Raw genomic sequence first — 72089 nt, 5'->3', positions numbered from 1 at the left:
TTTGAGCATTGGATTAAACCCACGCTCACTTGGATCACTTCATGGATTTTATCACGAGTGATTGGTGAGACGATAATATCTTATATTCTTGAAACCGAGATGTGTGAGTTGTATCTTGCAAGTCGGTTGCACATTGATAATATGTAAACGCACCAGTAACTTGGTGTTATAAAACATATTGTTGTGTGTGATTTGGTAAGTGAGTGCAAGCAAGCATTGAGTCAAATTTTATCCATTCCTTTTATCCAAAGTAGGATAAAAGTGATATGTGTGGGCCCCTCGATGATTTAGTGATGGCACCTAAGTGCTTGGCCAAGCCGGGACTAAATTGATGTGTTCAATTATAGTCTGTTGTCAGTCGTCATAAATCTGAATTCGGGAAACAGCACATAGACAGAGAGAATGATTTAGATCCATGTCTCATTCTATACGATATCTAGAATGGAGTAATATATGATCCCTTATCTAAAGGACACGCGTATCTGATAAGATCACAGTTGACAGCGGCTTTAGAAAGCTACGATTGCAGATCAGGATCTGAAGTCATACGCAGAATAGTTATTAGACTTATCCAAGTGGGAAACTGTTTGATTAGTGTCTAAGTCCATAACTATTTTGGTATGTATTTGACCCGATGGTGCATGGTCCTTTTGGGTTGCCTTCACCAAAGCAACTTGATAGGATGAATAATGGAGAGAAAGGATTAAATATGATTTATTAATATATTGTGAGAATAATATATTAAAGGAGAAATCATATTGTTTAATTAATATTAGTCAAGAATTATTAAGAATTAAGTTTGTGACTAAAAGACATTAATTAAACTTAAGGGACTAGAGCTGTCAATTGTATGATAGATGAATATTGAGCTAATGGACTCCATATTAAAGGAGTGGACGAATTCTAAGGGGAAACCCATTAGAAATCGTCCCAAGGCCTTTAAGGAAGGAGCCCATAGGTTGCTTAGGGCTTAAGCATCCAAATTAGGGTTTCCTTGTTAGATAACCCTAATAGCCTCACTATTTAAAGAACCCTTATGCCCCAAAAACGTGGTCAAGCTTCCTTCTAGGGTTTCCACACGTTTTGAGCAGCCTCCTTCTCTTCTCTTCTTCATCCTCTTGCTCTTGGTGTTTGTGAACCATTAGAGGAGTGACATTTGTGACTCTAAGCTTTCTAAAGTCATTACAAGGAGGATTTGAGATTGTTATTGCTACATAAGAATCAAGGTATGATCTAACACCTTATTCATATGTTATATTGATTATCATATGCTAGATCTAGGGTTTATAGTCTTGGATGAATTTCATGTATAATAGAGAAACCTAGATCCAAGCATTAGGGATTGCATGAGCACATAGGATGTTCTTATGGCTAAAACCCATCAAACATGAGCCAGGAATGCATAGCATTCCTTCCGCAGATGCTCCTAGGCTTGACGTAGGAATTGATACGAAGGTTCGAAAAATCTTATCACTGAGATCAGTGAGGATTTCGTTGAAGGGAAGATTGAGACAAATCGCTTTCTCGAAGCAAAGGATATCAGCACGATTTGAGGCTTAACCATTTCGTGTCGATTAGGATATCGAAGTTGATACAAAATTGATGGGGGAAAGGAATAATCATCAAAATACATCTTATGATTCACGTTTCGAGGACAAAAAAGTGATGGGACCTTGATAAAGTTGCTTACTTTTCATGCTATCGATCTAAGGTATACTTTTGACAATGAAAATCTTTAACTGAAATATGATAGTTGCCACCATTATCGATATCGAGATTACACCAAGTTTGGAAAACTTGACCTAGGAGTAGGTCTACCACATACCAACAGAGGAACAATTGACAACATAAAGAACTAGTGAATCGGTACTTGCAAGACAAGAATGTCTACATAGAAAGGAGCTACTTAGAACATAAATAGGAAAGCTATTCTTTAAACCAAAAGGAAGGACAAGTAGAATATTTCCTACTGGTAACGGGCACTCCTCGAGCAGAACCTTAGGTTAGTCAACTGGCGCTCCATGTCAAGCAGGCAGCTCTCGTATACTAATCGGCGTGCTCGAAGCTCTATGACCTCAGCTCGAGTTGCAGCTAGCTCTTGCTGCTGGGCTTCGTTTTCTCTCAAAATCCTCCCATAAGAAACCTTGAGACTGCGATTATGGTTTGCGTTGGCATCTGAGTCTTCCCCGAGTTCCATAGTTCATTGAATGGCCACCACGTTCATTTCGACATTGCGGGCCACTCGGCGAACTATGATTGGAAGGGCTTTATCTGCGGAGCCTCCTCAGTCCACATTGTAGAAGCAACGATACCTGTTGTAGGGGCGGGGTTGGCCTTCTTCATGACTCCACCTATCCAGGCTTCCGACCCACATAGGTGCTGGGCCTTCGAGTTCAAGCTGAGGGTTGGGATTTGGTATTGGGGCCACTGGGGGTAAGTTCTCGACTTCTGGTTCCGAGTCAGTCTCTTCAGGAAATGGTTCAGCAATGCCATCGTCAAAAGGGATTTCATGGTTTCCTTCTGGCTCTGGTTCGATCCATCCACCATCTCCTTGGTTGGGAAAGTACGGGTCGCCAGGAAGATGGAATCCAGCCGTGCTATCTACGTGAGGCGAGGGTAAAGGAATATTTAATAGGCATCGAATCTATAATACTTCTAATGTATTATAGTTACATGATTGATTCTCCTGGGTAATGTTGGATTAATGTCTAAGTCCATAACTATAATTGGTAAGACTTGACCCGACCCGGCATGGTCCATTTGGGTTGCATGGCATCATGCACTTGGATAGACTATAATGAGAGAAATAACACTTAAGGTTGATTAATATATTATAATTTCTAATATATTAATAGGATTATTTAATTAGTATTGATCAATAATTAATCTAGAATTAATTAAGTGATCAAAAGAAGACTAATTAAATATATGGGTTGATTGTGTAAATCATCCATGCTTGTATAGTGGGCTAATGCTCCATGGATAATCAAGTTGGGCTAAACCCCATAGGATGGTCCATGGATGCTCCATGGTGTATTTGAACCCATGGATCCAAGGAAATGGAAGGCCATGACAATTAGGGTTTACCCTAATTGTAACAACTATATAAGATCATATTCTTTGGGAAAAATCGGCCACTTTGAATAATAAGAAAGGGCTAGCCGATTTTAGGAGTGTTCAAGTTTCTCTCAAGTTATTCCAAGTGTATTTGGTGTTGTGTGAACCATTTGAGGCGTCACACTTGAGGCACTAGGCACTCAAGCTTCATGAAGACATTCTACATCAAAGAGGTATGTATTCTATCTTGTTATATTCATTATTTTGTATGCTAGATTAGGATAATACCTTGGATGTTCATAATTGCATGTATAATAGAGAAAACATAGATCCAAGGTATTTAGGTTTGCATGTACACCATAGGAGTGTTAGAATGCTCAAAACCCATCAGTGGTATCAGAGCCTAGGCTTGTTTTCTTGTTATACTTGCAAAAGTAGCTGAAAAAATCGAGTTTTGATGCTGTCTGCACAGCAGACTTGCCGAGTCCAAGGAAAAATGCATCCAACTCGCCGAGTTGGTTCGTGCACTCGACGGGTTGGACCCCCTGACAGCATATATTCAATTGTTTTGGCTGGAATTGGACTAGGAACATTACCCTAAGATGTTTTTGGACTTATAAACTTGTTTTTGATGTGGTAATGTTCATGTTAATCCTATTTCTAAGATAATTGTCATAATTTCAAGATTTGTATTTGTTTGTATGTTCATGCTAATTTCTTGAAGATTGATGATTTGAATTATCTTGTTCTTAGATTAATAGAAAAGTTGTGTGAAATAGTTGATTTCACTCCATTTTAATCTAAGAGTTGATTCCAAAGTGTGTTTTTGTAACTTGTCCTCAAGTTATATGAAAAGTCACATTTAAGAATCATAAAACTCATAAAAGTTGGCAAAGGTTACAAAATGAAGAGTCTAGTTATAATTAAATGGTTTTATGACTCCAGAACTTATCCTCAAGTTATGGAGGTTCAAGAGTCTCTTCATTAAATAATAAATAAAAAAAGTGTAACCTTAATTAGTTCCATAAGTTACAATATAAAAAAAAAGTAATTTTTTTTAATTAGTTTAAAGTCTTCCATAACTTGTCCTCAAGTTATGGAACTTGAAGAGTTTTAATTAAAAATACTTTAAACTCATAAGTTATGGAATTAATTAGTTTTGAATAGTTTCAAAACTTGCCCTCAAGTTTTGGAATTTGAAAAAGTTTTCTCTTATGAATACTTTAATTCCAAGTTAAGCCCTTAGAATTTTAAAGAGTTAAAATTCAACCCTTATACTTTATAATATTATAAGTTAATAATATTTATATATGTATAAGATCAAGTCAGTCTTACCGTTAGTAGGCCTCACACGAAGCTGGTCTATAAGGGGGTATAAGGTTACTGCCTATAAAATGGCAGTTTAATGGGTGTCCACTCTCACCCAGCGCTTCCTTGACCGGTGGAGGGTCGTTAGCCGAACGGGTAGGACAAGGACTAGAATTCTCCCTTCATTAAAAGTATTAATGATAAATACTAAGTAACTAAACCATTTATAAATACCCAATCTTAGTTACTTAGGAAAATGTGAATAAAGTGCTAATCCATGAAATTACACTTTGCACTTTGTTTAAGTCGGTTAGTGGAGTGTGTGTGGTTAACTGGCACACTAACTCGTATTTAACAAGGTAGGAAAAGGGTAACTTAATGTTTATCATAGTATCGATGGAGCATGTGTGGTTAACCGGCACATCGTTTGAGGAGTAAACACTTAAGGGTACCAAGTATATTTGCATGGTTATTCACACCTTCTTTTGTGATCCTCGGCATCCTAGTAACAAAACCTGAAGGGCACACTCGAGATTGAAACATGCCATTGAACAGTTCAATGAATCTCAAAAGATCTAGGAGTTTCAAATCCAATTAAAAACCTAATAATTTATTTCGTTTTTAGTGGTGGAAATTGGTGAATCGTCATTCACCTACCTTCAAATATTCTATAGCTTGGATTACGGCATCCCTCTTCTAAGTTATAAAATGTTGTGTTGGGTCCTAGCCTTAATATTTCTCATTGGGTGTTATATTAAGGACTTTAAATCAACTATCTTGAATGTCTCCCAAAAAGATGTCTGGTTCAGACATCTATGATCATCCCAAATCTCTTGGAACTTCACTTCCTCCACCTCCTCCAATTATTCTCCCTAACCCACAAGTTCTTGAAAAGTTTAAGGTCACTCAAGCCCTATTGTCAAGCAAAGGTCTATGTGTGATCACATCTTGGAGATGTAGTCACATATTGACAAGCCGGGAGAGTCGGGTGTCAAAGTCTTGAGAAAGTTGGTGGCTCAACTACTTTCTAAGTCACATAGTGAGTTCCTTTGGGACTCCTATGAAACAGACTATGACAAGACCCTTAATGATCTTATCTATTTGCTAAGATCAACTTCCTAAAACTTTATGGATCGGCATTGACAATGATGACATTGGATATCCAGTAAAGCTCTCTATTCCCAATGGAAAGGGATCGACCATAGTCAACCCGGTTGACCAAATGGTAAAGAGAAAAGCTAAGTCTGCGATAGTACATGTACCATTATCAAAGAGTCCGTATGATAAATTGCCAAAGGAAGGGGAATTGATTGCGAAGCTGTCAAATTTACCTGAAAGATCATAAGGCTGGTAAAGTCAATAAGTTTGACTCTACTTCAGGTAAAGTCCACTATCAAACTCTATTAAGTTTCTATTCTAAGATTCTTATTACATGATGTGACTGGGTCACATGTTGATGTTTTAAGAATCAAAGGAAAAATGAAGGAAACTTAAAGAAAGAATATGTTGAATCTGATCGTGTAGATGGATTTCTATCGCATAAGTTGAAGATCGGATTCTTGAGCTACTTCTTAGGAGTTGTGATATATTGCTTAAGAATAGATAACAACAAAGTTTTCATGTGCTATTGCACTGTAAGGATAGTTTTTCCGCAAAGTTTTTTAAATAAAAGGAAAAAAATTGATTTTATTTATTTTAAAATATCCTTACAGTGGCTTTTGTGAAAAGTTTTGTTGCTTATAAGATTCCATTAATAGCAAGAGTGGAAATATGAATTTGATTCTTTCATTTGTGGTAGTGTCTAAATTTACCAAATAAGGAAAGATTCTCATCACCCAAGTTTCAATTGGACTGAAACTTGGAATCATGCAAGTTGTATAGCATGATGGATGAGAACTTTCAAGCATTGGAAAAATTAAGACTAACTACTTGTTCACATGGATGTGTGAGTCAAGTAAAGGACTAAGGGATCGAATACACATTCTTGTGCACTGGTTAAGTCCACCACAAAATATCGATAAGACTATTCGTCATAATTTACTAAAACTTAGTAAATATGGTTATACTTACAGGCTAAAGTATAATTCTGAAACATTGGAAAGTTCCAATGTATGGCAGAGCAAATAAGAAGAATCAACTTAGGCAGAAAGATAAAAGTCTCTCAAATCTGAAAAGATGGGAGAGTACTTTAGTATCATGTTATATAATCATCTTAATGATTAAGAGACCTTATCACAATTCATCCTCTAAGTGCACTCTGATAGGTAAGGAGAGGAGCTATGAATTGTTGAAGTGGTCAAATCAAGAAGATGAGTCATACTTCGTTCCAAAACTAGTCTTAGGGTCATACTCCAAGACTGTAAGTTGAGTGAAATATCTTAAAGAAAGGTTTAAAACACTAGTCAAATGTAAGAGTAAAAGTTTTCTACTCTTGTACATTTGAAATTGGTAAGTTGTGATGTTTTGGACAAAACAAAGACCAACTAAGGCTAATTGTGTTAAGTGTCAGTCTTGATTAGAATCCACACTATCTCTTGAATATCTAACAAAGAAAGTTTTATATGTCAAGAGGACAGTGGGAGTCTTAAAGGTCTTGAAAGTCTCAAGAACTAATTAAGAATAAAACCTGAAGTTCTTCACTAGCACACAACTTGAGGTTTATAACCTATCGTGTTGACATATTCTGTGCCCATTCCAATTAAAGTTGGCTTTACATATGAGTTCTTAGAGTTCTCAATTGGTTGCATAACAACTTGGAAGCAATGGCAGGCCCTTAAGCTGCCAGATGGCAAGAAATTAAGATTGAGTTCAGTCCATATGAGTTTGGATTGGTCATTACCCTTGTCTTGTGACTATGGTTTTGACAATTCACATGGATAAACACACTTACACCATAAAATCTAAGTGTCATAAGTTTTCTCTTCGATTCATGAAAATGATGGTAAGGAAACTCTTTCACAAAGTAGATGTTGAGTAGATAGCAATTATGGGAATGACAAAAGGTCTAAACATTATGATTGCGGCATCCCTCTTCATAATTGTTTAGACACACCTATGAGCTATCTAAGAGAGGTGTATGTTTTTGACAAAGTCTTATCAAGGCAATCTAGTATCAGAAATCTGAACTTTGGCAAGAAAGTTAATAAAGTATTGATTTCTAGAAGTCCAGTTGATTTCTGGGTACATGTCAAAGCTAGTGGGAGCATAAGTGCTATGATAATAATCATCATGATAATTATGATAAGAATTGCAACTTAGCAATGTTAATTATAGAAAACAAAAGTTTCAATTCGTGAGGTTGCAGGGGTTGAAAAAGTTGTTTTGCTATAATTAAGGGAGAGAAAATTATACTTCATTTCAATTCTAAAAAGCTTAGATTGAGTTTATAATCATTCTAAAGAGCTTATATTGAGGTTTTAATCACCTTTAGTCAAGAATATATATATATATATATATATATATATATATATATATATATATATATATATATATATATGAATTTCATGTTGGATTGGTTCAACTTAAGAAAATTCTATATATTGTGTTCTCAAAATTCGATTATGATTACGACATCCCTTTTCATAGTCAAATTTTGAGAATATGGAAAACAGAAATTATTATGGCAAAAGACTGGTCTAGAACCATGTCTTTATGTGAAACATCATGAATCGTGTCCCATTTACTTTGGGTACAAGGTCGATTACATGTGCTATAATATTTATCCTTTCTGAATTTTCAAAATGCCTTGGGGCATTAAGGAAGAAAATCTCTAGAATTGGATATGACTAAAGTGATTAAGCAATTGTCGAGGACAATCTAAGGTTTACCAAAGATTGGTTGCTCAAGGACAGTTGGAAGTATATTGTTAATACTGGAAGGACCATATTGACATAGTCTGAAAAGAGGCAACTCTTGTTCAGAAGTTGTAGTCAAAATGGAATATGGAAATGTTTCAAAGTTAGAAAGTATTCAATCTGTAAGATTAGGAAACTTAGTGCAAGAAGGATGTTTCCATGGAGTTGATCTTCATTGGAATGCTCTGTAATGTTTGTTGTCAAGTCTTTGTGACTTTGTGCATAATCATTACAACAGGATCAATGCATATAAGTTTAGAATCTAACAGATTTCAGTAAATGGCATGAATTTGGAATTCTTGCATTTGCGGTAGGGATTTTGGACTGTGAAATGAGAATCATTGGAGTTATGTTCAATCGATCTATTTCACAAAGTAAAGATCATAGCCAAACATAGTGTGCATACTTGGTGTATGGCATGACTAGTGTTTAGAAAACATAGTGTACATGCTTGGAGCATGGGACAACTGTTGTTTTAATTCAAGAATTAAGTTGATAGATGAAACAGTATACAATGAATAATGTGTAATCATATGGTGATAAATAAAAGGTGTTTTATTTATATTCATAAGTTTTGAGACCATATTGGATTCGATTATTATTGTGTTTCGCTTTGCATGTTTCGACTTCCAGAATAACTAGGTCATTGTTCTGATTGACTAAGTTATTCAAACCATCCACAGTCGGTCATATGTTGGAAGTAGATATGAATCAAGACTGTCATGGGTTGGCTTGTAGAGGTCTTAGATGTTGGACAAAGGGCTACAACACTCATGAGTGCTCATAAGTTCTGAGTATTGGATTCAACCCGCGCTCATTTGAATCACTTCATGGATTTTATCACGAGTCATCGTGAGACGATAATATCTTATATTCTTCAAACCTAGAGATATGAGTTGTTACTATGAGTTGGTTGTACATTGATTGCACGAAAACGCATTGGTAATTCGATGTTATAAAATGTGCCTTTATGTATGATTCAATAAGTAGTAGAACAAACCATATGAGTCGAAGTTTATCCATTCCTTTTACCTTCGGGATAAAAGCGATATTTGTGGGCCCCTCGATGATTTAATGATGATACATGTGAGTGCTTGGCCAAGCCAGGACTGATTTGATTTGTTCAATCAGTCAGTCATCATGAATCGGAAATAGGGAAACAACAGATGGACAGAGAGAATGATTTATAATCCATGTCTCAGTCCATATGATATCTAGAATGGAGGAATGTATGATCACTTATCTAATGGAAAAGTCATTGAAAAAGGTCAGAGATCATCGACAAGGTCAGAGTTCAACAGAAGCTTTTGAGAGCTACGATTGTCGGTCGGTTCTTGAAGTCATTCGCGATAATAGTTTTAGACTTATCCAAGTGGGAGACTGTTGGATTAATGTCTAAGTCCATAACTATAATTGGTAAGACTTGACCCAACTCGGCATGGTCCATTTGGGTTTCATGGCATCATGCACTTGGATAGACTATAATGAGAGAAATAACACTTAAGGTTGATTAATATATTATAAGTTCTAATATATTAATAGGATTATTTAATTAGTATTGATCAATAATTAATCTAGAATTAATTAAGTGATCAAAAGAAGTCTAATTAAATATATGGGTTGATTGTGTAAATCATCCATACTTGTATAGTGGGCTAATGCTCCATGGATAATCAAGTTGGGCTAAACCCTATAGGATGGTCCATGGATGCTCCATGGTGTATCTGTTGGGTCTTGAGCAATCTAACACTTCCTAAGTGTGCATGCAACCCTAATAAACCTTGGATCTATGTTTGTCTAAATACATGCAAAATAATAATTTTCCAAGGTTCATAACCTATCTAACATGGCATGGGGAACATTTCAACATAAAAGAGTTAGAAGAGATTACATACCTTTTTGATGAGTTTGATTCTTGAGGAGTTTGAGGGCCAAGCACCAATAGTGTGAATGCCTCAAATGGAATCACAAATCACCACAAACTTTTGGAAAACTTTGAGAGAGTATACACACTTGCAATTTTCGGCCACACACAAGCACACACACACACTAGTTCACTAGTTTCCATTTCATGCACCATAAGCATGCTTATATAGTGTACATGGTTAGGGTGAAACCCTAATAACCCATGACCTTTCCTTTTCCAAGGACCCATGGGTTAAAAGCTCCATGGATCATCCATGGACTTCCATCCAAGCCTAGCCCATTAACAAATGAGTGTTAGCCCACACCATATAAAACCAATAGCCCATAATCTAATTAGTCTTCCTTTTAATCTCTAAATTAATTTAAGACTAAGACTAATTAAATAACATAACTTCATATTAATATATTATAACTTATAATATATTAATAAACATATGTGTATAACTCTCATTAAATTATCCATAAATTGTTCGGGTGAAATGCAACCCAAATGGACCATGCCGGGTCGGGTCAAGTATATACCAAATAAGTTATGGACGTAGACACCTTATCCAACAGACTCCCACTTGGATAAGTCTAATAACTCTATTTGACTATATAACTTCAGGAACCAACCAGCAATCGTAGCTCTCAAAAACTCTATTGAACTATGAAGCGCCATTTTAAGAAAAGTGATCATATAATCCTCTGTTCTCATGATATCAGCCGGACAAACACATGGAACTATGTCTTGCTTATTGTCTGGCAGTTGTTTCTCGATTTCCGATTTGTTTGACAAAGAACTTTACTGAACACATCAGTTTAGTTCTGACCGGGCCCGGTACATGGGTCAACACAAAATCATCGAGGGGCCCAGATATCGCTTCTATTTCTAGAAGGAACAGATAAACTTCGACTCATATGCTTGTTCTACTACTTGTTAAATTGTACACAAAGGCACGTTTTATAACATCAAGTTACTGATGCATTTACGTGCAATCAATGCACAACCAACTCATAGGTAACAACTCATATCTTTAGGTTTGAAGACTTATATGATATTATCGTCTCACGATCACTCGAGATAAATTCCATGAAGTGATACAAGTGAGCGTGGGTTTATACCAATACTCATAACTTATGAGTACTCATGAATGTTGCAACAACCATTGCCATGTCTAAACACCTTTAGCCATCTACAATCCGAATTCATGACAATCTTGATTCATACCTACTTCCGACGTATGACCGATTGTGGAGGTTTGAATAAATTAATTATTCTGGAAGTCAAAACATGCAAAACTGAAACAATAGTAAATAATTGACAATGACAGTAACACCTTACTCATAAATAAATCACAAATTTATTCATCATCAAATGTCGATTACATTTTACAAGTTTCAGGAAAACTATTTAATCTGTAAAAGTAATATCGTCCCTCAGCCCGATGCGCCTCGCATGCTGAAAATGCTTAACCCTCGTCAGTCCCTTCGTAAGGGGATCTGCAGGATTCTCATCTGACGATACCCTCTTTGCCACGAGGAGTCCTTCTTCAATCTTGTGTCTTATGAAGTGATATTTTCTGTCAATGTGTCGGGATCTGCCATGATCTCTTGGTTCCTTGGATAAGGCAACCGCACTATTGCTGTCACAGAAAATCTCCATAGGTTCCTTAATAGCTGGTACAACTCCAAGGTCTCCGATGAAGTTCTTCAGCCATATCGCCTCCTTTGCTGCTTCACTCGCTGCTATATACTCTGATTCACAAGTCGAATCAGCCACCGTCTCCTGCTTGGAACTCTTCCAAGAAATTGCCCCTCCATTTAAGGTAAAGACCCAGCCCGACTGAGAGCGGAAGTTATCCCTATCAATCTGAAAACTAGCATCACTATACCCTAATACTCTCAAGTCATCACTCCCACCAAGGGTAAGGATCCAATCCTTAGTCCTCCGCAGATACTTGAGAATGTTCTTTACCGCAGTCCAATGAGCCTTGCCAAGGTTCCCCTGATACCTGCTGACCATGCTCAAAGCAAAGGCCACATCAGGGTGAGTACAAGTCATAGCATACATGATCGAGCCAACAGCGGAAGCATACGGTAATTGGCTCATCTCAGCTATCTCTGCCTCTGTACTCGGACTCTGAGTCTTACTCAGTTTGGCATTGCTTTGGATCGGTAAATCTCCTTTCTTGGAATTCTGCATGTTGAACCTTTTCAACACCTTATCCAAGTAGGTACTCTGACTAAGTCCAATTAGTCTCTTACTCCTTTCTCTTAATATCCTTATCCCTAGGATATAGGCAGCCTCCCCTAGGTCCTTCATAGCAAAGCACTTCCCAAGCCAGGACTTAACCTCCTGCAAGGTTGGGATGTCATTTCCTATAAGTAGTATGTCATCCACATATAGTACCAAGAAGCTAACTATACTCCCACTAGCTCTGACATACACGCAAGACTTATCTTCACTTCTCGAGAAGCCAAACTCTTTGACCTTCTCATCAAAACAAAGATTCCAGCTACAAGATGCTTGTTTTAATCCATAAATGGATTTCTCAAGCTTGCATACTCTATTAGGGTACTCTGCACTGACAAAACCCTCTGGCTGATTCATGTACACATCGTCAGCCAACTTTCCATTAAGGAAAGCGGTTTTGACATCCATTTGCCATATTTCATAATCATGAAATGCTGCAATGGCTAGCATAACCCTAATAAACTTAATTTTTGCTACCGGCGAGAAGGTTTCATCATAATCAATACCCTGAGTCTGAGTAAAACCCTTCGCAACCAGTCGAGCCTTATAAGTATGCACTTTTCCTTCCATGTCGGTCTTCTTCTTGAAGATCCATTTGCACCCGACTGTTTTACGGCCTGGTACATTGTCAACCAAGTTCCAAACTTGATTGTCATACATGGACTGTATCTCGCTGTCCATAGCCTCCTTCCATTTAGCAAACTCTGGGCCTGCCATGGCTTCCTTAACACTGCTAGGTTCATCCAAATTTACCAGTGTACTATCGTTGATAAACGTATCACCTTCCGTAGTAATATGAAAGCCATAATAAAATGAAGGTGTATTCCTAACCCGTGTGGAACGCCTCGGAGGTACAGACTCGTCAGCTGGATCAACAGGAGTTTCCTCCTCAGGTTGATTGCTAGTGTCTGAGGTTCCTTCACCAATTGATTCTTGAATTTCTTCAAGATCAATTTGCCTCCCACTATCTCCTTGGCTTATAAATTCTCTCTCACGAAAGACCCCTCTTCTCGCTACAAAGACCACATTCTCACTGGGTCTGTAGAAGAGGTAACCGAAGGATTTTTGTGGGTAGCCGATGAAAATACACCTTTCACTTCGGGGTTCAAGCTTATCATGAGTTTCACGCCTCACGAAAGCTTTGCAACCCCAAATTTTGATGTGGTCCAAATTGGGAACCTTCCCAGTCCACATCTCATGAGGTGTTTGGTAACCTTCTTTGTAGGGACTAGATTGAGGATATGGGCGGCAGTCTCTAAGGCATACCCCCAAAAAGAGATTGGTAGCAAAACTCGACTCATCATAGAGCGAACCATGTCCAACAAGGTTCGATTACGCCTCTCAGCTACACCATTTAGCTGTGGTGTCCTGGGAGGAGTCAATTGTGAGACAATCTCACACTCCTTAAGATAGTCAAGGAACTCGGTACTAAGATACTCACCACCTCGATCGGATCGAAGCATCTTAATGTTCCTGCCCAATTGATTTTCTACTTCCTGTTTGAATTCCTTAAACCTTTCAAAGGTTTCTGACTTATGTTTGATTAAGTAGACATACCCATATCTACTAAAATCATCAATAAAAGTCACATAATACCGATTAGCATCCCTTGTGGCGGTTTTGAATGGCCCACATACATCAGTATGTATTAGGTCCAACAAACCCTCACCCCTTTCACAAGTTCCAGTGAAGGGTGATTTTGTCATCTTTCCAAGTAGACAAGATTCACAACTATCATCCGATTTAAGGTCGAATGATTCCAAAACTCCACTTTTTGGAGTTGGCCTATGCGTTTCTTGTTTACATGTCCAAAACGACAATGCCACAATGATGCTTTATCTAGGCTAGTAGAAGAATCAATATACAACACATTATTTCCTAAGTTGTCTACAATCGACACAGTTTCATACACACCATCACAAGGTAACGCTTTAAAATAAAACACATTTTTAAAGAAAGCATTAATACCACCACATTCATTATCAAACGAAAAGGCAAAACCTTGTTTGTACAAAGCATGAAAAGAAATAATATTCCTCGCCATTTCAGACAAGTACACACATTTATTCAAATCTAATTTTAACCCATTATTAAGCAACAAAGTATAAACTCCAATCTTGGAAACAGGTGAAGCCTTCCTATTCCCCATGATCAAGTTTATCTTCCCGTGCTCCACATCCTCACTTCTTCTTAGGCCCTGCAAATCAGAACATATGTGAATACCACATCCTGTATCAAGCACCCAAGAGTTAGCATATGTTGAGTAATTAGACAATATAGTGTAAATACTTGCATGGGTGGGTTTCACTTTCCCATCCTTTAGATCCTGCAAGTACTTAGGGCAGTTTCGCTTCCAGTGTGCCTTTTCAAGGCAATAAAAGCATTCAGCATCCTTGGGAATGGCAGAAGGAGTGACATAACCGCTCTTGGTCTTCGATGAGGAGCCTTCAAGAGACTTTCCCTTGGTACCCTTCGAAGGGTGCTTCCTCTTTTTCCCTTTGCCTTGCCCGATAGCCAAAACAGGGGTAGATGTTGGAGTAGGAGTAGTAGAGGTAACAACCGCCTTGCCCTTAAGACCGGTTTCAGCGGTCTTCAAGAGTCCTTGAAGCTTGCTGAGGGTAACTTCCTCCTTGTTCATATGATATGTCATACGAAATTGGTCATAACAAGAAGGTAAGGAGTGCAAAATGATGTCAATTGCCAACTCCTCAGGGATGTTCACATTCAGCTTCAGCAAACGGTCCACATACCTTTGCATCTTTTGCATGTAAGCCGTGACGGAATCACCGTCCTTCATGCGGGTAGTTATTATGGAGGAGATTATTTCATACCGCTCCTGACGAGCACTCTGATGATACCTTTCCATCAGGTCTTGGTGCATCTCAAAAGGGTAGAAATCTTCATATGACTTTTGGAGCTCAGCTGTCATTGTGGCCATCATGATACATGCCACCTTAGTAGCATCTCTCTCATGTGTCTTGAATTCAGCGATCTCCTCAAGAGTAGCAGTAGACTCATCAAGCTCTTTTAACTCCTTATCGAGGACATATTCCATGTCCTCATAACGAGTAACCATCCTGATGTTCCTAATCCAATCCATGAAGTTGGAACCATCAAAGATGACCCTCCCACAAAGATTCATGAGAGAGAAAGAACCAGTTGGGTTAGAGCCCGAAGCATTAGTGTTGGAAGACATCTGAAAGAAGAAAGCAAGTTTAGATTAGATATATAGAATCCTTAATAAGACACCCAAATTTAATATTAAGGCTAGGACCCAATCACAATATATTATACTTAGAAGAGGGATGCCGTAATCTAAGTAATAATATATTTGAAAGGTAGGTGAATGACGATTCACCAATTTCCACCATGAAAAACAAAATGAATTATTAGGTTTTAGTTGGATTTGAAATTCCTAGATTCTTTTGAGATTCATTGAACTTTTCAATGGCATGTTTCAATCTCGATTGTTCCCTTCAAGTTTTGTGACTGGGATGCCGAGGATCACAAAACAAGGTGTGAATAACCATGCTAATTCACTTGGTGCCTTTAATATTATCACCTAATCAATGTGCCGGTTAACCACACACGCTCCATTGATCTATGACAAACATTAAGTCACCCTTCGTGATCCTTACTAGTCCAAGTTAGTGTGTCGGTTAACCACACACGCTCCACCAACGACTTGGTAAGGTACAAAGTGTGAATTCCATGGACTAGCACCATGTTCACATTTTTCCTAAAACAACTAAGATTGGGAATTAAAAAGGTTTAGTTACTTTATAATAATCATTATACTTTTAATGAGGATTTAAAGTCATTGTCCTACCCGTTTGGCTAACGACCCTCCACCAGTCAAGCAAGCGGTGGGTGAGAGTGGACACCCATTAAGTCGCCATTTTATAGGCAACAACCTTATACCCACCTTATAGACCAGTTTCGTGAATGAGGCCTACTAACGGTAGAACGACTTATTCTTATACATATATATAATAATTAACCATTAATGTTATAAATAGTATAAGGGTTGAATTTTCACTATTAAAACTATAAGGGTTGGAATTAAAGTTTATTAAAGTGTGTGAAACTTTACAAATTCCAAAACTTGAGGGTAAGTTTTGTAACTATCCAAAACTTTTCATTTCATAACTAATGAATTAAAGGTTCATAAAAATGAAGACTCTTCATTTTCATGTAACTTATGTGTTTAAATGTGTGTGTTAAAGAAAGTGACCTTTGGATATCCATAACTTGAGGACAAATTATGGACTCCATTAAAACACATAAATGATCAAGAATTAATTCTAAACAATTCAGCAAATAATTCCTATCATCTTCTAAATTCATAAGAACATGAACATGATCATCAAAATTTCAAGAATTATATGAACACATAAAAATCATGGAATTTTGATATGCTATTGTAAATGGATTAGAACAACCATTACACCAACTAAAACAAGTTTTAAAACACCAAAACAGTTTAGGGTAATGTTTCTAGTCCATTTCCAGCAGCAAAAGTCGAAATTCTGCATTCTGATCATTCTACTCGCCGAGTAGGATGCATTTTGCCTTGAACTCGGCGAGTCCATCAGCCAGACAGCAACAATTTCAACCTTTTTCACTATTTTGCATCAAGTATCAAACAAGCAAGCCTAGGCTCTGATACCACTGTTGGGTTTTGAGCAATCTAACACTTCCTAAGTGTGCATGCAACCCTAATAAACCTTGGATCTATGTTTGTCTAAATACATGCAAAATAATAATTTTCCAAGGTTCATAACCTATCTAACATGGCATGGGGAACATTTCAACATAAAAAAGTTAGAAGAGATTACATACCTTTTTGATGAGTTTGATTCTTGAGGAGTTTGAGGGCCAAGCACCAATAGTGTGAATGCCTCAAATGGAATCACAAATCACCACAAACTTTTGGAAAACTTTGAGAGAGTATACACACTTGCAATTTTCGGCCACACACAAGCACACACACACACACTAGTTCACTAGTTTCCATTTCATGCACCATAAGCATGCTTATATAGTGTACATGGTTAGGGTGAAACCCTAATAACCCATGACCTTTCCTTTTCCAAGGACCCATGGGTTAAAAGCTCCATGGATCATCCATGGACTTCCATCCAAGCCTAGCCCATTAACAAATGAGTGTTAGCCCACACCATATAAAACCAATAGCCCATAATCTAATTAGTCTTCCTTTTAATCTCTAAATTAATTCATAATTAATTTAAGACTAAGACTAATTAAATAACATAACTTCATATTAATATATTATAACTTATAATATATTAATAAACATATGTGTATAACTCTCATTAAATTATCCATAAATTGTTCGGGTGAAATGCAACCCAAATGGACCATGCCGGGTCGGGTCAAGTATATACCAAATAAGTTATGGACTTAGACTCCTTATCCAACAGTATCTGAACCCATGGATCCAAGGAAATGGAAGGCCATGACAATTAGGGTTTACCGTAATTGTAACAACTATATAAGATCATATTCTTTGGGAAAAATCGGCCATTATGAATAATAAGAAAGGGCTAGCCGATTTTAGGAGTGTTCAAGTTTCTCTCAAGTTATTCCAAGTGTATTTGGTGTTGTGTGAACCATTTGAGGTGTCACACTTGAGGAGCTAGGCACTCAAGCTTCATGAAGACATTCTACATCAAAGAGGTATGTATTCTATCTTGTTATATTCATTATTTTGTATGCTAGATTAGGATAATACCTTGGATGTTCATAATTGCATGTATAATAGAGAAAACATAGATCCAAGGTATTTAGGGTTGTATGTACACCATAGGAGTGTTAGAATGCTCAAAACCCATCAAGTAAAACTTCGGTTCGGTCGTTATAGCACCCTAAAATACTCCTACAGTATTTTAATCCTTATGTTTGGTTCTAGAACTCTTCTGATATCTAGGTAAGTTTTAGGCTTGTTGCAACACCATAGTTACTCCCAAGCACATGTTGGTCATGTCTCGAATGAATATAGTTGATCAGGCTATATTGATCCTAGACATGATTACATAACTGCCATGTTTAACTGCAGTGTCCAACATCCAAATACTTTTGTTTTGTTCTACTTACCACACGGATTCTGATACTCGGGTATACTTATATAAAAATTCTTGTATTTTTGAACGTATATTTTTAGTTTAGAGCACTTAGGCCCCTTAATATTTATAGTTGTATAACATGTAAGGTTCGGTATACTTAGTTCGCTATAAACAAGGGCTCTGATACCAATCTGTCACAACCCCAAACCGGAATGGCAGAAACTTTCGGGGTGGCTGACGTCATGCGTAGTATCACAACAATTGTATCATAGCAAGCATAGTAGACACAACCAGACATTGAATACATATGTGAAAAAGGTTTACATTGTTTAATACATAGTTTTATTCATATTAAAAGTAAAATAGAAAGACGCGGCTCTAACACTTCGACTTCTTCGAGCTCCTAGAAGTACCTGTCTACTAATTCCCTGAGAATGCAAACAGTTTTGAAAGAATATCATCATAAATCTAGTGAGTTCATAAGCATTTAGTTTTGGTGGAAAAGTGTTCCTCAAGAAAATCCTATATTTTCTTATGAAAAGCGTGTTTGAAAACCCATTCATTCCATGACTTCCAGGTTCGTACAGAACATGTACAATCCAATGTGTCGTGGAATGAATATGAATATCCGTTGGTTGTAAAACAATCCATTTTGAATAGTCGGTTTATCCCGGGAAAATCCTATATTTTCCCTAAAGGTTGATGGTTGATTATCCATTTTAAACTGAGGTTTGCAAGTATCTACCATACTCGTGTTGATAAAAGCAGTTTTCTTTTAAAAAAAACCCTGGTTACACCCAGAGAGGTATATTAGCCTTATTACATAAATAAAACTAAACAAAAGAAAACTGTGATGAACTAAGTCCTGAAGGTATTATTATTAATACCCTCCAGTAATTAAATCGGTTATTACTTTGAGGTTAGTTCACTTGATTCATTATTACAAAAGTAAATTCCTGTTATCTAGGTTGTGAGCTTCATAACCATAACTGATTGGATATGGCCCGCAACGGCCGATATCCTTAATGACTTTGTCACCCGCAGACCTGCCGGTTCAACTGTAGCTAGCAGTGAGGTGCGGGATTGTCAGTCCCCTATAGATCTATACACAACAGTCACGCTCTCCTTACAAGAGACTTTGGTCACGAGTACTAGTCCTCCACTCTGTTTCTTGTGGTGAGTGTTACCAAGGACGTGTCTCAAACATAGCCTAAAAAATTTACAAGTAATAATACCGAAAATCATGTTTATGATTTGCATGAATCCTTTATAAAATGATACATTTTTCTATATAGTTCACAAGTTCATTGTTCTAGTTTTGAAAACTGTTTCTACGTGTTGATTTTCTTAATCGGTTGGTAAAACTGTTTTCAGTGCTAAAAGCATACTGAAAATATAATTATCTTAAACAAAATAATATATTTTGAGCACAAGTTTCCTTGTACTTTTGCTTGTATCCCCCCTGAAAACATGAAAAACTCGGAAAAAGCGTAGGGGTATGAACTCACCTCGGGTGATTTGAATGAAGGATCGATACGGAATGCGGAATGTTCAAGTGAAGCCTTGAACACGATTTGCTCCTAATCAACAAGTAATTACACATTAAGGAGTCAAATGATGGTATTTCACCACTATATGTGACGAAGAACCATTCTAAGAACTTGGGACTACTTGCACTAAGTGTTAGGACCTCAAAGGATTGCATGAGTGAGGTGTATGGCCACCTTAAAGGTGTTTTCAAGGTCCATACTTGCATCCATGAAGTGTCCTAGGTCCATACTTGGTTGTAGTACAAGTTTAGGGTCTTAGAAATGGGTTTGTGGTCGTATTGTGTGTGTGTATGGTCGCACAAATGAGTGTGCTGCCGCACACATGGGTGTGTGGCCGCACACAGGAGTGTGCTGCCGCACACACGAGTGTGTGGTCGCACTCCTTCAACGAGATGAAGAACATGACGGGACTTTCATGATTCAAGGCCTAGATCAAGATGTTCTTCAAGTATAACAAGCTAAGTGATGGATTACTCACGTTTTTGAAGCCTTGGGAGGGTTTGTGGTTGAAGAGTCTTGAGAGAAAAGGTGTTGTGTGTTGCCATGGTGTTTAAGGAATGAAAGGAAAGGGGTCTACCCTTTATATAGGGTGGGTGTGCTTCCTAGAAAGGAGTGTGCTGCCAGGAGGTGTGTGTGCGGCCGCACACCCATGTGTACGGCCGTACACTCCCTCTAAAGGTGTGTATGGCCTTGTTTTGACAGTATATAACTTCTTGACTCATTCCTAGACTCAACCTTGATCATGTTCAAGTTTAGAATCACTTAAACGAACCCTCAAATAGTGCCAAAAGTCAACGAAACATGTTTAACTTTGATTGAAATGGCTAAGTGTGCGAGACAGAATTTTCGGGTTGTCACAGATGGATATTTGAGAAAGAGGTTATTTATGATTTATTAATATATTACAAGTATAATATATTAATATGAAATCATAATATTTAAATAGTATTGATCAAGAATTAATTTGGAATTAATTTAGTGATCAAAAGAGACTAATTAAATTAACGTGGACTGATTATGTAAATCAGTGATACATATAGTGTTTGAGCTATTGATCCATGTTGGGCTAAGTTTTATGTAAGTACCAATGAAGAGTTAGCCCGCATGAGATATGGATCATAACCCAAGTGTATGGATTAGGGGTTACCCATGACTCTTGGAATTCTACGATATATATATATATATATATATATATATATATATGTTACCCCTTAGCTAAAATCGAGACCTAAGAGTCTAGAAGAGAGAAATCGATTTTGGAGTGTCTAATCCTCTCTCTCAAAGTCTTTCTTTGTTCATGGTGTTTGTGAACCATTTAAGGCATCACACTTGAGGTGCTAAGCTCATGAAAGGCCAAAACTACAAGCTACAATAAAGAAGTACTCTTCTAACTTGATTTTATGATTCATGTACCAAATTGTATGCTAGCTGTAGGCTATAATTAGAGAAAACATAGATCCAAAGCATTTAGGGTTGCATGTGCACCATAGGAGTGTTATAGTGCTTAAAACCCAACAAACATAAGTTATACTTAAAGTAGGGTAAACATAACTCACTTACTATTAGGTTTGGCTAGGAACCGGTCTCTGTGGGGGGAAGAACTTCCGAACCGAAATCTCTTCTTCTCGGATCCTTCTGGTGCTTCGGGACTCGTCTCATAGCACTTGGGAAGTTCTAAGGCTTGGGAGAGGATTAGAGAGATGTTTGAGAAAGAAAGAATGGGAGAGGTGTAAAGGAAATGGAAGATTTGCGCCTCTATTTATAGGTTGGGAAATGGCCTAACTCGGTGAGTTGTGAGACTCCAACTCGTCGTGTTGAGTGTCAAGTGTCACCATCTAGTGGCAAGGCGTGGGGAGGAAGCAATGGTCAGGATTGTGCCATGTGTCACTCGTAGATTATTCCAAAAACTAATTATCTTCTAAAACCCGTAACTTTCACATACGAGCTTCGTTTTTGACTTTCTTTATATTCACGCATATGTATCGACGGGATCTACAACTTTTGTTTAGACTTCGTCGGCTAATCTTGATTTATTTTTAAAGTTATATTTTAACAGACTTAGATAGTTAAAATCCGTTAGAAATTCATAATTTTTTCATCGGACGTCCGTTTTCGACTGTCTTTATATCGTTGAGCTCTACTAATGAGATCTTCAATTCTCATTTAGGCTGTGTCGGCTAAAAAACGATCGATCTAAAATTCGATTTCCAAGTTATGCACTACTATGCTAAATTTTAGAAAAATCATAACTTCCTCAAACGAAGTTAGATTTGGACATTCTTTTTTTGTACACTCTTGGTTTAACATATACTACCACTTTCGTTTAGATCGCTAAGGCTAAAAAGTAATTTATCAAATATTCACTTTTTACGTTACGCGGTGTCGTGCCGGTTTAGCCGTAAAACTTCGACGGGTCATAACTTGTTCGTTACAACTCGGATTTCAGCGTTCTTTATATGTACATAGTTTGGTTAAGATTATTTATTCTAAATAATCTTTTATAAAATGTCATTTTTAACGCTCATTGTCTCTAAATTGGTTGGCCCGAATCTGCGGACGTTATAGGAAACCTCATCTTCTTACACTAAGGATCGTTGCCTTTTTCAAGATCACACCAAAAATGCCAAATACTCTCTCAAAGCACCAAAAGATTAGGGTTGGGGTAAGGGACGTTTTCAGGGAGTGGAAGCTAATAAAAGAGGCAAACCCCTAAGGGTTAGAGCATTTAAATAGGGCCTAAAGGCCGAAAATTAGGGTTTCACTCTTCATCTAAGTCACATCGTGAACATAAGATGTCATGTCGTGACTTTCATTTAACCATTCACGTTGTGACCACCCCAAGGTCGGATCGTGAAACTAAAAATTCCATAAAATTATAATTAATGAAACATGTACTGAGAACCAGGAGAACGAATGTTTCAATTTGCTATATTTTCCACTCGTTTTTTGTTGTTTAACCTTATTTATTACACTCGATATTCAAATCCAAATCATATATTATACTATGGTTACTCTAAGATTAATATTTCTTTATATTTATAAAAGTAACTAAATATAAGGTAATTGTTTTAGGACTGGTTAGTGAGAGGTGCTTTAAGGGTTTTCCAAAACACGCAACTTCTGTTTATACTTAAGGACAATCCTTAAGTTTAGATAACTGTTAATGGAGTTGATTATGGTGAATGGTTTAGCAAATTCGTTGTTGTTTGGAATCAAACATAGTGTTGTTGGCGATATCGTTTATGGAAAATGGTTGAGAGTTCCAAAAGAATATCAATATAGCTCTAATCCAGATTTTCATATTGAGCTCAAGATTATATTAGCCAAAGAATGATATTTATATAGAAGGGAAATGTAAAAGAGACACTCACAATCAAAGAGAATAAAAAAATCCTAAAGTTTGTCAAAGAAAATGTAATTATTATCCTAAAATTATTTTTAGGTGCGTTTAAAAGCATTTTTTTTTCTACTATTACGCTCATGACATGTTATCATAGGTTTCCACGTTATTATTATGAGATAAAATTCATAATAAAACCCTAAAGTTTGCAATTATTTTACGTTTTTGCCTTAAATATTGTTTTTCATTTTCTTTTGTATTAATGCATAAATACATATTTTATACTTTTAAAAAGTTGTTAAATTAAAATATGTACGTTTTAAAAATATCTATTTTTATATATGTTTTTTTATACGGTTTAAAACGTACCTAAAAGACTAGTAAAAAGGATTTAGGATAAACCATAACCAATTAAAGAAACATCTAAATAAAAATGATATGGACTTAAAATACCAGAGGATATTTTTAAATGAAAAAAACAAGATTATGTTGAATGTATATGTTATCATTTATTACACGTTTTTAGGTCACATTTAAATAATAGATTAATTCTTTTCGAGAGTTATGACAAACTAATTAATAAAACTAAAATAATTATCAACATGATGAATCTCAACCACAAATTTTGGCTCTCAAAGGAAAACATTGTGCTTGTTGTTTATCTATATAAAGGGGTTGAAATGACATAAAAAAATATTCAAATTAAATATTTCCTCAAAAGATCGTGGACACAATTCCAACTTTGAACCCTCTTACGATTCGAACCACCAAACATGGAAAAACAATAGAGGATATTAAGAAGGGAGAAGACCATGAGCGACCATTATTGAGCCTTATGGCTCAGTTATTTCATGAGCCTGGTTCTAATGTGTACATCATTGGCATAATGGGTTCAAAAACAAAAATTCGACCCGATGTTTTCAAAGAAAACTTGGTTCATACTTTCCTTAAAAACCGTCGCTTTTCTAGCTTGCAGGTTAAATTCATGTCGAGAGACATTCTTATATATGCTAGGCATACTATCATTAATTATGTCATATACCATGAATTATTTTGACTCACAGATAGTAAAATAACTGAAGAAATATTATCATTTGTTCTTTATGTTGTTTTTTTTTCTCATATTTCTAATGTCAGGTATCTGACAACAAAAATGGGAGCATGAAATGGATCCCGGCACATGTGAACATAGATGACCATGTCATTATAGCGAAGCTTGATCATAACATGGAGTCATCTGACAAGTTTGTTGAAGATTACATCTCCAACCTCAGTGGATCTCCTATAGAAAACACAAAACCTTTGTGGGATCTTCATATCCTCGACATTAAGACTTCGGAAGCAGAAGACATATGTGTCTTTCGTTTCCACCACTACCTTGGTGATGGAATGTCTTTGATGAATCTTCTGCTTTCTTATACATGTAAAGTCTCTGATCTGGAGGCTCTCCCTACGCTTCCATCAAATAACAAGTCTAGTGTTACCAAAGTTCCTAGCATTTGGTCAGGATTTACCATTCTATGGAATTCTTTTGTTGCTCTTGTGATGTTTGTGTTGACTGCTTTGTTTCTAGAAGATATAAAAACACCAATGAAAGGCTCAGATGGTGTGGAGCAAAGACCTCGATGTTTCGTGATTAGAAGTATTAGCCTTGATGATATTAAATTCGTAAAAAGAGCTATGAATGCGGTCAATTTCTTACATAATTTTTATCTTATGTCTTAACATACCAAAAAAAACACATCTTTATACAATTAATGTTTCTTTCAGAAATCTTCGTTAGAATTTCTCCCTATCATGTACCTAGTTAAATTTATCTCTAATATGTGCAACGTAGTTATGGCATTAAACATTTACATCATTTTACTCTAAATTTATACTTCATTAGAGTTTATATATATAACAATTCTATGATCCTTAGAGATGTCTTGACATATCTTTGTAGACATTGAATGACGTAGTGCTTGGAGCCACACAAGCTGGATTGTATCGCTACCTACATAGGCGATATAGTAAGTTTCTCTACAATATATATATATATATATATATATATATATATATATATATATATATATATATATATATAGGGAAAAGTGAATATACCCTTAAGGGTATATAAGCTTAGGTACCCAAACTCACCATAATACGTTGTTTTGTATCATATAATACATTCTAATTGTCTAATATTCTTATAGTTTAACTTCTAACTTGATTTACTTCCAAGATTTTTGTAAATTACACATTTATCTTTCTCTTACATAATTTTCATTTTCATCTACAATATATATAGCCTAATAGGTGTTCGGCAAAAAGATGTGATTTAAGAGAAAAATAATACGGAAATTTCGAATATCTTGAAAATAATCAACTTAGGGTTGAAGTTTAAGAACATTATAATGAATATATCAAACAAAACGACTTATTATGGTGTGTTCGGGTACCTAAGCTTATATACCCTTAAGGGTATATTCACTTTTCCCATATATATATATATATATATATATATATATATATATATATATATATATATATATATATACACACACACACACACACTTCATACATACATGCATAATATGTGAGAATGTACTATATCAACTTAAGATTACACCAGAGATTAACATGGCATTCTGTGATAGGCGAGACAAATGGTAATAATGTAGATGTTCCTCATGACATTCACCTTCGTGCAACTGTCTTCTTCAACCTTCGAACAAGTACTATGATTGAAGTAAGTATGCCATCATTATCCATGTGCATGTATCCTAATTTGTGAATATATTATTTTTCTATACAACTATTTTTAATGATTGTTGATCATTTGGTTATATATGAATAGGACTTTACTGATACGAGTAGACATGGAACATGGGGAAACAAGATAGGTTATTCATTACTTCCATTCAAGATCGTATTGAGAAAAAGACCCTCTAGATTATATAAGAGATGCAAAAGCCATCATGGATCGCAAGAAAGCTTCTTTGGAGCCCCTCTTCACTTATTCATTTGCTAACTTAGTTCATAAGTTTTTGGGAAAATGACACATACGCCCTATGAAGTTTCTAAGGTTGACCCTTTTAGTCATTTAAGTTTTTTCGTGGTTTTATGAGGGAACCAACTTGTGGGCAACCTGTTCTTTTAGTCCCCTTTACTTGTTTTAGCCGGTTTAGAGCACACGTAGACAAAACTTGGGGCCCACCTCTCTCACACGCAAACACACCAGAAAAAAACCCAGAAACAACCAAAGTTGTTGCCTTCTTCAACCCATCCTCTTGTCTTCCTTCTATTTTGATCGCAGACTGATCCAATCACCACCAAACCACCGCCATGGCCAGTTGAAGCAAGCCTCCTTCTATTTTGATGGCACACAGATTCCACCAGGCTTCAACGTCCGTTCAATCTCTCCAACGAATTTATCTGGATAAAGAGCATGGTCAAACACATTCGAAAACTCAAAGTCAAAAGCCTTATCATCAAACGATTGATGATGAAAACCACCCTTGATCACAATAGGCGGGTAGGGTACAAGATCCAACCCGATTGAATCATTAACTCCGACCCGTTTCAAAGCCTCCACTTCCTGCCCAACCCGAGCTCCAACACAAAGCGCCTTTGATGAATTTGCGAGCAGTTTTTCTTGTTTTAATTGGAGAAAAAAATTGGGTGAAAACCCGAATCTTTTGGTCCCCATCCCTGGAGGTCCGAGTTTTGGGTTGGTGGTTTTGTGAAGCTGGTGGTGGATGTGGATGTCGTAGGAGGTGTATTCGGTGATTGTACGGTGGCTGGAGTTGGGGTGTTTGGATTGTAGAGAGAGAAAGATGAGGTAGAAAAGAGAGAGGAGAATTAGAGAGAGAAAGAAAGCTTTGGGTGTTGATGATTTTGGTGGGTTGATTGGTTCTTTCATGTCTGCAACTGCTATATCTATATCAGAGGATACTAAAGAGCAAAACAACACATCGTGCATTAGAGAGAGAGAGAGAGAGAGAGAGAGAGAGTTGTAGGCCCCTCTTATTATTTTTAATTATTAAAATGTAAAAATACGTGAACTGTCATAAGGGGTAACCGGGTTCCCCTTCGTTTTCTCAAAAATGACGTTTTAGACCCGACACAACCAACTTTGTTCCCTTAAAAGGTACAGAAATAACATTAGGGACTGAATGAGTAAACCCTAGAAACATTATAGGTCCTATACATCATTTTCCCTAAGTTTTTTACCATTAAGGTACTTATATACTTCGTATCATGTTTTCAAGATTTGACATTATTGCATTATTATTGTGCTTTGGCCTGTTTATAAGGTATGTTGTATATTGATTCTCTACTTTTAAGAAATGGATACCAAAAACTCTAAATATATATTTTTTAGGACGGAATAAATTTATAAACCAATGAAAGTGACAATAAGTAAGCTAATGGAATGGATAATCACATTCTATACTATTGTGAATTTTATAAAGATTAAAAAAAGGCTTAGTAAAAGCTAAATGTGAAACAAAAAATACTATCATAAAATTCAAAATGCGATTTTAAGATATAAATTACATGGAATAGAGAAATTATGTTTCTGATGTACCATCCAATTAAAAGAAAAGGCAACAACATCATCAAATAATCTATCTTGTCTAGGCTTTGATTGATCAAACCTATATTTATTTATGAAATTCCATATGGACCATCAGTTCGTATAAATAATAGCTTCCAAGATAACTTTATGTTTATATTTTAAATGAAAATAAAATAAGTTACTAAGCATGTTTTCATGTATAACTATAAAATAAAATTTATAGGCAAACAAAAAATTGTTCAAACTGCTTGTTTTGGTCCGGTTTCCTATTGGTCGTTTGTTTGTTTCTAATATATTGTCGTTGAAAAAAAAAAGTAAAAAAAATGTATGTTTAAAATATTAATTTTAATAAAATAGGGTTATAAGGTTTGGAATATATATTATAACAATATATGCATTAAAAAGTAACAAAAATGTCACCTAAATTCCATATGGACCATCAGTTCATGTAGATATAATGCGTATTAATTAAATATTTAACATTTAATATGCATTAATTACTTTCTTAAAATAACTAAAATGATTGGTTCAGAATCAATCTTATATGCACACAATAGATAGTAGAAACATTTGAATATATATATATATATATATATATATATATATATATATATATATATATATATATATATATATACTAGTTTCTAACTCGTGAGAACCACGGTTACAAAATTAATTAAACTTGAATAGTAAAAAATCAAAATTATTAATCACCTATTTTAAATAAATTATTAATTAAGAGGTTTTTTTTAGTTATATAAAATTATAATCATTGATTTAAATAAATATATAAAATTATATCACTTTATAATTTGTATTAATTTTATTTTAGTTTTTATTATAATGTTATTAATTTAATATAGTTAAAGTGAGAAATTTAAAATTTGATATTTAAAATAGAGATTCAATATATTGACAAGTGACATGCATTAATTTGAAGACTTAATAGCAAAAGAAAACTAAAATATACATTAGTTATGAGACATGATATAGTGACACATGTTAAAAAAAGAATAAAACTATTTTTTTATTAAAATATGGAGTATATATATATATATATATATATATATATATATATATATATATATATATATATATATATATATATATATATATCATGAAATTTTAGATATAATAATAACAAAAATAAATATTTTTAGTTATTTTTGAAGAATAATAAATATAATCTACTTAATGTTTTGAAAACTTTATAAGGTGTAGCTTATAATAGATCACTCTATTCCACGAGATAATGAGAAAACAACATTTCTTCTAAAAAATGGTATCAATACAGAATTCTACATTTCATTCTTACTTGGCAAACAAATAATTTTTATTTTGTCCTTCATTTCATTTCTCTAATTAATTTATAAAGTAAAGGGCAAGTAAAGTGTGGTCAGTCCAAACATATACGAAGCCCAGATCAAAAGAAAAAAAAATAAACTTTGATTACCGGTTAAATAACATATTATAAAAATCTAATTGAAATGAAATGAATCGCTTTTATAACTTTTTAACTATTAAAAACCTTCCACTATTTGTTTTGATTAAATATTTTTTTATTGACCAGTAAACCAAGTTAATCTTTAATATTTGTTTTGATTAAATGTACAAAAAATAATTTAAGTTTTTTAACAGTCAAATGTAAAAAATGTGTGACTTTCATATAAAAACTCGTACAAAAGTTTGAAAAAAAAAATAATTGAGCCAAAAAATTTGGATTAAGTAGAAAATTTTTTTTACTAAGAAATTATATTTTCCTTCTTTATTTCTACAGCGGCATATCTTAATACTTAAAGTACTATCTTTGTTTAATTATTATATCAATTAAATGAGAACGTCAGTTATTTTTATAATTTTGGGGTATTATCTTAAAAAATCCCATAACACAAAAACGAACTCAGAAAACTCATTTAACTTGATGTAAGTCGTCTTTACTCTTTCCATTTCATCTAAAGATACATTTGCTTATTATTATTTTTAATAGGAAAATAATATATTAAATGTATAAGTATAACAAATTTAATTTTAGGGCCAGTTGTGAGGCCCGGGACAATAGTCCAACTTACCACTATTGGGCCGGGCCTGAGAAAATAGAATCTTACAACACATGTAATGTAAGTGGTACTCTAAATCTACTTGCTGGATCTTACAAACATTCGATGCTTAATTTGTTTTCCTTAAAATGAGTGTCAAATTAATGTTTGAATTAATTATACCCGATAATGATTATGCAGAGCAATCTTTTTAACCAATGTGTTCAGATCGATAATTTATTATATATAACAATTACAATGACCATTTTTGAAAATAAAATATGGCGCAATTAACTCTTCATGAGATATACAACTCAAAACGTAGGTGATAACTTTCATAGAATAAAATGTTATTGTTGATGAATTATCATTAACTTTCATTCTAATAATGACAGGTGGCAGGAAAACTAAGGGGGTGTTTGGGATATCTTTTGAGAGGGCAAAAAAACTTTTAGGAAAAGATATCAGACAAAAGATGTTTGGGAAAAGCTCCTTTTGGTTTTTTTAAAGAAGGAAAATTGACTTTTTGGAAAAGTCAGGGAAACCTGGTTTTTTGGAACTTTTCCCAAAAGTTCTTTTGCCCTCTCAAAAGATACCCCAAACACCCCCTAAATCATAAAGTTTTCTATAACACAACACTATGGTTCTCAAATGTTCCTGGACCACAAGAAGAAATCTCTTTTTTTGGGCATAAAGTAGCATACCTTGCTCCCAGTTGTTACGGCCAACCAAAACCAAATGTAACATCTCACATATCAATTTAATTTCATGTTTAATTTTGGCAAAATCCAAACTCTAATTAACATGTTTTAACAAATTAATTGTTATAGGCACTCATGATTCATGTGGTGAGTTACGTGGACAAAATAATATTCGTGATATCTGCTGATAAAGAAACCATACCAAATCCTCATCAGTTGTGATACCAAATCCTCATCAGTTGTGTGATGATCTTCAAGAATCATTTCACATCATCAAAGCTTCTATTAAATCCATAGAATGCCAATGAATAAATAGTGTTTTATATTGATGCATATGTATAATGTATTTATATATGTTTGTGTGTATTTGTGTTTGTTTGTATGTATACGTATGATTAAAAATAGGCTTCCAAAGTAGACATGTTTGTACGCGGCATATATTAAATAAAGATTGATGCTTGATATTTTCTTGTAATGGGAAGTCGTGGTTGATTTAGTATATATAGACTTTACAATTCGTGTATTCGTATCATGAAAACGTATCAGTCATGAATTTAACACGATACGATTACATGATGAGAAATAAGTTTTATCTCAATTTTCAAGATGTATTCGTGTTGTGTCAGGTCTCTCATAGATTCGTGTATTCGTGTCTGGAATTGTCAAGTCTAAGTATATATATTAGGTATAAGACTCATGTATTACATGGGTTAATTTAAAAAAATTAAATATAAAAGTCTAAATATTTAAGAACTTTTGATTTATAAGAAAATAAGAAAAAATAGTTAATTATTAAAATTGATTTTTTTATCTTTTAAATTTAAATAAATAAACAAAATAAATTAATAAGTTTTAATTTAATAATTTTAAAATAAGAAGGTACGCTATTAATGAAATTAATATGCATTTATTACTATATTTATTGTAATTATTAACTTAAAGTATTATGTGAAATTTATTAAAATAGAAAACCCCATAAAATTACATGTGAAAAAGAAATTAATTCAAAATAGCCACAAAATGACATTTGGTAAATTGAATGAGAGTATGACATGTGATAAAAAAAACTTTCATTTATTAGAGTAGATTATATTTTGAGCGATTGTTAAATTTAAAAAATAAAAAAATAACTTATAAATTAGTTTTTAAAAAGTAACTTGAACTAAGACTACTAGGTGTGAGCAACATGTTATTACATGTTACCACACCCAAAAGGTGTCATCTCAGCATCTACTCATACATGGGTGTTATAACACCCAAGGTGGAAATAGGCAACATCTAATAACATGTGATAACACCAATTATTTTCTATTTTCTATTTTATTTTATTTTTTGATGTTTTTTTTTATATTTCGAATTTGTTTTTTTTATTTATTTATATTTGAAAAGTAAAAATAAAATTTTAATAAAACGTAAATTAAAAACATTAAAAAAATTACAACAAAACACAAAAACATTTAAAAACCTAAAAATCAAAAAAAAAAAAAAATGATAAAACCTACATTTTTTGGCATAAAACTATTCATCTTCATCTTCGTGACCAATATAGATGTAATCCGCCAAGTCTTCACGGAGTTGCTTGTGTTTTCATTGATCTTGAATATCAACCACTCTATGTAAATATTCTGATGCCCCTGGTTGAAATTGCACATGTCTTGGCTCCGTAAGCGAATATGTTGCAATATTGCGTCCTTTATCTTCGACAACCATGTTATGCATTATGATACATGCATACATGATATATCGTAGAGTATCTAACTCATAAAGTCTCGCCGCATGTTCAACTATGTGTCATTTTGATTTCAAAACCCCAAAAGCACGTTCAACGTCCTTACGTGCTCCTTCTTCTCATCTCTTGAAATATTTGTCCCTTGGACCTATTGGGTGTCGAAACACCTTTACAAACGTGGAATATTGTGGATATATTCCGTTTGTAAGGTAATACTCAAACTTATATTCATTTCCATTCACTGTGAAAGGAGCATCCGGGACTTTTCCTGACAAAAGATCATCAAATATTGGTGATTGATCGAGAATGTTGACTTCATTGTTAGAACCCGCAACCCCGAAAAAAGCATGCCAAATCCATAAAGCTTGTGAAACAACAACCTCTAATACCAACGAAGGCGCTCCATGATGACCGCTCGAATACTGGCATTTCCACGCCACAAAGCAATTTCTTCATTTCCAGTGTGTGCAGTCAATGCTCCAAAGCATATCCGAAAAACCATGTCTTTCTTCATGCACCGCATATAATTGTTGCATATCATGCAACGAAGGTTTGCGCAAGTATTGGTCACCGAAGGTTTCGACAACACCTCTTGCCAATAAATATAAACTTTCTCGTCTGGTCCTCTCAGACAATCTCATATAATCGTCAACAGAATCGGACGACTCCCCTATTGCCATAAGTTTAATTGCAGCAACACATTTTTGCAACTCTGTGAAACCTCATTTGCCTCTAGCATCATATATCATTTGGAAAAATTCATACCTAAATAAATATTAAACATGTATTCAATTTGAGTAAATTACTCGAATAGTCCTTATGGTTTGGGGTAATTTGCGCGTTTGGTCCCTAACTTATTTTTTTAACTCGGAAGGTCCCTACTGTTTGTTTTTTGTTACGCGCTTGGTCCCTATCTTACCTAAAAAAACTATTATTTAAATAGGAAAAAATAGTGAGATATGTAAGGTAAGGTGAGAGGGTGGGTTTGGGGGTGTGCTTATTTAATATAAATTAAAAAATCAAGGCCAAAATAGTATTTTTAGGTAAGATAGGGACCAAGCGCGTAACAAAAACAAACAATAGAGACCTTCTGAGTTAAAAAAAGAAGTTAGGGACCAAATGCGCAAATTACACTAAACCATAAGGACCATTCGTGTAATTTACTCATTCAATTTTGATTCTTATACACTTATACTACCTCATAATATATTATTTACCTATAACTTTTCTTATACACTTATACTACCTCATAATACGAAGTTTCATTCGGAACCTTAAGCTCAATAAAAAAAATTAACCTAATAACGATAAAGGGGATGATAAAATATACTTATTTGGTGAAGAATCATAAGCCGAAATTAATCATCAATCCAGATTGCTCAAACCAGAATGCAAAAAATCTAATCTGGTTTAGTCTAAGCATTGAATTTAATCTAATCCAAAACCTAAATCGAATTTAGAGGAATATATCTTCTCCTAATAAAAGAGTAAAATTTTGTCCACGTGTAAATATTTCAGAATATAATTATTTTTCACAAACATTCTAAAAATTACACGTGTACTCCTATTCTCACTTTCCCGCTCACCTTATATCGCTCCATTATCTCTCAATCTCCCGTCTCGGCGCATTCTTTGCTCAATCACAAGTTACTATCCCGAAATCATCGTGTTGTTCAAAATTGAAATCCCAACTTCTCCTCCTTAGGATTTAACTCAATATATCATCTTCTCATCATCTCCACCGCAATTGTGTAATGAAAATCACAATGCCTAACCTCTTCTTTATTTCCTACTCAAGATGATATACAGTTTGATTTGGTTTTCCCATCAAAACCCTAGCCCCTTCTTACCTTGTCACATCCCCTAAATAGTAGGATATTAGTTTTTGAATTCGAATTCCCGTTTACCTCTTTTGAATCACATGGAACACTTTCTCTCTCAATCGTTCTCCTCTCGGCCACCATTCAAAACCCTATACAGGGTCTTAATGAAGACTATGAATGGAGTTTTTTTTATCAGGATAAAGGCCTCACAATCCATGAATATTTGGATGAAGATGAAGAATTCTTGATCTGGGTTAACTTTCTTCAGGTTTGGTTTATTTTTGCTTATATGTTTTTGGTTAGCTTAGATCTAATGTCCATGTTTCGATTTTGTTGCTTCCATTTAATTCCCTGGATCACCATTTTATTCCAATTTTCAAGCCTTCAAATAGGGTTTTAGTCTTGATATTGATGTGCGAAGCAGAAGATGGCTAAAGAACAAGAGAAACGAATCAGACCTGGGTCGATTCATCTCAATTAGCAACAAACTTGCCCCATAAAAATGAGATTCAGAATGATGTTTCTCTAGAGGTTCTTATGCTTCCTCTTCTAATTGATATTGATATTGATGATCTTAATAGTGATATGTTGGTCTGATTATGCAAGATATTGGATGGCCATTTGAGAGACCAACAAAATCATGAAAAAGCAGAGCCTTGTATCATTAATTTATATATTTTTTTTCACCCTTCTAATTTCTAAAGATGTTGAAGTCTTAACAGTTTTTTTTTGTTTTGTTTGTAGCTGTTACATGAACTAAGTCTTAATAATTCAACATTATTATTGATTTCTCTATGTTACAATCATAGGTGTTTTGTAACTGGTAATCAGTACAATATATTACTTGGAATGATCTTGTGGATGATAATATAGATATTGGTGCGAACGAACCCATATTACAAGTTATACTCATTTTTTTTCTATGATTAGATATAAGATATAATATAATTTTTTGTCTTTAATCTATACTAAAAGAATATAAGTTCCACCATAATTTTCCATGTGTAACTTCTCATTCTGTTTTAGCTCCATTTTCTTGCCCATGCATAATGGCATTGTTGGCAATTCCTGCTTGAAAATGAATCTAAATAGCTTTGCACATTCTCATTCAATTTCATATTCCATTTTATATACATGAATCTCGCTGCTGTTGCAATCGATTCAGTTTGCAGATCAATTTTTATTAATATGAATCTCATAAATCTCGGTAAATTCACATCTCAAAATTTGAATTCTTCCTATAAGTTACCAATATGAAATCATTGTATGTGTCTTCCATATTTTTGTATGCTTGAAAAAATGGCAATTTAGACTATACATGTCACATTTTGATGAATAAATATCTGATCTTATTATCATTAATATTCTTTTTATACAGTTGTTGATTCAAATCTTTTTCCAAATGAGTGTACAACTAAGAGAATAAATGTTGTAAGTTGCTTTTGCCTTTCCTTTCATGGTTATGTCTGGTTTATTATATTATATGATGCAAAAGAATAGCAAATTAACTTTTTGGGGTTATATTATTGAAGATGTAATTAAATGTACATGTGCTAATAAAATGACATTTTTGTGATGTCTATTTATCTTAAAGTACAATGCTTTTATGAGATAGATTGTTTTTTAACATACATATGCATTATGTTAGATGTTTGTTCGTTTGTTTTTTTTTTTTTGCTTTGCTTTGAATGATAAAAAGCTCCACTAAAATTACTATAAATTCTCTTATGTCATATTTTGTATTTGTTCCTTTTTATTTGTTAGATGCATGTAAATTGGTTTTCATGTGAATTTGTACAAATAATCATTAAAGGACACACATAATCGTGTGTTTATTTTGGGCTTGGTCACATAGGTGTCAAGAAATAAGAATGGCGAAAATAATATAAAATTAGAAAAATAGAAGCATGATGAAAAAAAAAAATAGTCAATTCTGTTTACTCATGGATAATACTAAAGGCTTTTTTGGACGAGTTTACCCTCAAGGAGGAAGAACCTTATATCCAGTTGGTGATAAAGTACACCGGAAAAACTCTATAATTTGGTGTAGGTTTTTGCTGGTAATTCCTTTTAATAAATTTTATTTTGTTCTAAAAAGTTGTGATTGCTTTTGAGAGGAGAGTACAAATGATCACTAAAAGAGATTAAATGGTTATCGCTTTTCTAACCATTTTAAATATTCTTTTTAGTTAATGATTATAAACTTCACGCTATACATCGGTTATTATATATTCTTTGTGACATTGTATTATTAAATGAAACCTTTTTGTTATAATAGTTTGTTTTATTTAAACCGTGTAACACACGGGTTATAACCTAGTGTATAATAATGCATGATCTAAACCTTAAACTGATCATGAGGATCTTCCAGAAATAAAGGGAAAAAATAGAAACGAAGAAAAACCTATGTATGTGTGTGCATATTTGCGTATTCAAAATCAAATACAGTGCTTTTGTTTTTTTTTCTCTTGGAGAGTTGAAGACTTGGACAGTAGTGACGGACTACTTTTAATGGGCCTTTTGGATCTGTTGGGCTGAAAAGATACAACACACATTAAGTAGGTTAAGGTTTAGTAGGTTATTGTTTTGGGCTTACAAGGTAGCTATGGTACATTGGTGTAGTTGTAGGCCCAAACTGTTTCTAGCCAGACGGAAGAATAGTTTTGTATGTCATGTCACGTTTTTGTTAGCTTTGATTTTCCATTCATTTTGATTCTCGATTAGGATCGATCATATTCTAAAAAAATTAGCAAACATTCATCAAATCCTCAATTACCAATTGATGTTATTAAAAAAAAATAGAAATTCTTATTCCCTTCGATTCTATAATCATCACATAAAATCAACAAAAAATCAAAGTTAAAATTTCAAAACAGTAAGAATTAATGTTACTGTAGTTCAACCAACTTTTCTTTTTTGGTTTGAAAGATCCTCAGTGTTATTTTTATCACTTTAGAGGCATACAATCCCGCTTGAGCTGTTAAAAAGAATATTAATTTTTTTTTCAAGTTTCACATGTAAAAAAGACGATGTGACATATTTCAACATTTAAGAAAAGGTCTCCTCCTCGAATGCAACAATTTCCTACAAATCTATTATTTTTGTAAATCATGAGCTTCATGTTGAAATGCTTGGTCGTATAGTTATTTATTGCCCCATGGTCGTCTGAAAGGCTGAACTTAAAGTTAGGGCTGACAAATATGTACCATAGAGAACCAACCAACATTTACCAACCGAACCAATTGAATTGGTAGCCAACATGTTCGGTAACCAATACGTTTGGTCGGTATTACCATACCAATTAAGTAAACTTGGTACGGTAACGGTATAAAATTTTGAATACCACGGTTGTATCGTACCAACCAATTCATATATATATATATATATATATATATATATATATATATATATATATATATATATATATATCAATTAATACATATGAAGAAATATTAATTATCAGATTTTTATGTTTCAATTAAGAGTAGCAAGTCTGGCATTACGTATACATTACTCGATTACTTGTATATTACTCAAAACAAGAAAACCAAAAACAATTAACTAATCACTTCTTAGACTAGTATATATTTTGTTGTTGATTCTTTATATATAATGTTTACAATTAAGACAGTGAGACAGCGGTATAGTTACTATATAACAACGTCATAGTTGAATACATTTACTTTGTATTGTGCATGATAGTTATTTTATTTTATATGCATATAAAAGGTACTAAACATCAATGACAATTTTTTTTTGTTTAATTTGTTTTCGATTATGGAAAATTTTCTAACCGTTGGCTTGGATGATGATTACAATGTGAAACCTAATATAGTTAATCATGTGTAAAACTCTTCAAATATGAAATTTAGTTAAAACATTTGGTATATACAAGTACCAATATGTACCAACCAAAGTTTTTGGTAGCCAAATAAACTGGTACCAAGTATAGTTGGTACGGTACTGGTAGTTAAATTCTCCTACCAACTATAGTTGGTACGGTACGTGGTTTGAAGAAAAAAAAAGTCGGTACCGTACCAATTCCACCCCTACTTAAAGTCTTATTAGTCGTTGGTCGAACATTGATCTCCCCTATTTCACTAAGGCTTTTGATAATTCCAACCTCACTGTTATGCTTGATGCGGTGTTTCTCATTACGTTTGGGTGATCTCCTATAGCCATGTTTGGATCTTGTGAAGGGAAAAACCATGGAAAACGATCCAATTCTTTTTTGGTTTATTAATAGAATTACTATGTTGAATTAGGGCGGAACACGAGGACTGAAGCTAGGGGCCAGAACCAAAATTCAAATACAAAACAAATCTATTTATTCAAACTTTAAACATATACTTATTTCTAATTTATTGAAACTGTTTTACAAAAAATATTGTTATAATTTATTGAAAATAAAAAATTAACAATAAAAAGTTATTAACAAATAACATATACATTTAAAAGCAAAATATCTCCTATACTCATTTTCGTAAGATTTACGCGTAGTTAAATTTTTGCAGGCTTTATTACTAAACTAACAAACAATAAAAAAGTAATAAAGCATTGTTGGAGGCTTTATTACTCTAAGAGTACTATAGTTTTTCAAATTCAACTATTCATATCACATTCTATTAGAAAGAAAATCAGAAAGAGAATTCTACTAGAAAGAGAGAAAATTAACGAGATTAGAAAGAAAGAAAGACTTACAACCACAAGTCTAGTAAGGCGGTAACGAGATGATGTCGGAGAAGAGAAATAGCGAGCAAACAAAGTCGGTGCAAGGCCGTCGGAGAGTAAACATCTGCTGTTAAGGTTGTTGGTCGGTGTTGCAGTCGGAAAACCGCGAGGACGGTGATATGTTTTGGTGAAAAGTTTTTTTTTTTTTTTCTTCTTCTGGCAGCAGAATTCGTTGGTTTAGACTTTAGGGTTTATAGTTTCTCAAAGATTAAGTTAATAAATTGTACATTATAATCGATTGATGGTTTGCTAAAAGTATTACTTTCCTAATTTTATTGGGTTTGGTTTTGATTTTTTTTCAACAATCTTCTGGATTTCGGTTAATTACTTGTTGAAATCTTTGATTTGTTGCTGCTGCCTTTTGATTTTATGTTTTTTTTTGGAGTAAATTAATAATTATAATAATTTTCTTGAATTGTATAAATAAATTTTCGTAAGATGTCCGGAGGCCAAAAACTTAGTGAAAAATCAAATCAATCCTATATATAACATATGTATTAGTAAGTAAAAAAAAAAAATCAGGGCCTGGCCCTATAGAGGATCCGCCATTGAATTGTTGAGGGTTAATTAATTGGGTTGTCAATCAACCTTTCTATAGCAATTTTTTGTAATATTTTGCTAGTATGTTTATATAATCTTCAACGTTCCAAACAAATTATCTATATATTCAATATGTATATTTATATTGTGTAGTTTATTTTCTCTTTTATGGTTTTGGGTAAATCAAATCTCTGACCTTGAGTTGCTACATAGCAAATAATAATTATAAATGATATCGATGTTTTCAAAAAAGGGGGACACTAGGCACATTAAGTAAACCTACACTTTATAATTGATAGTCAACATTATAATTGATAGTCAACCTAGACTTTATGTTTCTAAAAAAATCTTTCCCACCAGTGGTCCCTTCCCCAACTTGGTTCCTCTCTCACAAGTAGCTTGCTAGCTTAAGGAGACCATTAAACACGGGTGGAACACGATATCTTTATACTAATAAGATAGTAGTTCTTTTGCCATGTGTCACCATATTAAACATTTTAATCAATGTGTTGTCACTTGTCAATCTATTACTTTTTCATTTTAAATTTATTAGACCTCCTCATTAATGTCATTTTATTTTAAATTTTAAATTTTAAATTATTGTTTTCATTAATTCACAAATAAAAAATATCTAATATATATTAAAAATTAATTTTATATATTTATTTGAATCAATGATTATAATTTCACATAACTAATAAAAAAAATCTCTTAAATTAATAATTTATTTAAAATAATTATAAATAATTTTTAGTTTTTACTATAAAAGTTTGATTAATTTTATAACCGTGGTTCCCACGGGTTATAAACTAGTTATGTTATACTCTCCTCCTTTCATCAAAATTTGGTACATCGCTTAAAAGATTGTTTTGATCTAAATTTATGTAAGGAAAGTGGGGGACCTGAACAAAATATCATGGGTAATATGATTTTACATGTAGCATGTCGGAAAAATTAGATTATGGTGGAAAAAAAATTCAAAAAATTTTAACTGCACCCAAAAATTTGAGGGATAATCCATACACATAGGTCGCTGGTGTTTAGGGACTTTTATTTATGATGAGTATTTAAATTATGTTTATAATCTGATGAGTAAAAATCAATAACTTAGCTAAACATTGAAATAATAAAATGGATAAAAAATTGTTTGAAGTGCATTTTTTGCTTTGGGGTTTAACAACTTGGCTCAAAAACAAATCCTACAAAACAGATAATATATAGTAGATGTTTCCATGTCTTTATATGCTATTGTCCACCACATTATATTTTAAACTAGTATGTTTACATATATTGTGTTACGAGTCATGTTTCCAACCAAAACAAATTTCTTTAAACACTAATTAGAGAGTGAGGGGGAAAAAGGATGATTATATTTACAATTGAATCAACAAAATATTGTAACCCTTCAAACTTAAAGTACATTTTTTTACAATCCCAAAAGGTTGCTTATTGCATGATACTTACAATTGAATCAACAAAATATTATAACCCTTCAAACTTAAAATACATTTTTTTTATAATCCCAAAAGGTTGCTTATTGCATGATACTTGTTGAAATCTGCATTCAAGTATTGGAATAAATGACTTCCTTTTCTATAAGATTTCTAACTTAAATACTCAAATCCTAGATGAAGTTATTATTATGTTGTATTTTGTTAATCGTCTATGTTTGACACGAATTGTGAGTGATTAATGATGGTTTAGTGGAATTTGATCACGATAGTGGAACTAGATTCCGTATTATATATTTTTAACAAATGACATACAAATACGAAACTGGATAAGAATTTGTAGATACAAAAATGAGTGATGTGGCCATAACAACCATAATGACTCATAGCAAGTGGTTGGTTTGGTGGGAATTTAAATTCGTTTTTAGTGTTAAATGACATATTACTTTTAAATAATATTGAAAACTCCTAAGTCATACAACACGGCAAAGACTACAATGCTTTTTTATTGCAAGAAAGACATAAACCGATACAATTTCACACCTTATAACATTGAATATTCTATTGAGACTATTCGATATGGGTTATTGTTATAACATCATAAAATTGTCATCTTACATGTCACATCATACAGACTGTTCGTTATTTGGATAAAACTGAATTGTTCAATCGGATAATTTGGATTTAACTACTTGGTTTGGATATTCGGATTTTTGGTTTGGTTTTCAACAAAACTGAATTATTATTTATGATTTCGAATTGGTTTTGGTTTATAAAATAAGAACCGAATAGTCCAAAAAACCAGAATAAATTTATTATTTATTTATTTATAATATATATCTATACTTATTTATTAATTTTGCAATTTATCTTTTCAAATAGGTTCAAAACGTTTCACCTGATAAAAAAACATTAATATGTATTTTTCTCAAACGGTTTATATGTATAAAATATTTAACTATAATATATATTTTTAATACTTGTTTATAAATTTCAAACTACAACTAAATAAATTGTTTCTGATTCTTGTGTACAATTGAGTAATATTATAATTATATATCGTTTTAAAATGTTTTGGTTTTGGAAAAACCGATCCAACCAAATTGTAATTGGATCGGGTCAAATCAGATTTGAATTTAATTTGAACTATTCAGATTCATGTTTTGAAAACCGAAATCAATTTGGATTCATTTGATTGGATCAGATCAAACCGATCTATCCAAACGAACACCCAACTCAATATTTATTTTGTTCGGGTTCAGTTTTGGTTGTTTCTAACAACTCTCATTTTCGTGATATGATAATGACTAGATGAGCACATTAGGAATTTTTGTTTGCCTAAATATGACATTACCCTTGTTCTTATGATCGTTTTATACTAAGCAAAACACGTGCACGACACATTAAGATTTTGTTTGTTTTTTCACTAACAGCATTCGAATATAATAATTTACTTTAAGTATTTTAAAAAGAATCCAACCACTATTAGGAACAATGTCATGTCAAAAAGTAGGATATCATTATTTTCATTGCTTTCTCCTTTACATATTTAAACAAAGACAGATGGAAATTGGAAAAATATTGATTCTCTAATCAAACTTTAATCCAGTAGTCGGCAAATTCTTGATATCAGATTTACAAAATTTCAAACCAGACCTCCTAAAATCATCAAGCTGTCAAAATGATCGCATTAAATTTGAATGTAACTCCATCTTCCAACTGGTATTTCATCGTTTCTTCATCTTCCAGTCTCTACCCAGAATCCCAAGAGAATCACCATCAACAACAACAACAATCATAAACGTTCTACTCCGTTTTTATTGACCCATAACATCCAAAAAGGGTTACACTCTCTCGCTCTTGTAATTGAATTTTTGATCTCAAAAACCCACAAAATTTCTGGTCGGAGAGAGAAGGAAATGGAATCGCCGCCGTCGACGAAGAAGATAGGTCAAGGAGGCGGGTCTTCGGAAAGCGGAGGATCGGAGAGTGGGGCGGAGGAGAAGGGGTGTAGTCGGACGAGGTTCGAATACTTCGGTTGGGTTTATCATTTGGGCACCAATTCAATTGGGCGCGAGTTTTGTCATCTTCGATTTCTATATATTCGTGGGAAATACGTGATGATGTATAAACGCGATCCTCATGAAAACCCTGGCATTGTAAGTTTTAATTTCAAATTTACCCCCAGTTTGATTCCTCTTTTACATCTTAATCTAAATACATGCAATTCTACAATTGCATGATCAACGAAGTGAACAAGGTATAATTTAACGCTCTTACATCAATCATTACAAGGGTATAAACTTGTAGTGATTCATTCCTTTGCTTGCAAGTTACAGCATATTTTCTCTCTGAAAGCACACATATTGCTATCTACCTTCTGTTTTGTTTTGGGGAACATTTGGAAATTCATCAATCACTAGGGTTTAATCATAGTATTCTCGACGCAGAAACCACTAAGGAGGGGTGTTGCTGGGAACACACTTATGGTGGAGGAGCTAGGACGAAAAAAGGTCAATGATGGTGTAAGAACTTCAAACAAGCTCCATTTATTGTAATTACTTGAACATTAGTAGATGTTTTCAAAGCAAACACTTAGGTCTAAATATCAAATTCAATTCATTTCTTAAACTCAAAAGGTTATTGACTTACTTTGCTTGATTATTTTCATATTTTCTAGGATCTTTATGTTCTAAGGTTTTACAACCGACTAGATGAAGAGAAGAAAGGAGAAGTAAGTGATATTTTCTGGTATTTCTGTACATATCTTACCAATCATTTATCCAATTGTTTTGTCATTTTATTTTTCTTATTATGTATTGCAAGATTGCTTGTGCTACAGCAGGAGAAACCCGAAAATGGATGGAAGCATTTGATCAAGCAAAACAACAGGTAGAAAGAATTGCAATCTTTATTACTTAATTCGTTTTTTACACATGTTTTTCTTTTTCTATTTTTCTTATATGTATCTTTCCTTGAACTACAATTATCAGGCTGAGTTTGAGCTATCTCAAAGTTCCACCAGACACAGATTGAACATGGAGAACGAGTATGCTATCTCTTGAATCATATCTTATAATTTTCTAAGACCATTATGTAATTTCACAAAGTTGTCACTCCAAAAATCTCCTTTGTTATAAACATTGAAACTTTGTTGCATATATTTTTATACCCAAGTTTTTTTTTTTTTTGGTCTGATTGTAATATTTGTTAATTGGAAGGATTGATCTTGAAGGGCGTCGCCCAAGGGTAAGGAGATATGCACATGATCTAAAAAAGCTTATAAGAATAGGACATGGTAAGATACTAAACATACCATTTCCAGATATTTATAAATCTTTTAAAATACTTTTTTTATCATAAAGAATCAATGATTTTCTCTTTGTTTATAGGTCCAGAGTCACTTGTGAGAAGATCATCAAACTTGGGTAGACATCAAAGGTCTAATGAGTTCATGGAAGGTGATGCTGCAGATGTCATTGAAGCACATGAGTGGAGATGTGTTCGTACAATCAATGGTACAATCTTTTTTAATCCCCATTTTGCCCTTACATTATTTTTATATATATTATATGGAATTAAATTGGACTCTTTGACTGGATACTGAATTTCAGGTGTCAGACTCTTTGAGGATGTGTCTGACAACAAGGTGATAACTTTATGAGTTTTTTCTTTTATCCCGTATATATTTACCTTGATTATATATTTATATAGATACATGAATTCAAATATGAAAATTAAATATATGTATTGATTATTTTTTATATAATGTTAGTCGCGCAGCAAAACTGTACTTGTGAAGGCTGTTGGTGTTGTGGATGCAAGTCCAGATACTGTTTTTGAGGTGGTTTTGAACGTTGATAGACATAGAAGATATGAGTATGTTGATAAGTTTATTTGTTTTTTTTTCTTTTGGGGTTATAAAATCTTTTTTGTGTTTACTAAAAAATTAAATTTTCAGGTGGGATGCATTGACTGGTGATTTAGAGCTCGTAGATTCTTTAAGTGGTCATTCTGATGTTGTTTATGGATCTTATGATTTCAAATGCTTAACTAGGTGGGTCGCTCTCCAATTGATTATTATTTTAAAAAAAAAATTCTGAATGTAGATGTTAATTTTCATGGGATACTGATAAAATGATAAAAACAATCATTTTTTATATTAATATTGTTTTATATATATTTTAGCCTTTAACTCATCTCTTTTGTCATCTCTCATCAGTCGAAAACTGATGTGCTATTCTTATAGATGGCAGTCTAAGTGCGATTTCATATTCTCTAGACAATGGTTTCGTGGGCAAGATGGAACATATAGTAAGTAAATTTACCTATATGCCCTCCCTTTCTATGTTACCTATTATTTCTCAATACAAATTAGATATTGGGAATTTGAAAATGATTCTCTTTTAACTATTGAATGAACCTATAATGCAGCAATCTTGCAGTTTCCTGCAATGCATAAGAAGCATCCTCCAAAATCTCGACATCAAAGAATAAAGATTAATCGTAAGAAAATCTTTTTTTTTTTTCCCCCTTGAAATTTAAGTACTTTTTTTGTTTTTATATAATAACATGCCAACCCACTACTTTTTTTTTTCTTTGATAGCTTCTTCATGGGAGATTAGGAATCTAAGAGCTTCAGTTGGATCACATGGTGATAGATGTCTTGTAACACATATGTTAGAGATAGAATCAAGAGGCTGGTTTAAATGGAAATGTGGTCAAGGCTCAAAGTTTGAAAATTCGATTCCTTATGCATTATTGAACCAAGTTTCAGGTTAGTTTATGCTTTCATATTATTATTATTATTATTATTATTCCAATTGTCAGTTTAGTAGATTTGATGTTTAATGATGATAGTAATTTAGAAACTGACCTTTTGTAATAAGGTTGACTTTATAATTCATCGCATTGTAATAAATTTATGATGAATTGTTTTAGGTTTAAAGGCGTATATTGGGGCAAGCCCTGGACTTACATCAGAATCATCAACAACACTTGTGGCTTCAAAAGGCTCTGATGCTTCTGGATCCATTAGTGAGTTTGAAGATGCAGAAGTTGCTGAAGAGTTTTATGATGCAATTGCTGCTGACTCATCATCCTCATCATCTTCAGATGATGAAGATGATGAGAACACTCAACTTGATAGCAAGGTTTGTTGCCTTTTTTATCTTTAGTAATATTATATGCATGATCTTGAAAATTTTAGGGAAAAGTGTTTGTTTATCCCCTCTATAATAACCCAAATTATACTTATTTCTTTGTGTAATAGGGCCAAAGAGTGAAGCTAAAGAATGTTTCATGGGCTATTGCCCGATTGGCTCTAACAGCAAAGAAAGGTAACTTAATAGCCTTTTACAAAGTCTTTAAATTTTCTTAATCTTGCTTAATTTATAGATTTTTTTTGTTAAAATCTAAACAGCTATGGATGGAAGCCATGAGTTAGATCCAAATGTGGAACCAGTTAATCTTGATTCTAGTCTGTTTCATGGATCAATGCACAAAGGGAAAAGTGAATCTGATGCAAACTGTTGGACATCTCCAAGTGGTGCTGGTTTTAAGATTAGAGGGAAGACATATATGAAAGATAGTACTAAGGTAATATTTTTCTTATAGTAAAGTAGTTAAAAACAAAATTTAAAGCAATTTAACAACATTGAAGGCAACTAAGGTCATGTTACTTTTTGAGGAAATGATGACACACTTGTGGAAATGAAAAGAAAAAGTAAATGAGGACAAATTTATAAAAAGTTGGGACTTAATTAGAAAGCCTCTTTTTTATGACTTTCTTTATTAACTCGTTCTTTTTGTATCTTGTCAAAAAGATGATTAGGTTGTAAAACAAAGAGTTTCTTTTTAAGATGAACTGTCTAAATGTGAGTAAATGACATTTTTACCCTTCTGTCTAAAAGTGGTGCTAAATTAGTAAATAACAAATGACTGTATATTTAAGAACTGTTACAAACCAATCATATTGCATCACATGGTTGGTGTAATGCTAGTAATAAATCTTTCATAATGCTAACAAAATTTTCATATTACAACATTACTCCATATGTCAGTTATACTTTTAATGATTTTTTTATTTATTTATAAATTCAGGTAGCAGGAGGGGATCCCCTTTTGAAGCTTATAGCAGTTGACTGGTATAAACTAGAAACTTCTAGAAGTAAAGTGGCTTTGCATCCCAAAAGCCTTGTACAGGTAATCAAAAGTTTCTTGCTATCATTACCATTGACCAAATTACAAGAAATATCAATGTAGTTTAATCTTTTTACCAATAATATCAAGATATTATAATTTTTTACCCATAAAAGCAACATACTTTCCATATAATATTTTCCATAATTCCAACTCATTCTCATTTTACAGTCAGAAGCTGGAAAAAAGCTTCCATTCATCCTTGTAGTCAACCTGCAGGTATATATGCATTAACTGTTTTTTTTTTTTTTAATTTTTAATTTAAAATGGAAAAAATATTGTTTTAGCCGCTGTATTAAATAAATATGTTGTTATGTTGGTGTAGGTTCCAGCAAAACCAAACTACAGCCTAGTTATGTATTATGCTGCAGATAGGCCTGTAACTAAGGGATCATTGTTGGGTAAGTTTATTGATGGAAATGATGCATTTCGTGATTCAAGATTCAAATTGATCCCAAGCATTGTACAGGTATTTTATTTGCAAGAAATAGCAGTGTATTTCCATTGATTTGGTTATTATATCCTATATTATTTTCATCATATTCTGTGTTGATATGATATTGAAGAAGAAAGTGGTTGACACTTGACACTTGACACTTGACATTTGACATGACAGGGATATTGGATGGTGAAACGTGCAGTCGGGACAAAAGCTTGCCTATTGGGAAAAGCCGTAACTTGTAACTACCTAAGACAAGACAATTTTTTGGAGGTTTCTACTTTTACTTTTTTGCATTATTAAAAAGACCTAAATGCCCTTCTTATCCTTGACATTGAAAATAGCCCTAGTTATGCATCGTGCATGGTCATACTCATATCAATGTTGCTTATTTCCTCTTATCGGTCATTTACAAGATAACTAACGCCATTCATTGATTTTGGTCCACATGATTCTTGTATTGTCTTTTATTGAGGGCATTTTAGGAAAAAAAAAGGGTTGAAATCTTTTAGTCTGAAAATGAATAGTTTTTATAACTTGTTTATAATTATTTGTTATGATGCGCAGATTGATGTGGATATTGGTTCTTCATCCGTTGCAAGGAGTGTCATCGGTATTGTTCTTGGATATGTAACAAGCCTCGTTGTTGATCTTGCCATCTTAATTGAGGTCTTTACTCATTTCCTTACATCATTGTCAACTAAATAACAACTTCCATTTTCATTATCAAGATTCATGAGGCCATTTACGTCTTTTGCAGACAAGATATTGAGAGCAAGTCCATTTCCCACCTTTTTGGGATGGGACAAAAAATTGCATTTTTTTTTCTCTAGTGGTATTAGTCCCGGTCCAATGCATGTCAAACACAGTACAAATTTGTTATGTTTAATTGAAACTAATATGTCTTTACTTTTTGGGTGGGACAAAAACTTGCAATTTTGGTCCTACTGATATAGAGTCCAATACATGCCAAACGCAGTACAGTCTGTTCTGTTTAATTTAAACTTTTTTTTTTTGACAAATTGCAGGGAAGGGAGGAGAAAGAATTACCAGAGTATATTCTTGGAACGGTGCGATTAAATAAAGTGAAGCTGGATACTGCTGTTCCTCTTGAAGGTTGACATAAAAAAAATGGTGATTATGATGTGTATATGAATTCACGACTCTATTATGGCCTATATATATTGACTATTGAGCTCCCCCCATATGCAAATAATGCTTTCAACACAAGGGAAATAGTGGTTGGCCTCCATGAATGCTTGAATTTGGCATCAAGTTACGACTGTCCATTTGTTGTACAATCTTGAGAAACAGTAGGCCGTTTTTGTGTTTCTTTTTTGGAAATTATATGATCATCAAACGTGTTAGCATTAAAATCAGCCATTTTATTTGCTTTTATAATTAGATGGTGTGATCTTTTGTACATGTCTTTTATTTGGTTGCTTTTTTTTTTTTCTAAAAAAAAAGATTAATAAATTATGATAGAACCATTTATCTGATGTGGTGAGTCTCGAATGGGACTAAATCAATGTATTTGGTAGACATATAAATGACACTAATATAAACTTTTTTCAGTCGCTTTTCTATGTTTGTATGAATGCTAGTAAGCTAAATGTAGCATACAAGATTACAAATGATCCATAAAAAAATGTGTATCATTTACATGCCATTTTAGCTTACTTAACATCACATAAGCAAAAAAAAAAAAAAAAGAAAAGAAAACTCAGAAGATTGTTTAAAGTTAACATGTAACCAGCTCACAAATTGCCTTAGATGGCAAAGAATTTAAGTTGATCGTTATTCAGGGGTAAAAGATCAACAATTTTGTCTTTAATGGTAAAAAGAATAAGTACGTTTTTGTTGGGTCTTTAAAAATTTGCAACATCCAATTAAAAATTTCCATGTCATCATGTTTGCATATATGGCATATGATGTGCACGATAACATGACAATGACATCAGCAACTTTATACGGATTACATATTGTTTAAAATCAATGGATAAATTCAAGTTCGTTGCTATGATTGTAAAAAAAAAATGTTGCCTATTTTAATAAATACAGTATAATAAAATACGTCAGTCGCAGTCTGCCCTAAATATTAATATAACTACACAAATGACCCCCCCTAAAGTATTGCTCAATTTTGATTCAATAACGTTTGAGTCACCAGAATGTTACTACCGGCCCAAAGTAAGCAGGCCCAGCCACCAACGAGTGCACTATCACTTCTCATCATTTCCCGCCATATCTTTCCCGCCAAAATACCTGAGAAAAAGGGCGGGACGGAGAGGACTATCGCCGCACAAAGAGCATTTCTAGAGAGAAGTGAGAGAGAAAGCGAGAGAACGTCGACGAGAGACCAAAAGAAAGCTTCGACGATTGAAGATGTCTGGCTGGGATGAAGGTGCGGTACACTACAGCGACCAAGCACAGTTCCCTCATGGCGCCGGCGCCGATCCCGAACAGGCGGCGAACCGCCACACGGTACTCAGGAAGTTTAAAGAGTTCATCAGGAACTTCGCTCGTCCGAACGAGCCCAACGTCTTCCCTTACAGAGAAAGCCTTGTTCAAAATCCGAAGTTCCTCCTCGTTAATCTAACCGATCTCCTCACCTATGACAAAGATCAAGATCTTCGAGATTTGCTCCGGAAAAACCCTTCCGATTACCTCCCTCTGGTACGCTATAGTATCGATATGCACACAATTTTTTTTTGCACATCTGCTTTCTTCCACAATGGGAATGGTTGTAATTAGGTCAAAAAATATTGGATCTAGGTTTCTGAAGTATAACATCTAAATTACAATCAGCGTCTCTAACTTAAGTCGAATTATTTTCACTCTGGGCCAAAGGATTGAGTCTGTTGAACCTAATATACATATTAGCTGTTGTGATGTCAATTTTGAGCACTGGATATCTTATTTTAGCTATGTTTGTATTCTTAGTTCGAAACTGCTGCGGCAGAGGTGAATGCAAATTTGAAGGCAAGAGTTGCCGGAGAAACTGGAGAAATGGAGGAGCCACAGACAGGGGAGGTTCAAATTTTGTTGAAATCAGATGAGGATCCTGTATCAATGAGAGCCCTCGGGGTTGGTACCTTAATCTTTCCGTTTTCATTGCTTAAATTTCTTGCTAGCTTATCTCGTTTGCGATTCTAACACTTCTTATTGGATCTTCCAATTAATTTAATCACAGGCACAATACATATCCAAACTGGTTAAGATATCTGGGATTACTATTGCTGCATCTCGTACAAAGGCTAAAGCAACTTACGTGACTTTGTTGTGTAAGAACTGTAAAAATGTGAAGGTGGTTCCTTGTCGCCCTGGGCTTGGTGGAGCAATTGTGCCAAGATCATGTGACCATGTAGCACAGGTAATTAAATACATTCATCACCTCGTTGCCATTTCCTCCATAAATGTGAACTCCTTTTATATTAAATGCGTTTGCTCTTAATTTTTACAGATGGGTGAAACACCATGCCCTGTTGACCCATGGATTGTAGTCCCAGATAGAAGCAAGTATGTTGATCAACAAACCTTGAAACTTCAAGAAAATCCTGAGGTAAAAAGTCTTGATATTTAATGATTTCTTACAATGATTCACTACTGAAGTTTCTAACTTTTTGGCCTGTTTTTAAATCTTAGGATGTCCCAACTGGTGAGCTACCAAGGAACATGCTTTTATCTGTAGACAGACAACTTGTACAAACAATTGTACCTGGTACAAGACTGACTATAATGGGAATTTACAGCATATTTCAAGCTTCCAAGACATCCACATCGTAATACTTTCACTCTATTAATTCACCAATAACATTGTACTTTCATACATTTTGAATATAGCTAAATCTGCAATTTTTTTCTGTTTTGATCTAGTCACAAAGGAGCAGTTGCTATTAGACAACCGTATATAAGAGTTGTTGGAATAGAAGAAACAAACGAAGCTACTCGTGGTCCTGCCAATTTCACACAAGAAGAGGTAAAGTTACTATCATTTGATGCAAATTATGTTTGTCTTTTAGTGGAAATAGAGATTGTATTGCTTTGGTTTTGTTTGTTACTTAGTGGGCTACCTTCATTGTGTTTTCAGGTTGAAGAATTCAAGAGATTTGCAGCAGAAGGCAATGTATATGAAAACATATGTTCCAAGATTGCCCCTTCTATATTTGGCCATGTGGATGTTAAAAAAGCTGTGGCTTGTCTCCTGTTTGGAGGATCAAGGAAGGTATAATGCCAACTTTGCCCTTGAATATTGTTGTCTTTACTTAATCATGTAGGAGAGCTCATTTCCTCTATTTCCACAGACTTTGCCTGATGGTGTAAGATTGAGGGGTGATATTAATGTTTTGCTCTTGGGAGACCCATCCACTGCAAAATCACAGGTAACCTTAAATTCTTTTCATTTCTTTTTATTACAGAGTTGTAATTTTAATAATCCAAGTAAATGAATGAAGGTATTTTACTATTTGTTGCATTTAACGTTTAACCCATGAAATTACTCTCTTCTGTAGTTTCTCAAGTTTGTTGAGAAGACTGCTCCTATAGCTGTTTACACTTCTGGGAAAGGCTCATCTGCAGCTGGGCTTACTGCTTCTGTCATTCGTGATAACAGCACTGTAATTTTCTTGTCTTTTTTCTTTTTTCTTAATACAAATATTCCACAACACCCTTCCATTTTTCTCCTATTCTAATTTAAAAATATAAAAATCATTCAGCGCGAGTTTTATCTGGAAGGAGGGGCTATGGTCTTGGCTGATGGTGGTGTTGTCTGCATTGATGAATTCGACAAAATGAGACCAGAAGACAGGTTGGATTAAAAGTTAACACAATGTTTATCTTCCTTTTTACCAAATTACCCTCAAAACTCTGACATATTTTCAAATTTTATAATTAGGGTTGCCATACATGAAGCCATGGAACAACAAACAATATCCATAGCCAAAGCAGGAATAACAACAGTTCTCAATTCCAGAACTTCTGTGTTAGCTGCAGCAAACCCTCCATCAGGCCGTTATGATGATCTCAAGACTGCACAAGATAACATTGACTTACAGACTACAATCCTTTCAAGATTTGACCTCATCTTCATTGTCAAAGATATCAAGATGTTCAGCCAAGACAAGGTTTTTTTTTTTTTTTTTTTTTTTATTAAAAAACTCTTCTTGTATGTTATATTAAAATATTATGATAACATTTTGTTTTTGTGTTTTTTTTTTAAATGTAGAAAATAGCGACTCATATTATTCAGGTCCATACATCTGCTAATGCAGCGGGTGAACCTAGGGATACTAAAGATGATAACTGGCTTAAAAGGTCTGTACTCTGTAATAATTTTATATATAAAGGGTAGAATGGTCATTATGGTAAAGGGCTAATCCGTAATCTCATCTCTTCAGGTATATTCAGTACTGTCGCAGCATGAGTCAACCTCGCCTATCCGATTCTGCAGCTACTTCGTTGCAGCAGACTTATGTTGAAATTAGACAGGTTTAAAACCATATACTAATACTCTATAAATTTAGTCCCTGAAGTTTCAATCTATGTCAATTAACACCCTTTTTGTGAAATTTTTTTATACAGAAAATGAGGAAACAGGCAAACGAAACTGGTGAAGCGACAGCTGTACCAATAACAGTGAGACAGCTGGAAGCGATAGTTAGGTTGAGCGAGTCGCTAGCAAAGATGAGACTGTAAGTTGGTAAAAAATAAAAAGCCAGTAATAGTTTTATTTTTTACTGTCTAGTATTAACTGTTTTGTTATTTTTTTAAAATGTATTTTAGGTCAAATGTGGCGAATGATATTGATGTTGTGGAAGCAGTTAGACTGTTTGAGAATTCAACGATGGATGCTGCGAAATCTGGGATAAATCAACATATCAATTTGACCCCTGAGATGGCAAATGAGATAAAGGTTTGCTAACACATAATAGTACTTTTTTATTTTATAAACTTCGTTATTTATTTAATTTTGTGTTTTGAAAAAAAAAAACAAAACAGCAAGCGGAAAGTCAGATAAAGAGAAGAATGGGAATTGGGTCTCATTTATCGGAGAGAAGACTGATTGATGATTTGACAAGAATGGGGCTGAATGAGTCGGTTGTGAGGAGAGCATTGATAATAATGCATCAAAGGGAAGAAGTTGAATACAAGAGAGAAAGGCGTGTCATTTATCGCAAAGCTTAGCTTTAAATCCTTTTTATCATTGGATTGGGATTGAAAATGTCATTTAGCAAGTTATTAGTTGTTTTATTTTTACAAGAAACCTTTTAACTTTAATTTGAATCACTTGTGTTTGTGGTTGATTTTTTGGAAAATAGACCATTGGGAGTGTCGAATTATATCTTCAACTATGGCATAGTGTAAATTTGGAAAACAACTACTTCACAAAATTGAAAGTTCTTAGGGAAGAGTCATCTAAATTCAATGATCTTCAAGAAATGAACACTAATTGCTTACATATGTACTTTTGGTTCCACAATTGGAACTTAACCTCATCTTTGTGTCTCAACTACCCAAGACAAAGTCTAATATGGAAAAGTTCGATCACAATTTTGCTTGGATACAATGGATTTTAAGCATGAGAATGATTGGAAAAGCTTCTGCTCATGTTGGCCTCTATTTACTTCAAAAAAAAGTGCTGGAAGCTAAGATTCGTGCAGTTACTATTCAAGATTGCCATCATTGTTTTGGGCATCCATAGCTTATTGATAGTTTTTCTTTTTCTTCCAAAAAATAGAAAATAACGTTTGTTTTATGTGTCCTTTAGCTAGACAAAAATATTCACTATTTTGTGTCGAGCCTAAAATAAGTTTTGGACTGCATGAGAAAGTCTCACCAACTTGGGAGAAATCCTATTTACTAGTCAGTCATTCTTCTAGTTTTTTTTTTCGATTGATACAATTAACATTAGCAAACTCAAAAAAGAAAAAAAAAAGTAGAGATAAACTTGTGGGATTAAAAAAAAAAAAAAAAGAAACTATATAGCAAAACTGCATAAGAAAAAGGAAGTCGGTTTAATTAATTTCTTGCATTCAATCATATACTAGTATTTAAGTGCAGTGGATAGCAAATAATGAAAACCAGTTCTCATATACGACTCCCACATCGGTTCTTAATGCAAATGTACGCAACCATATAATTCTCATGGGGAGACGAACATGCACGACCTTACTTGAACAGGATCTGTTCTATAGGCTCGTACCTCTGTATTCTTGATTCCTAAGAAGACAGAAACCCATGTCTGGTTGATGAACCACGACCATGTAATCAGAGCGTGAATAACAGAGCTTATGGTCTTGGCCAAGGTTAAGTAGATGATCGTTGTCGGCTCATCTCATGGGTCTTGGCATGGTTACATGGTTGTCTGACAGACCATCCTTATTTTTTTTTATTCAACCTGTTCGACGATGCTCGTTTATTGTAATCTAGATATTTTACATTGTGCAAACAAGGTGTTCGACGAAATGCGTGAAAGAGATCATCCCTTTCTTTTGTATATGTTTTTATTGCAATCCATTTTCCCTTTCTTTTGTATATCTTTTTATTGCAATCCATTTTACTATCCATTGTCATGGAGAATATGGAGTTATTTACAGAGGTGCAAACAAGGTGTTCGACGAAATGCGTAAATGGGATAGTGGCTTTATATATGACTTGGTACCTTTCTTTCTTTAGTTTTTTTCATTGCAATCCATTTTACTTTATGGCTAACGTGCCACAGTGTACTGGTGCCTTGTACTTAATGCATTGCAAACTGTACACGATGAAACCAAACGATCAATCTCCATCTGATCATGGCTTTCTTTAAGATATTCTCTTTTTTATCCCTCATATTTCCTACATGTCAAATGTCATTGTCAAAGTCTTAACTACATAATCATGATATGCATGTCCAATTATTGCATCAGTATGCTACATCAATGATCAGTACAACTTATGAGAATAGGAACTATGATTGGGGTGGTGTTCTTGTTACAACTTAAGAAGCATAGAGAATGCCCGATATAATAATCTGTATCCTTCAACTTTGGCTTAATTGCTTCATAGCAATCTTTCAACACCTTGACCCACTTAATTTCAAGATTTAAAAAAATAATAAAATAAAGCTTACACCTAGTTAAATAAGTTACCAACTCCACCAATTGTCCATGGTTTGAAAAGGAACACACACAAATACCATTGAAGTGTTTTGATAACATTAGAAATGTCTAATTTTTCACATTCACTAACTTAACTTTCATTTTTTGTATGACTTTTATCTTGATCATCTATCTTCTACTTTCGGTGGCTCTACATACAAATTATATTTTATTTAGAATGATACGAAAGCAACAGAGTTATTTACTAGATTATTAGCTTGTTGGTTAATTGTTGGATATAAGATAAAACTTTGGTGGCTCATGTTATTCACTTTGTATATATTAAATATAGAGTATTAAGTATCTATATTAAATAAATTTAAAATATAATAATTATTATGTTTATAAAGACATGTTGAAACTAGGGTCGAAGTCTAATATGCTTTTTTTTTTTAGTTGAACTCAAACTCCTTGAAATTATTTATGTGCAAACGAATTCTTGTACTATTAAAACTAGAAATAATTCAGATATACCTTCTAACAACGGCTAACTTTTACTAAAATGTAAAAACGCATGTAATATGTACTAAGATAAAAAAATAAATTTGTGAGTAAATTATAAAATTGGTCCATGTGGTTTGGTCAAATTTGTAAATTTGGTCCAACCTTCAAAATTTGTATATGTTGCATCGATATGGTTTTCAAATATTATACCAATAGTTCTTCCGCCTAACTTCATTAGAAAAACTTATAAATATGTAGAAAATGGCATTTACATCTTTCATTTTATTATTTACCACGTATTATTTATTGTATCTGTTAATCATTTATAGGTATTAAGGCCCAAGGCCTACCGACATACCTTTCCTCCACTCCCATTCGGTCTTCTTCTCCGACACATCTGATATCTCTTGTGATACTAAAAAAATTTAATCCATTCGAATCAACTTAATAAATTTTATTCAATTTGTAAACAAAAGAAAATAGGTGTTCAAATCTTGATTGTGCTTTGTTTAACAACTTTGTATGGTTCGACTAAAATAAAATAGCAACCTCAGTTTATGGTTTGAGTCAAACCAAAATTTTTTTGATCGTGACCACAAAATAAAAATGCAAAAAGAATACTACAATTGGTTAACCATATGAGTTTTAGAATGAAATAAAAAATCCATATGAGTTTTAGAATGAAATAAAAAATCCATTTGAACTTAAACATAAACACAAAAACATAAATCAAAAGCATGACCAGTTAACCGCTGGTTTCTTAATGTTTTCCTTACTCTAAAGGAAATCATGTATGATCTCTCCTTTCTATATTCGATATCTTGTTTTATTTTATTCTTATATTTTCCTATTTGATCTTGGACCCCTTGTAATTATTGTCCCTCGAGCTTTCATATTGGAACAATAAAAGTTAGATGTTTGTTATGGATTCAGAAGGCTACTATCCGAAACAGATGTTGTCTCTGGAGCTTTTATAATTGAACAAGAAAAAAAATAGATATTTATTATGGTATCATAGCAAGTTAGTATCCAAAACAGATGCATGTTAAAGAGCCTTTGAATGACAACAATATGGTGACCGGAGAAAAGAGATGAGAAACTTCTTTTTTGCCAAAAACAAAATCGGATTATAACAACCATGGAGAAAGAAATCAAAAATAGTGTCAAAAACGCCAAAATTAAGAGAGAGATATGGGAAGAGCCCTCGAAGAACGATTCAGTAAAGCGCACCACCTACATATGAACTAAAATAAACCCTCACCTTGAGAAAAGAATAACACAAACAAAAGAAAAAGAGTGGAGTTATGAGTGTTTGATGGTCCTAAAGATAAAATTAAGACCATAAAACTCAGAGCCTTTCTACGAAAGGCAACACAAAGTCTTGGTATAAGACACCATTTAGGATGTCGGACCCAACAAATAAAAGGAGGTAAGAAAAAGACTAAACTGCAAATTTTATCCATGTGGTTAGCAAAAAAAATGTGAATAAGGTCCAAAATCTTTTAAACTTGCATAGATAGTCCAAAATCATTTTTTTTGGTCCAACTATCCCCCACCCACCCTCCACGGTACCCTTTCTCTCTCTCTCTCTCTCTCTCTCTCTCATCTTCCTCATCCTTTACCTGCAAATCAAAATCTCACATACACACTTAGAGTATCCACAATGCAAGTAGTATAAGAGTTGGATATGGTAATGCTTAGGATTGAATACGAGTTAAATGGAGTGTGGGTGATGACATGAAATAGAGTTGAATGATCATTGAATGGTTCAATAGAAGGAATAAAGTGGTGATTAGGATTGAATAAGTGTTTAATGGGTTGTGGGTGTTGTTGTATATGCGTTTATGTAACACCCTGTTTATTAAATAAATAAATAAACAAATTAATGAACGAAGAGTAGCCCAAAAATCAATAATTATATATCAAGGGTTGGTCTCGAGGAGTTAACTCTCACAGTTTTAGAAGTAAGGGGTTAAAAGTGTAAGTTCCAGATTGGTTTTGTAAATATTTATGAAGGTAGGGACTACTTGGTAAATTATTGGGAATTAACTTGAAAGGATTTTGACGACTAAGGGCTATTTGGGTAATTTCGGATTTAATTTGAAAGGAAAAGAGGTGGAAGGGCTGAATATGTCATAATTGAGATATTGGGAGTTAAAAGGGTAACTTCTGGACTGACTTTGTAAAGAAATTCGAAAACGGAGGGTTGTTTGGTAAGTATTATACTTGATTTGTAATGGATTTTAATGTTGAGGGCTGAAAGGATAAATTATGGGCTTTGATTGAAAGAAAATGTTGTGGGGGGGGGGGGGGGACCATAGTTGTCATTATGGAAATGAGTTTGGAAAAGCGTCGGATATATAACTCCCGTAACCCTAACCCTAAAGAGGAGCATCAGGCGCCACTTCCACCCTTATTCCCCTTTCACCACCGGCGCCGCTACCGCTGTTGATGCCGAAAACCACCAAGGAGCCGCCGTGCTATCTAGCTATCGACGAGGATGAAAGGCCACTACTCCGACGTGACCAAATCGTTAAAGATCGGGAATGGTTTCGTGGTTGGGTCGCTCTCTCTCACTCTCCTCTATTCTTCCGTCGCTGCTCTCATGTCCGACGAAGGAGAGTCTTTGAGCCGATGTGTGGTTGTAGGAAGACCAGTCGAGCATGTTCCATAATCGCCACCCTCCCTACTGCCGCCAGCAATGTCGTGAATAGCAAGGATCTTCGCGTGGGTTATCGGAAAACCGTGAGGCGTGGCTACTGCTGCGGTACTCGGTGAGTTTCGCACCACCACCTTGATGGGTTTTGGCCATATGAACATTCCTATGTGCACATGCAAACCCTAATGCTTGGATCTAGGTTTCTCTAATTAAACATGCTTTGAATCCAAGACTTCTAATGACTAATTAGGTATAAGAACAATACAAAATCAGATCTAGAAGTTTACCTTTGAATCTCTTGTTTTGATCTTGTTGTCTTGGAGCTCTAGAGTCACAATTGTCACTCCTCTAATGGCTTACAAACACCAACTAGCAAGGAGGATGATTTGAGAGAGATGAGAGGGATTAGAAATCGGCCAGGGTTTCTTTGCTTTAGCAGAGGTGCCGATTTCCCTTGCCCTAGGGGTCTATTTATACTTGTAAGGCTCCTAGGGTTTCACCCTTAAACCCTAGTTGGATAATCTTTCCTTAAAGCAATCCAAATCCTTTCCAAAGATAAGCCTTGGACGAATTTGAGGCTATCCCAAGCCCTAGAATTCGTCCAACCTCTATCCAAGAAGGATTTACAGCCCAAAGTGTAACTATCAAACAATTGACAGTTTATACCCTCTTATTTAATTAATCTCTTTAAGTCACCAAATTAATTCATGACTTATATTAATCAAATAACAATATTATTATTCATTATATTATTCTCATAATATATCAATAATATTTATTCTCTCATAATAAATCATCCTGTCAAGTTGCTATGGTGAAGGCAACCCAAAAGGACCATGCACAATCGGGTCAAATACTTGCCTAATATAGTTGCAGCCTTAGACACTATTCCAACACATCTTCCCTCTCTCTTCCTTATTCTTCTGTCGAGGCGTTGTCTCCGTGGAAGGCGTGGTTGCCGCTGCTATTTCTGCCTGGGTTGCTGCTTGTAACACCCGTAGATCCGGGATTGTCAATTTAGAGACGATAAGCATCAAAAATGACTTTTTGATGGAAGATTATTTAGAAGGATTAATCTTAACCAAGTTGTTGTATATGTCATAAGGTTTCCGTGCATATAAAGAACGCCAAAATCCGATTTATAACGAAGAAGTTATGACCTGTCGAAGTTTCGCGACAGAACCGGCACGACCCAGCGCGGGGTAAATAGTGAATTTAAGGTAGATAAATATCTATCCTTAGTGATCTAAACGAGAGTCGAAGATGTCTTCTATAGTAGTCCAACGATAAAAAGACAGACGAAAACGGAGTTCAGATGAAGGAGTTATGAATTTCGAACGGAGTTTTCCTGTCCCGGCCTACTAAAGATAATATATAAGTAATATATTTATAATATATTAAAAATAAAGTCAAAATTAGCCAATGGAGTCTAAACGAGAGTTGTAGAGCACAATCTCACCTACGTGTCGATATAAAGAACGTCGAAAACGGAGTTCGTATGCGAAAGTAATGAATTTCTGAATTTCGGGGCGCGAAACCCCAAAACTGTCAGATACCACGACGTGGCAAGCAGTGACACGACGTGGCAAGTCTTCTGACACCTCCGGGAGTCCCCCAGATGCAACTTGCGATAACGCATACAATGACGACCAAGCCCACGACGTGGAAAAATGTGCCACGACGTGGCAAGGGCAGATTTTGCCCTATAAATAGATTTGAAGGGCCAGCCGAGTTTGGTTGCTCATTCTATCATCTCTCTCCCATATTACCTCAATTTACGTGCAAAGAAGTACCCCCAAAGCCCCGATATCATTCCTGAGACCCGAAGCAAGTCCCGAAGTCCGAAGATCCCGGGAAGAAAAGAGTTTCCAAGCCGAAGCTCTGCCCGCGAGAAACCCGGTGTGTGAAGTGATCCCGATTTCACCAAAGAATATCTACTTGAAGAGCCGTAGTGCTGTGCGATCATCTTCTAATCAAGTGAGTGTATATTCCCTTTCATAAACACGATTATAATACAAGTATTATTTGAATGTATTAAGTATATGTTTTGGGTGAGTATGTGGTCACTTTCTTCTAACACATAAATATTAAGTATTTGCTATGAAATACGTGCTATGTGTTTATATATTGTTGTTTATTTCAGATGTTGATGGAATGGATGAACTATATAGGTTTTAATGAGTTAAACTGTATATATATTTTGTATCTACGAATATGTTGGGTAGGACATGGGTAGATGAGATCCGTGAGTATGGATCAGATCAAGAAGTTAGTTTTAGATCCGTGAGTATGGATTAGATCAAGAGATTGGATTTAGATCCGAGAATATGGAACAGGAAAAGAGATAAACTTGTTATTAATCCGGGAGTATGGATTAAGACATAGTAAATTGTCCCTAGTCCGGGAGTATGGATTGGGCACAGTTTAGATCCGAGAGTATGGATCAAAACAAGATTTAGGTATAGTAAATTGTCCCTAGTCCGGGAGTATGGATTGGGCACAGTTTTAGATCCGGGAGTATGGATCAGACCAATAGGTAAACTTGTTATTAATCCGGGTGTATGGATTAAGACATAGTTAATTGTCCCTAGTCTGGGAGTATGGATTGGGCACAGTTTTAGATCCGAGAGCTTGGATCAGACTAATAGGTAAACTTGTTATTAATCCGGGAGTATGGATTAAGACATAGTTAATTGTCCCTAGTCCGGGAGTATAGATTGGGCACAGTTTTAGATCCGGGAGTATGGATCAGACCAAGAGATTAGTTTAGATCCGGGAGTATGGATTAGACCAAGAGGTTAGTTTTAGGTCCGAGAGTATGGATCAGGTGGAGAGATCAGTTTAGATCCGTGAGTAGGGATCAAATAAAGAGGAAAAGTTTAGATACGAGAGTTTAGATCGTGGCGTTGTGAGGATCGATGGGGGTGGGATAAGAGTTTCTTTTATATGGTGAAATTATATAATTTTGGATGTTCTATTTATATTTATATGATATAACATTATGGGATGAAAACCCTATATGCTCACCAGGCTCCCAAGCCTGACCCACTCAGTTTCCTTTGTATCACAGGTATCGATACGAAGATATATTTCACAAAGAGATTAAAGGAGATGTAAAATCTTTAGTGTAAATAATGTAAGTTCTGTTTATGCTTATGTGTCTGTATCGGAACATGACATCCCGAGATTTTGTTATATAATGAAAATACATTTCTTTAAAGAAATGCTTTGATAAATCTTTATCATATTTTGGGAACAAATTCCGCAATTGTTTTCTTTACAAGATTACTCTGATTTTAAAAACAAAGCATAAACAAATCGGTCTTTTCTGGACGTGAAATTGGGGATGTCACACTGCTGCCGTCGCCAACGCCACCAGGTGGGTGGCTGGGTCCACTTTGCAAGAAAAAACGTGTATGTGTGTATGTTTTGCTGTGAGGGGGTGTTGTGTGAGGGTTCGTTGGCCGGACAACCAAGAAAGCCACTGCCACCATCTACCACCGCTGGCCACCACTAGGGTGGCTGTATGTGTGTTTGTTTATGTTAGTGAGTGTGTGTTACTAGGATTTGTGTTGTAAACTGTAAGTGTTGGAATAATGACAAGAAAACTCAAAACCACCACCGTAGGGTGGTGGCTACTGCCACCGACCGCCGTATCCGGTGACGGTGTGCTTTGCATGTGTTTGGATTACCTTTTGGATGCTTGGACTCGATTGGACTAGAACCCTAACCACCACCATGGGGTGGTGGCCTTTGCCGTGAGCCGCCATTGACCACCACTACTCGAGGTGGTAGTGGGTGGTGCCTGACTTATGAAACCCTAATGGGCCTAATGAAACCCTAATGGATCTAAGGGCTTAGTTTTAGGCCTAATAGGATAATATTGGGTTGGAAACCCTAATTAGGGTTTAGAAAACCCTAATTTTGGATATGGGCCTTGGACTTATCAGGACCCACATTTGGGCCATTGGAATGGAATTGTGAATTACACCCAATCACAACATATGGTTTATCTAGTAGAGTGATGGACTTAATGGATTAAGTCTTTAATGGGTTAAGTGAGAAACACTTAACCCTAATCGTCATTTTATGTGAAAACCCTAATTTCACTTGGGCTTTGAGTTGGTCCTTTCTATTGGTCTTTGGTGATTGGGTTGTTAATGGGACATCCAAAATCAAGCATATGGACTAGAATAATTTAATAGGCTTTTGGGTAGGCCCATGTAAGAGGTTTGGTCCTAATTTGGAAAATTGGGCCATTGATGAACCATAAGTGGGCCTTTATGATTATGAGATATTGGGCCATTATAAATGCTAAATGTTTGGACTGGAATAAATGGTTGGGCCTTAGAATAAGACCATGTAAAGGTTTGGGCCAAATTTGGAAAATTGGGCCATATGTTTGGCTTTGACTCATAGTTGATATTTAGGCCTTTGGATTGGGCCATTGGCTCGAGTCAAGCTAAGTTGGGGGTAAAGTAGCCTTTTACCCCAAGCACGGACTTATGGGTATATATTGGAACCCAATTACTGATTGGGTGTTATTTTGATGATTGACGGTTCGAGAACCTGTCATCCAGTAGCTAGAGTTTTGTCTACGGGACTTCAGCAATGTGAGGTGAGTTACCTTCCAGTAGAAGTGGGTCTAAGGCCACAATGTTGGCCCACTAGTAGGAGTTGTTTGTTAGATGATTGTCTTTGTGATAATTATCTGGTATGCCCTTATATGTTATGTTTGTGTGCTAGGATGCTCTATGATACATGATAGTAGTAGTAGGGGTGAAATAGTCCTCGGATACCGGTTGAAAGATACCGAAGGGGTCGTTAGAACCCATGCATGCCTAGCAATATGTTTATGTTATGTTATATGTGATAATGATAATAGGAGGGGAATAGTCCCCATGTTACGGTCGTAAGGACCGAAGGGTAGGTCAGGCACCCCAGATATGACTGACAGTATGTTTATGATATGTTGTTATGTGATAATGGTAGTAGGAGGGGAATAGTCCCCGTGTTACGGTCGTAAGGACCGAATGGTAGGTTAGGCACCCCAAAATTGCCAAACAGGGTAGGTCGGGTACCCCAGAATGGTCTGACAGGGTAGGTCGAGCACCCTAGAAATGCTTGACATGGGTAGGTCGGGAACCCCAGAATTGTCTGACAGTATGTGTTTGGTATAGTATGTGGTATGATGGAGGAACTCACTAAGCTTCGTGCTTACGGTTTTCGGTTTTGGTTTCAGGTACTTCGTTTTCAAAGGAAAGGAGTCGGCTCGATCGCAATGCATCACACTATGTTTTCCGCACATGAGATCTTTGGGATTACACTTTGATATTATTTCATGATAACATGTTTGACTATTGACGCTTTGGTTTTGACATGAGATGTTATTATGAATGTGTTATTACTTATGGTTTTATGATAACTTATTTAAAAATGAAAATTTTGGCCTTGAATTTTGGGATGTTACAGTTTAATGGATGATGTAGAAATCCATTGAACTCTATAAAGTTCAATGGATTGTGGGTGCCCTTACATACACCAGAAAATAAACACATACACACTACATAAATGAAAAAACCCATATGAACAAAAAAAAAATCCATGTGAACAAAAAAAATCCAGATGAACAAAAACTTGTTCTTTACTTTCTTCTTGGAGGCTTCTCCTTTTGCTTCTCGGAACCCACATGAAGAAAAACCCCATATGAACAAAAAAATCCAAATTTGCAACGATTAAAGGAGTGAAGCTTATCAAATTTTCACAACAAAAAGAGAGAACGCATCATCAACATCATCATCATTTGTTTTGCGATCAAAACACAATCACGGACCAATGAAATTTATTTGTTATCCTCGTTTTTGTTACTGTAAAGAGAAATAAGGTTTGCTCTAATATCTTTTGTTGGGGAGCTTAGATACACGTGAAGATCAATAAACAACGGAGAGGGTTTTTGGACTTTTGGTGCAATTATGGAGAAGAAAGAAGGGCATCTCATGTGTGTGTTTATTTTAATCTACAGGTGTATGTGCGTGCGTGTGCGTTTTAATCTACAGAGGTACATGTGTTTGTGTTTCTATGTTTCAATCTACAAAAATGGTGTTTGGAGAGAGAAATAGAAAAATAAAGAGAGAGATTGGGCCTGATCCTTTTCTTATTATTATCTAATATTAATAAAGTATTAAAATAAATATAAAAATATATAGATAATAAAATAAAGGGCAAAATTGACCATTCAACTATTTCATGGACTATAACCACAAAATAAATATGATTTTGAACCATCCATGCAAGTTCAAAAGATTTTGGACCTTATTTGCTTACCACGTTGACCAAATTTGCAGTTTAGATTAGTAAAATTCACAATCTATTGCACAAAAGTATAATACAAGGTAAACATAGTTGATCCTTACGGACACGTCCTAATAATTAAAAAAAGGGTTTGTTTATCAACTAAAAACATAAATAAAAAATTGCATAAAACATATTTATAAAATAAACCAAAGGTAAAAAATGATTCATTTCTGCGAGGATTCTTTTAATTATGGAGTTAATCCGAAAGTGGTATCTAAATCACGTTCTGTTGAAGTTGGAGATAAAAAAATACTAAAAAACTCTAGCATTCCTTATTTTCCAAGGTGTCTAATCAAATAAGTTCTTTGAATTAAACTTAACTTTTCTAACCTAGTCTTAACAAGCTCTTAGAATTAGGCTGACAAATAGAATTAGGTTTTATGTAAATATTCTCAACAATGTTCGATAATGCTCTCAAGCTTGAAAACATAAAAAACATGAAATATCGAGTTTACATCGACATTAAATTCAATCACAAAACCAATTTGATGGTTTTTTTCTTTTTATCAATTAGTAAAACAATTACGGATTTTACTGATGTGATTAACAATACTGACTTAACCATAATTTAAGCACTCGACATAAAGTCAATCAAATGAAAACGTCTGGTTGAATCAAAACTGAAATTACTATATAGAAACATGAATAAGAAAACAAATAATAAGATTACTTACATAAGAAGTTGATGTATGTGCAAAATTGAAATCTAAGTTTTTTAGTCCGTCATGACTAAAAGTGAATCATAGCAGGAAAAACTAAAATCAAAGCACGAGTCTTAACTTACAAAATTAAAATCAAATCCTAGTTTCTGATAGTCAAAGGTCGTCTCAGAAACGCCTCTAAGTCGTTAGAAATCAGAGTTTTAAAATAGGGCAGCTGGTTCAATTTATAAGGACATGCAAATAAGAAAATAAGCTCTTGGGCAAGTTATATGGTCCGTGTTATGGTAAAAGTGCAGTTTGAAGGTGATAATGAAGTATGTTGCCTAAATGAGAAAATTATGATAAAACACGATTTATGTAATGATACACGGTCTGTGTAACTTTGTTGTTACCAACTCTAGACCTATCAATTGTGTCGTGTTCGGGTTGGTGGGTCAGAATACACAAACTCGAACACAACCCATTGATAACACCTATTTTAGACATACATTTCCGATGTTATCTAATTATTTTATACCATGTTTTTATATTATTTGGAACAAAATGTGCTTATAAAGTTTTGAATTATTATTTTGTAGGTAAAAAATACATGTTGATGAAATAGAAGCAAAAATGGACCAAAACGTAGCTAAATTGATGAGCTTGCTAAATTATAATTGGGCTGATGGATCCCTTTTCAGTATTCTAGGCATATATGATGACTCATAAATCGAATTAAGGAGATTCAAGATGTTATGGAAACTAGACAAAACTTCGAACAATATGTGTGTGATGGCCTTTTCGCTAAATCCACTTTTAACATGCCCAAAATCGGCCTTGAAGATAAACCATAGAAGACAGAAATTACTCCCCAAGCACCAATTGCCTTAATTTTATGTGCTTAATCCATAAGCCACCTTTAGTTTCCTAATTCAAATCCAACCCTAACATTCCATATTAAATACCATCCCCAATTCAACTATAAATACCCCATTATTCCACTACTTTTGAGATATATGATAATCCATTCGTTTTCTACAATAATAAACCCAAAAGCTGCGATTTTGAGAGTCTAGAAGGTGGCCAAAGGGTCGTTAAGTTGATATTGAGCGAAGATCTGAAGGATTCGAGAGCGTATTCATGACATGAATAATTCAATTTGCTTTTATGATCACAATTAGTATTCCAATTGTGTTCTTACTGATGCCATTTGGGTTTACCAATGCACCGACATCGTTCATGGATCTCATGAACTGGGTGTGTAGGCCGATGTTGGATCGGTCGGTGATAGTGTTTATCAATGATATCCTGTTCTACTCCAAGACCTGTAACACTCTAAAAATTTCAACCAATTTAAACTTTTCAAAACAACCCAGTTTCATTAAATTATTACAAAAAGGTTTTCAATACAATTATTTATCAGAGTCTTCCCAGAACCATATCATAAAACATAATCATGAGGAGCGGTACGATCATGCCTTTGCCTTGCCACGGTCTCCTGAAGTACTTGAAACATTTAAACCACAACTGTAAGCCCGAAAGCTTAGTGAGATACCCCCAAAATACCAACCACATATACCATACATGTAACATCCCAAGTTCAGGAGTGCAAATTCAGGGTTCAAAGTGTAAGTATGAAAGGGGAACTCGGCGAGTCCATGGGTGGAATTGGCGAGTAGGGTCGCGAATTTGGTCGCGTGTTAAGTGGCCAACTCGGCGAGTCGGAGGCTGGACTCGGTGAGTAGGCGCTGAGTGGAGAAAACCCTAATTTCGGAAAAGTGGAGAAAACCATAAAACCCTAAGACGCAATTGTGAGGGGTTTTCTCCACTCGAAATTTAAATCTCTTCTCCGAAATTTATAAGGGCAGCTGGACTCGGCGAGTAGGACTTCAAGAGAGGGTCACGTGTTAAGTGGCCAGCCTCTTTACCCTCTCTTGAAGTCCAGAAAACCCTAAGACGCAATTGTGAGGGATTTGAGTGCATTTGAACCTTGGAGAAGAGATTTTGGAGAATATCTTGGAGAGTTAGGAGGCTTGGAGCTAGGGGCTTTGCTAAGATTTAGATTTCTCTTCTGTTGGGGCTTCCTTTTGAGGTATTACTTTGTTTCTTGGGCTGTTATTCATCTAGATTCATCATTTTGGAATGTGTGGAAAGTTTAGCTTGTGGTATTTTGAGTTTGAAGGTTAGATTTGAGGTTGCTACCTCAGATCTGGAATGGAGAAGGTCTAGAGTGCATTAAAGTCCCTGTTCTTGAGTGTTTGGTGAAGTCATATTGTCCCAAACCCTAGCCCTAGAGTGTATAATGCCTAGATCTCTTTAGATTCACGTAAAGTTTGCCACTTTACATGATGGATGGGTTGTAGAATGGTAGATCTACGTTTTGGATCAACTGCATGGCCTGGAAGGCTTCTGTATGGGTTAAGATCTAGAGGCACTCGGCGAGTCACAAAGGTGTACTCGGCGAGTTGCTTGAAAATGGACTGGAACTCGGCGAGTTGGAAGAACAACTCGGCGAATAGGTTGAAGATAGCCTTGGACTCGGCGAGTCTGTTCTTGGACTCGGCGAGTCTGGTCGTGAGGTCCAAACTTCTTCTAGTGGAGCCATGAAGCAGTGAGTCAAGGGAGGACTCGGTGACTTGAGTGCGAGGGGACTCAGAGTCATGGGACTCGGCGAGTCTCGGGGTCACTCAGCGAGTCGAGTCGTGGATTGGGGAAGTTCTGAGCATGAGGACTCGGCGAGTCATCGGGTTGACTCGGCGAGTAGAGTTAGTCAGGAGGTTGACTTTGACTTTGACCAAGGGTTGACCAGTTGACTTCCAGGGGCATTTTGGTAATTGTTGGCTTTTGTTTGAGTTCAGTGTTGGTGTTGGCTAGTGGTGGAGATCGTATCAGTGGTCGAAGCATCTTGGTCTTATCTGTTCAGTCGGCAGTTGCGAGGTGAGTTATCCTCACTATATCGACAGGGTCTACGGCACCAAGGCCGGCCCTTTTATCGGATTGTGATCCGGGTATCGTTGTTATGTTTTGTTTGTTGTGTTGCATCCTGGTAGTTAGGATGGTATATGCTAGTGACCGGTTAGGTCGGTATCCTGGTTAGGATGATGTTATGCTATGTGATCTGTTAGATCGGTTTGATTGGATGTGATATGTTATATGATTGAATGTTTATGTGCACATGGTTGTTGGACTGGGGTTGGGTTGAGGCGGGACCTGCTTTGTGCTGTAGGCCAACATACCCAGGGCGGACCGGTTATCCTGAAGGCCCAGCGAGCGGTTCGGATAGGCTGTAGGCCTCAAGAGGGCGGACCAGATGTGTCGAGGCTCGGAGAGTGGACCAGGCCGACTGAAGGCCTAGTGCGTGTGGACCAGTCATATTGTAGACTCAGAGAGTGGACCAGGTGGATTGAAGGCCCGGTGCGGGCGGACCAATCACACTGTAGACTCGATGTATGTGGTTAGACTCGGAGAGTGGACCAGATGGATTGAAGGCCCGATGCGGGCGGACCAATCACACTTTAGACTCGATGTATGTGGTTAGACTCGGAGGGTGGACCAGGTGGTCTGAAGTCCGGTGCGGCGAACCAGTCACACAGTAGACCCGAAGTGCATGGCTGTTCTGTGTTCTGTTATGTTATGGCATGATATGCGTGTATGGTATATGTGGTTGGTATTTTGGGGATATCTCACTAAGCTTTCGGGTTACAGTTGTGGTTTAATGTTTTTCAGGTTCTTCAGGAGACCGTGGCAAGGCAAAGGCGTGATCGTACCGCTCCTCATGATTATGTTTTGTGATGTGATTCTGGGAATATTCTGAAATAATTGTATTGAAAACCTTTTTGTAATAATTTTATGAAATCGGGTTGTTTTTGAAAAGTTTAAATTGGTTGGAATTTTATGGTCGTTACTGTTGGGCTGAAAAGAGTTTTGATGTTGTGTCTTTTGGGCTCGTTAGATTAGCCTTTTATTCTCCGGTTTGGGCCTGTCCAACCGAGAGCCTTTTATGTATTGTATATAAGTTAAATGCTTGCATGCATATTAGGTTAAGATTTTAGAGGTGATTGATACAGCGATTGATCGAGAGTATTATATTTTTCTGTAATCATTCTTGTAATCTTCTAATCCTTTACAGTTGATGTTCTTAATCGAGCTCTTCTAAGGATTTTATTTAATCATTCGACACGTTTGATTCAAGCTGTTTGTTCTTATTATTGCGTTTTTAACTGTTTCATATTCATATACTTGTTCAATTGGTATCAGAGCAGGAGGCTGTGTAATCGATACACATCTTTTCTGTGAAAAAGATTTCCATTAGGGTTTTCCGCAATCATCGATATTTATTGAGCCGTCATCTTAATTGACGTATCTTAGTATTTATTGTTTTGCCCTAATCTGCTTTATTACAAGTCTGATCTTTGAACAGGTTTTTACGATCATCATGGACGCAACGCAATCAAACCCTATTAATATTTCCAACAGCATCGGTTCGACGACAAAGATTCCAATCTTGTACACCCATGACTATGAAGTATGGGCGCATCATTTCGAAGATTATGTGATTGGATCGGAGGACAATGGTTATCTCATATGGGAAGCCATCATCAGTGGACCGTTTTCTCATTCTACGTCCTCCAGAATCATTAAGACGCAAAAAGAGTACAATGATCTGCTTAAGGACGTGACGAATATCGCGCAAGATGAAAAAGACAAACTCCAGTGCAATATTAAGGCACTTAGGTTGATCAGATTCGCCCTTCAGTCCGACACATTCAGGCTGGTCAGCTCATGCACTACGGCAAAGGAAGTGTGGGATAGACTTCGCGAACTGTATTCCACAGACGATGATCTTGAACATTCCATCCAAACCTTACTTCTATCTGAATTTGGTGAATTCAGGCAAGGGGCCGAAGAAACTGTGACCCAGACGTTTGATCGCTTCAATCATCTTCTCAGCAAGATGATCAAACACGACATTGAAAGGAAGCTTATCGAACAAAAAGTTACTTTCTTGAATGGACTGCGATCTGAATGGAGAGCAGTTGTTTCCACAGTCAAAGCCCATGAACAGTTTAAATCATATTCTTTGGCAAAACTGGTAGGTATTCTAAAGTCCCAAGAGAAGAATGTGGTTCAAGAGAAGAATGTTGTCTCTAGTCTTGGTTCATTGGCCCTCCTATCTAAAAGTAAAGCTGTGGTGGAGGATGAAGAGCTCAACTTGGATGAATATGACCTCTCAACTGAGGATTATGCCATGATGGTATCCAATCCTAAGAGGTTCATAAAGAAGAGATTCCCCAGCAACAAAAACCGAAACTGGCAGGGGAGTTATAGCTCAGAAAAAGCAAACAATGAACCGAAAGCTGAGGAGCCCAAAAAGGAACCGAAAGCAGATGGCGATTCCGGAGTAAGCTGTTTCTATTGTGGTGGCAAGAACCACTACGCTAAGGACTGTGTTCTTAAGAAGATGGCTGAAAAGGACAATGGAAATGATGAGGAAGCTGTGCTGCAGAAGAGATTGGATGAGTTAAGAAAGAAGAAGTCTACCGCTAACCCTTCTATTAATGCTCTTATTGTGCAGGGTTCGGTCAATGACGATGAGTTCGGTAGCACTGAAGTTTGGTCTACTGACTCAGAAGACGAAGAAGTGAGAAAGCCTACTCATGGAAAGGCATATGTGGCTAAGGAGGAAAGCAGTGGTGGAAAATGCTTCATGGTGACTGAGGTGTCTCAAATGAGGGGATACAACACCGATGGAGGAAGCAATGGACCGAAGGTGCAGGAGGATATGTGCTTTACGGCTAAACCACTCAGCCAGCAGTTCAATGAACTCGATGAACTGATAAAGAAGGTACAATCTGCTTTTATTTCATTTAAAGTACCACCATCCTCTTACGAGAAAGAACTAAAAAATATCAATACAAGAATTTCTCATTTAGATAGTAGCCTAACTCAAACTCGAGTCACCAATTCTAACCTGACTGATCAATTAAGCAGGGCGGCGTCGAAGAGTGAGGAACGGCGAATGTGGATTGAGTTAAAAGAGTCAGAATTAATTAAAGTTAAAGACGAAAACATTTATTTGCAGAGAGACAATTTGAAATTGTTAAAACAACGAAATGTTTTTTGTTTAATAGCTAAACGTTTATATTCCAATATTACTCAACTTCACTTGGACTGTGAGATAGGTCAAAAGATCCATCGCATGATTTTGCCCTTTCTAGAATTTAAGGAGGATGAAATCGATGCCGAAGCTTACAATTGTGAAAATGTGATATCGTCTGATG

At 34.9% G+C, this 72089-nt stretch overlaps 2 protein-coding genes, 1 non-coding gene and 1 pseudogene across 4 annotated transcripts; all 4 read left to right on the top strand.

Annotated features, from left to right (window-relative positions):
- The first annotated feature begins 23180 nt into the window (after positions 1 to 23180).
- On the top strand, positions 23181 to 30966 carry LOC145067152 (wax ester synthase/diacylglycerol acyltransferase 11-like; annotated as a pseudogene).
- An 11554-nt stretch (positions 30967 to 42520) lies between these two features.
- Positions 42521 to 48995, top strand: LOC145066132 (protein ENHANCED DISEASE RESISTANCE 2-like). 2 transcript variants are annotated; one of them, XM_079013315.1, is made up of 22 exons: positions 42521 to 43091; positions 43383 to 43457; positions 43613 to 43666; positions 43759 to 43824; positions 43926 to 43981; positions 44154 to 44230; positions 44325 to 44450; positions 44547 to 44581; positions 44708 to 44811; positions 44894 to 44989; positions 45182 to 45246; positions 45367 to 45438; positions 45539 to 45709; positions 45874 to 46085; positions 46205 to 46271; positions 46355 to 46530; positions 47035 to 47136; positions 47305 to 47352; positions 47459 to 47602; positions 47750 to 47845; positions 48140 to 48241; positions 48601 to 48995. In XM_079013315.1, exons 1-22 carry the CDS (start codon positions 42852 to 42854, stop codon positions 48691 to 48693), a joined length of 2277 nt encoding a protein of 758 aa, XP_078869441.1. In that variant the 5' UTR covers positions 42521 to 42851; the 3' UTR covers positions 48694 to 48995. The 2 variants fall into 2 exon arrangements, with proteins under 2 accessions (XP_078869441.1, XP_078869440.1); XM_079013314.1 differs by having other exon boundaries at positions 42522 to 43091; positions 45155 to 45246.
- An 863-nt stretch (positions 48996 to 49858) lies between these two features.
- On the top strand, positions 49859 to 54957 carry MCM5 (Minichromosome maintenance (MCM2/3/5) family protein). The gene is made up of 16 exons (XM_079013302.1): positions 49859 to 50248; positions 50516 to 50659; positions 50766 to 50945; positions 51036 to 51134; positions 51218 to 51354; positions 51449 to 51551; positions 51663 to 51797; positions 51877 to 51954; positions 52084 to 52188; positions 52288 to 52379; positions 52467 to 52695; positions 52797 to 52885; positions 52969 to 53059; positions 53153 to 53262; positions 53354 to 53483; positions 53570 to 54957. Exons 1-16 carry the CDS (start codon positions 49958 to 49960, stop codon positions 53753 to 53755), a joined length of 2199 nt encoding a protein of 732 aa, XP_078869428.1. The 5' UTR covers positions 49859 to 49957; the 3' UTR covers positions 53756 to 54957.
- On the top strand, positions 54734 to 54945 carry LOC145071779 (small nucleolar RNA U3). Its single transcript, XR_013690785.1, has one exon. It is a non-coding gene; the product is annotated as a small nucleolar RNA U3 (small nucleolar RNA).
- Positions 54958 to 72089: the final 17132 nt, after the last annotated feature.

The sequence above is a fragment of the Lactuca serriola genome, chromosome 8, assembly GCF_051521515.1.
Source record: "Lactuca serriola cultivar US96UC23 chromosome 8, Lser_US96UC23_V15, whole genome shotgun sequence".
NCBI lineage: Eukaryota > Viridiplantae > Streptophyta > Magnoliopsida > Asterales > Asteraceae > Lactuca > Lactuca serriola.
Note: the sequence above shows the minus strand (reverse complement) of the source record. Positions and strands in the feature narration are given on the sequence as shown.

Coding starts and splice junctions, on each gene's coding strand:
- LOC145066132 (XM_079013314.1), top strand. CDS start 42,852: ATGGAATCGCCGCCGTCGACGAAGAAGATAGGTCAAGGAGGCGGGTCT. Junction 43,825..43,925: donor TTGATCAAGCAAAACAACAG/GTAGAAAGAATT, acceptor TACAATTATCAG/GCTGAGTTTGAGCTATCTCA. Junction 46,531..47,034: donor ATATGAAAGATAGTACTAAG/GTAATATTTTTC, acceptor TTATAAATTCAG/GTAGCAGGAGGGGATCCCCT.
- MCM5 (XM_079013302.1), top strand. CDS start 49,958: ATGTCTGGCTGGGATGAAGGTGCGGTACACTACAGCGACCAAGCACAG. Junction 51,552..51,662: donor CCAATTTCACACAAGAAGAG/GTAAAGTTACTA, acceptor TTGTGTTTTCAG/GTTGAAGAATTCAAGAGATT. Junction 52,189..52,287: donor TCATTCGTGATAACAGCACT/GTAATTTTCTTG, acceptor AAAATCATTCAG/CGCGAGTTTTATCTGGAAGG.